This window comes from Colletotrichum graminicola, assembly GCF_000149035.1.
Source record: "Colletotrichum graminicola M1.001 genomic scaffold supercont1.111, whole genome shotgun sequence".
Classification (NCBI taxonomy): Eukaryota; Fungi; Ascomycota; class Sordariomycetes; order Glomerellales; family Glomerellaceae; genus Colletotrichum; species Colletotrichum graminicola.
In genome coordinates, this window is record NW_007361115.1 from 1 (window position 1) to 52463 (window position 52463).

At 48.0% G+C, this 52463-nt stretch overlaps 10 protein-coding genes across 10 annotated transcripts; 4 read left to right on the top strand and 6 right to left on the bottom strand.

Moving 5' to 3' along the window:
• Positions 1-7540: 7540 nt before the first annotated feature.
• On the top strand, positions 7541-9445 carry GLRG_11733 (major facilitator superfamily transporter; the record flags this gene model as incomplete). The annotated part of the gene is made up of 3 exons (XM_008102417.1): positions 7541-7880; positions 7936-8378; positions 8435-9445. The coding sequence occupies 3 exons, from the start codon at positions 7541-7543 to the stop codon at positions 9443-9445; spliced, it is 1794 nt and encodes a 597-aa protein (XP_008100608.1).
• Positions 9446-9795: 350 nt separating this feature from the next.
• GLRG_11734 (alcohol dehydrogenase GroES-like domain-containing protein) lies at positions 9796-10842 on the bottom strand (the record flags this gene model as incomplete). Its single annotated transcript, XM_008102418.1, has 1 exon — positions 9796-10842. The coding sequence occupies one exon, from the start codon at positions 10840-10842 to the stop codon at positions 9796-9798; it is 1047 nt and encodes a 348-aa protein (XP_008100609.1).
• Positions 10843-13778: 2936 nt separating this feature from the next.
• On the bottom strand, positions 13779-14420 carry GLRG_11735 (NADH:ubiquinone oxidoreductase 20.1kD subunit; the record flags this gene model as incomplete). The annotated part of the gene is made up of 3 exons (XM_008102419.1): positions 13779-13808; positions 13869-14180; positions 14244-14420. The coding sequence occupies 3 exons, from the start codon at positions 14418-14420 to the stop codon at positions 13779-13781; spliced, it is 519 nt and encodes a 172-aa protein (XP_008100610.1).
• Positions 14421-15145: 725 nt separating this feature from the next.
• Positions 15146-20467, top strand: GLRG_11736 (SNF2 family domain-containing protein; the record flags this gene model as incomplete). Its single annotated transcript, XM_008102420.1, has 1 exon — positions 15146-20467. One exon carries the CDS (start codon positions 15146-15148, stop codon positions 20465-20467), a length of 5322 nt encoding a protein of 1773 aa, XP_008100611.1.
• Positions 20468-20840: 373 nt separating this feature from the next.
• GLRG_11737 (uncharacterized protein) lies at positions 20841-22196 on the bottom strand (the record flags this gene model as incomplete). The annotated part of the gene is made up of 2 exons (XM_008102421.1): positions 20841-21363; positions 21427-22196. The coding sequence occupies 2 exons, from the start codon at positions 22194-22196 to the stop codon at positions 20841-20843; spliced, it is 1293 nt and encodes a 430-aa protein (XP_008100612.1).
• Positions 22197-23742: 1546 nt separating this feature from the next.
• Positions 23743-24421, bottom strand: GLRG_11738 (uncharacterized protein; the record flags this gene model as incomplete). Its single annotated transcript, XM_008102422.1, has 2 exons — positions 23743-24210; positions 24269-24421. The coding sequence occupies 2 exons, from the start codon at positions 24419-24421 to the stop codon at positions 23743-23745; spliced, it is 621 nt and encodes a 206-aa protein (XP_008100613.1).
• Positions 24422-30416: 5995 nt separating this feature from the next.
• GLRG_11739 (bacteriorhodopsin) lies at positions 30417-31298 on the bottom strand (the record flags this gene model as incomplete). The annotated part of the gene is made up of 1 exon (XM_008102423.1): positions 30417-31298. One exon carries the CDS (start codon positions 31296-31298, stop codon positions 30417-30419), a length of 882 nt encoding a protein of 293 aa, XP_008100614.1.
• A 1953-nt stretch (positions 31299-33251) lies between these two features.
• Positions 33252-35187, top strand: GLRG_11740 (retinal pigment epithelial membrane protein; the record flags this gene model as incomplete). Its single annotated transcript, XM_008102424.1, has 2 exons — positions 33252-33310; positions 33366-35187. 2 exons carry the CDS (start codon positions 33252-33254, stop codon positions 35185-35187), a joined length of 1881 nt encoding a protein of 626 aa, XP_008100615.1.
• Positions 35188-41873: 6686 nt separating this feature from the next.
• On the top strand, positions 41874-45464 carry GLRG_11741 (potassium/sodium efflux P-type ATPase; the record flags this gene model as incomplete). The annotated part of the gene is made up of 3 exons (XM_008102425.1): positions 41874-42280; positions 42698-44660; positions 44715-45464. The coding sequence occupies 3 exons, from the start codon at positions 41874-41876 to the stop codon at positions 45462-45464; spliced, it is 3120 nt and encodes a 1039-aa protein (XP_008100616.1).
• A 368-nt stretch (positions 45465-45832) lies between these two features.
• On the bottom strand, positions 45833-46583 carry GLRG_11742 (uncharacterized protein; the record flags this gene model as incomplete). The annotated part of the gene is made up of 2 exons (XM_008102426.1): positions 45833-46464; positions 46532-46583. 2 exons carry the CDS (start codon positions 46581-46583, stop codon positions 45833-45835), a joined length of 684 nt encoding a protein of 227 aa, XP_008100617.1.
• Between the last annotated feature and the right edge of the window lie 5880 nt (positions 46584-52463).

Here is a 52463-nt window from a genome sequence, read left to right on the forward strand (position 1 = left end):
CGACCGGTCAACCCAAATCAAGCGCGACCGGGAGTGCGCGGCTTGTTGTAGTTTCACGCTAACAGCGTTTCCAAAGATATAGGTGTTTCCGCCAGTCATAAACACCTCATAAGGTACTTTAGACGGATTTTTAATCCGGCGGGAACACATAACCCTTGGGCCCCCCGGTAATAGTCTTTAATATATTAAGGTTTTTTTACTAGCTTAGTATATATTTACTATATTAGGATTATATAGTAATAATTAGCCTATAAGGGCTTAAGTACTTTAATATAGTGTTAATAGGCTTTAAAAACTCCTTAGCCTATACCTAGCGCTTTATAGATTAAATCTTCTTTAAATATTAACACTTTATTAAGGTATATATTAATAATATTATAATTTTTAGTAACTTAGATAAAGAACACCTCTAGCACCTAGAGATAGTCCTAAAGATCCTTAATAAGTACTATATATATATTAGAGTGTAGAAATCTTTTACTAGTTTTCCTTTAGTAAAGCTTCTTAGCTATGTTATAGATAGTAGTAGTATCTATAAGATAAATAACTATATTTAAGCCTTTAAATAACTTACTTTCCCTTATAGCCTCTAGGACCTTAAGATATACCTTAAGATAGGCAAATAGTTACGTATAGGAATTCCCTAGTTTAATATAATTACTAAGCCCCTTTACTATAGGAAGACAAAACTTACTAAACAAACTAGTCCTTAGATTTTACTTATAAATAGTGCTAGAACACGTTAGTACTAAGGGACTACTAATAAAGTCCTTAGACGTACTATACTAGACTTACTAATCTAAAGCTTTAGCTTTAATTAACGTAATAAATTAATATAAAAGAAGTAATATAACTATTACTATTACCTTATAGACTTTACTATTAGTAATAAGGTATTCCTCTAACTTAGTAAAGGCTACTTACTACTTAGTAAGCCTAAAAGGAAGTAGTCTCCCTAACGTATAGGCCTTTTCTAGATTACTTATATAGTTAGGCCTAGTGCTTATAAACTTAACTTACTACTATAATAAAGAGTATACCTAGTAGTGTTAACTATATAGCTATAAAAAGTACTTATAAGTAAAGATCTTTTTAGTAAGAAGTAATAACTACTAGAACTAGTAAAGGTTAATAGTATAAAAAAGTATAAGGTTAAATAAATTATAAGATAAAGAATTAACTAGAAAAAGAATTAGCTATTAGTTAAGTATCTTATTAAGTAAAAGGGGTACTTACTAATAGATAATATATAGGAGCCTTATAAGAATCTTATACTAAACGCTAGTAACTTAGTAAAAGAATATAAGAAAAGTAACCTTACTAACTAGAGTTTAGAATATATAAAGAAATAAGGCTAGAAACTAGCCCTAAAGGAATTCCTCTAGAACCCCCTACTAATAATACCTAAATTATTATAATTCTTCTTAATAACATAAGGTAATACTTAGCCTTATACTATTATTTTTAATAACACTTTTATTTTTTAATTTTTTTTTTAATAAGAAGAAATAACACCTTTAATATACTAATACTCTCTTTTTATTAAATTATATAATAGTGTAGTAAAAAAAGACCTAAATAACTATATATTATTAATAGTTAATAAAAATAAAAGAAGTAACTATTTAAAATAAGTAACTATACCTACTTTACTTATACCTATAGTTAATAGCTAGAAGATATTTTAACTTACTTACTTATAACTACTATTTTTTTATTTTTTTAACTTATCTAACTTATTACTTTTCTTTATAATTTACTACTACTTTTTATATTATAATTTACCTCTACTTTTTATAACACTAGTAGTAGTTAAAGCTAATTATAAGTATAATATATAATCTTATAATTATACTATTAAGAAAACCTAAAGCTTTATAAGTAATTTTAACTTATATAAGGATATTCTTAACTAAGACACCTTTAACTTTAATAAATTTATTAATAAAGACGTTAATAATAATAAGATATCTAAGTATATTAACTACCTTACTTAGGTAGGTGCTACTAGTAATTAGTAGCTTATAGAGAAGTATAGTAGTAACGTTATAAGACCTAGCTTTACCCCTATTAATCCCTTAGCCTAAAATAATAACTAACTAGATACTAGTATAGGCAGTATAAGTAAAAAAGGCTAAAATAATAAGGCTACTATAGAGGACCCTAATTATAGTAATAAAGATACTAGTAATATAGATCTTAACCTTAACTTTAATAATAATAAGGTAAGTAGTAAGAACTTTAAGGTATCTAAAGTCCTAACTAAGGAAATTAAACTCCTAAATAATATTTATAATAAAACTAAAGAGGCTAATAAATATATTTAGTAATAAAAGATAGTTAAGTAATAAAAGAAGTATAATAAGCTTTATAAATATATTAAGTAATACCTTAATATACTTAATTAAGATAGTACGCTATTAACTAAATAAAGCGCTATTAAGAAGGCTAGAGATAAAATAGTAAAAAAGGTTACTATAGTAGCTAAAGTAAAAGCACTTACTACTTTATATAAAAATATATTTACTACTAAAAAGTTAATAATCCTTATTAAGGAGAAGGTAATTATATACCTTAATAAAGCCTTTTATAGTAGTAGTAACTAAATACTATATAAAGAGACTAAGGTCTAAGTCTAGCGCTTTTATATAAGCTAATAGAGCTCTAACGCTAAATAGTTATATACCTCCTTAACCTTAGATAAGTACTTTTAATAGTAAATTATAGCCTTTATAGATATTATCCTTACTAATTATAAAGAGGGTAAACTATAGTCTAAAGAACTCCTTAGTTATATAGTATTAATTAGCTTTATATTCTTATACTAACCTAGGTAAAGTAATTCTAAGGTTATAAGTACCCTTATACTTATCTAGTGCCTAAACTATATCTTTATACTAGAAATTTAGTATACTTACTATATAAAAGGCTAATTATACTTAATTAACTAGCTAAAGGACTAAGTTACTAACCTTACTACTAAAGTTAATAAGTATACTAAATTAATTTATAAGAATATAAAAAACACTACTACTTTAGTAATAGTTATTAATAAGGCTAAAGTAGCTATAGTAGTATAAGGTAATATTAATAAGGCTATTAAAAAAAGCTTATATATTAAGGCTAAAAAGATTTACTAGTAAGTAGCTTAAATTAATAATATTAAGAAATAAATTAATACTATTAAAAATAAAGTTAAGAACCTTAACTATAAGGTAAATAATTTTAATACTTTTAATAAGTTTAAGGCTAGGGATTTTAAATAGTTATAAAATTAAGTTACCTTACTTATAAAGATATTTTACTTTTAGTAAAAGATATATACTACTACCTAAAGTGTTATTAGTAATATAAGCTTAGGTAGTAAAAGTAATAAGTAACCCTACTTAGTAAAGGAACTTAGTAGCCCTATAAGCCTATAAGAAAAGAAGCACTAGGCTAGGGCTATTAACCTAAGTAATAATAATAATAAGTAAATAGTAAGGTTAGAATATATATAAATAACCTTAAGGTATAAGGCTATAATATAAAGGAGATAGAAAATAGTAAATATTACTTTCTTAATTAGCTCTTAAAGTATTTAGTAAAAGAAGATAAAGTCTTTTTAAGGAGGGGCACTTATTATAAGATAAGGTAGTAAGTGCCTATAGTTAGGAGATAAATAAATAGTAAGGACTAGATACTTAATATATATATAATATGTTATATATACCTTAGGTATATATCCTTTTAGTAGGTAACCCTTTATAAAAAAGGGGTTAACTATAAATATACTTACTATTTATTACTTATCTTATTTTATATTATTTATTTAGCTTCTTATTATTATTTATCTTACTTTACTGCTCTACTGTTATGCTTTACCTTTATACTACGTTACTTTATAACACTACTATAGCCTAGCTTTATCCTATTAGAACTATAACAGCTGCTAGGAAGGCTATATTACTTCTAGAGATAATAATATTTTACTTTTACTTAAATAGTATTAAGCTATATAAACTAATTATTATATAATTATAAAATAGTTACTTTATTATTATTATTTTTATTAATTATTATAATAATACTTTTTAATAAATAAGTATATTAGTTATTATAAATATATATATTAAACTATTAATTATTAAATTATAAAAATAATAATAGTTAATTAATTACTTTTATTATATATTATATAACTATTATAGTAAAAGTCCTATAAGATTAAGGAAATCCCCTAATTTCTTAGTTAGGAAATCCTAGGCTAATCCTAGTGATATTATTAGTGAAATCACTATTAAAGTGGAGCAATTTTACTGCCTATTCCCTGGCGATTTGCCATAGGGCAACCGTGCATTCGCCAGTGAATTCACGTGTAATTCCGCCACATTTGACAGTTATATTAGTGGTTTTCCTTGTATAGACAAAAAAGTGATTTTCCGACACTACCAACGCAACAGACTGTAGACCTTGTGGGTTTGATTCCTACTCGCGACAAAACCTGGAAGGCAGATAGATACACTCTGTTGGATAGGTCATGTGACTTCCCTATGAACTTAGGCAGACCAAAGAGGCTGAGATACTCTCTCTGGCCTGGGGGGGTGTGTCGCACAGTATTGTTGTGCTGAGAGACATAATGCGTTAATTACTGCCCGTAATTAACGGCGTCGTTTTTGCGACATATCTATATATCAGAAATCAGTAAACTTGGTTTCCCATTGGGACGGAACAGAGCTGGCCGGTAATGCGCGTTATCAATGAACATGGTGCAGAAGACGAAAGAACAGAGACAAAACAAAAAGCCCCCCCACACGAGCTGCAACTGCCAGGCGACTTGCTCGTGGCGTCACAAGATACAACCAAGGGTTCACATGCATATACCGGTGTAACATGTTAGGTAGAGTGATTTGTTTGCTGGCCTGCCGAGGGCATAAGTGGAGAATGTCGGCAACCGAGGTTGGTGCACGTCTTTCACCAGTCGCTGATCGCTGATCGCTCGCAGTTCTGTGATTGTCTTATGAGCGGAAAGACTGATACGAGTCTGTCTCGGATGAGCCGCATCAACTGGGATCCGCCTGCTTGCGGAAGTCTTGATAGGTGTGCCGGACAAATCCTAACACAGAGAAAGAAGCCATCCACTCTGAAACCACGGTAGCTTCTTCCCCTGCATAATTCCGAGAAATCCACTCAGAAGAACTGACAGAGCCAGTGCTAGATAGGGGCAGACGAGCGAGAGTATAGGTAGGTTTGACTGAGAGATTCGGGGATTCTAGGGTATCGACAGCGCCAGTGGCTTTCGACTTCCGAGACATTCTGAATTTGGTATGTATCAACGGTACACTAACTGCCGATAAAATTGTGACAGTCACCGATGTAAGAGGTGATTAGAGAAGACGCCTGTCATCCGAAGCCGAGTCGGTTCACGAAGCAAACACGACAGAAGTGTGGTGGCGTTGCAGAGATGAAATCGGCGTAGTGAGACGGCACAGACCCTCGTGGCATACCCCAAGGGCGGGATAGGAGTTACACCAGCCAGGTCCCAGCACAAACTTGAAGGAATTTTGATTTGGATTGTTGTGGGTAAGCTCAGTCGTCAGATAGTATGATACTCGCACCCTATCAATGATGACAAGGTAACTGGCATTTTGTTAGTGGGTATCCGTGGGGTAACCGAATCCCGCGGTAGTCCAGCTTCACAAGAGCGCGTCGTGTTGACTTAATCGCTACACCAATCCCATCTCTCTTAAAGAGACGCTTGGCAACCGTTGCTGTTCGATGGTCCGTCACGTTTTCGTCGCTTAAGGCTTGTTTTTGGTCGTCAAACATTGAAAGCATATCTCTGTGATAGTCACTCTTTGGCTCGCGTTGATGGGTGTTGATTGATGGAGGGAATCTGCATGCCAATCAGCGTGGGCTCTTTCGTCTCCCGTGCTGTGCAAGCACTCTCTAGTCAGATATATACAACTTGTAAAAGCGAACGCTAGTGTTGAGGCAGTAAACAAACACTACTCGATTGAGGGATTGAGGATTGCCACTTTATTGGTTTCACCATGTTGTCGTACAGCGGGAACGAACGAGACTTGGCCTAGGGTGCAAATCAACCCAAGCGGGCTGGGAGAACACTCACGGATACGGAATCCCGCGAACAGAGCGAGGGTTTTGCCGGCAGCAACCACAGAGCTGGAATCCCCGCCAATAGTTGGACAATGTCGGATGTCGAAGTCGTGCAACAAGATCTGGCGAGAAACAGTGATTCACGGCGTGGGTTTATCAAATTCAAATTCTTTCTGATTTGCAGATTTAAGCCACTTATAAATGCGTTTAGCCCTTGAAAAAGAGAATCATTTACAAAGAATGGTGCCATGGTTTTCTGAGTCATCGCTGGCTTCATTCAAATACTTGAGTCGTTTGTACTAGGAATAGATACCTCGCCTGGGTATTCGAAACAGGTTTTGGGTAATAGAAGGAGGCCTGTACTGGCGTATATAGAGTGTCTTACTGAGGGCTTGGTGCGATGGCTTCTCTCTGGCGGCGGGACATCAGAGCTAGACAACAGTACAAACCATGTGTACATGTAGTGAGACAGCCTAATGAGGGTGAGCTAACCTCAAAATGATTGAACTATTGTGTCAAAAAGTTCCTCGGCCGACACTTACAAAGAACGAACTTCGTGTACAACATCAAAGAGCCCTCCTCCCTCCGGCCTAGTAAGTGATCCCAACTCAAGACCGTCTCGCACGTATCTCCCCTCTCTCACTCACTTATGCCGCCTTCCGTCTTAAATCCACCTGTTGAAGTTCAAGATAGCACAGCCAGTCGATGATGTTCCGCTCGTCTCTACATACTGTCTAGTAGGATGGGTTCCGTCGGATCCACATGCGTGTGTCTTCTTTCTGCTCGTCATGGGTGCGGAAGTTAGAAGACGGGCATTTCAATCAATGGTCAAGCACAGATTCTATCTCGAGTGGTTGGAATTGTACTCCAATCAACGCCCATATTGTTTAGATCCCGTCAATCGTCAAAATCTCAGGCTTTATAGCAAGCTAGCCTACGACTAAGAAAATTCATTGAGTAAGAATAACTTAGGGGGTATATCAGCCCGTTATTACGACAACTTCTTTCGTGTACCACTATATGAGCCAACGCTTAGGCTCAAACAACTACCCAAGCACGAACTATCATCAGCTGCTGCATTATTCTACCAGAGGCTTACCAGAGTATCGTGGAAGACCGCGGAAATGTCTCGGAGAGTTACTTTCTTTCCATTCGGTTAGAGCATCCATTGCCCCCTGCTTCCGATCTCATGACCCAGGTCCACGGCAAGGGCATTGCCAGGTTCGGATGTCATGTATGGCTGACACGTTTTAGAGGCTACATAAGATGTCCATGTTCTTTCTCTTCCAGATTGCTGTCCTCTCATCGGCTAAGAGAAAACAGTTCAAGAAATCGGTACTCTTCTAATAGCCCATCTTCCCTGGCTTGTGTGACCCTCCTCAATCTTGAGTATCTGTGCCCGGCGCAACTCCCACCTCTACAGCACCGGCCATCTGCCATCAACATGTTCGACGCTCAACCCTCAGTGGCGCCGTCTTTATTGACGATTCCAACGTTCCTTCAATCGAGGGCTTCTACTCTGGCACCAAGCGACTCGAGCTACGATGATATTATGGAAAAAGGATTGACCATCTCGAGCTCCACCCCATCTCTGCAGAACATCCATACCCATATCACTTCACTGAGGTCAAAATCAGGCACGGCATTACCTGCGCAAACCTCTATCACAAGATCGAGAAAGACATTGACTGTGGAGGACGCGAGACACGCGGAATATCCAGGAGGAATGAAGCTGGCATTGATTGTAGCTGCAGCCTGTTTCAGTGTTTTCCTGATGGCCCTTGGTAAGTAAACCCTCCCACAAACGCCCTGACCTCGCTTAACATATTCCTACTCCAGACAACTGTATTATAGCAACAGCCATTCCCCGGATCACGGACGAGTTTAATAGTCTCAACGATGTCGGCTGGTACGGTAGTGCCTGCCTACTTACCACTGCGTCGGTTCAACTGCTCTTTGGTAAACTATACAGCTTTTATAGTATCAAGCGGATCTACCTCGGCACCATCGGTGTCTTCGAAATAGGCAGTCTGGTTTGTGGGATTGCGCCCAATAGTATTACCCTCATCCTTGGCCGTGCTGTCGTGGGACTTGGTTCGGCAGGTATCTATGCTGGAGCTCTCATCATCCTCGCCCATAGCGTTCCGCTTGAGAAACGGCCCATCTATACTGGTGTTGTCAGCAGCATGTGGGGAATTTCTTCCGTCGTTGGCCCGCTGCTTGGTGGTTTCTTCACTGACAACTTAACTTGGCGGTGGTGCTTCTACATCAATCTCCCTGTTGTAAGTCACGAATTCGAAGCCCTATTGTTCAAATTGTTCAACTGACTTTGCCATAGGGAGCAGCAACGGTCCTCGTCATCATACTATTCTTCCCGGATCCCGTACGCATTATCCCTCGTGAGACTTGGCGTACTCGTCTCGCCCAAATGGACCCTCTCGGCAACCTCCTCTTTATGCCGTCAGTTGTATGCCTTCTTTTGGCTCTTCATTGGGGTGGCATTGTGTGCCCCTGGTCCTCGGCTCGTATCATTTCTTTGCTCCTAGCATTCTGTATGGGGATGCTAGCGTTTCTGTATCTGCAATACCATGGCCAGGAGAACGCCACGATACCACCCCGTATCTTCAAGAAGCGCACTGTCTGGTCTTCCTCACTCTTCTCTTTCAACTTGGGGGCTGCATTTCTGTTATCAGTTTATTACCTGCCCATCTGGTTTCAGTCCGTCCAGGGCGTCTCCGCCGTCAATTCGGGTGTCAGAAATCTACCTATGCTAGTCGGCAACCTCATCTTCTCCCTTGTTGCCGGCTCTGCTGTTACACACTGGGGGTACTATACACCCTTCATGCTACTGAGTTCTGTCTTCATGAGTATCGGTTACGGACTCATAACCACATTCAGCCCCGAAACGCCATCTGTAATGTGGATCGGCTACCAGATTATTGCCGGTGTCGGAGTGGGAGTCGGCATGCAGCAACCCCTCATCGCGGTTCAAGTTGTGCTAGACATGGCGGATGTCGCAACGGGAACGGCCATCGTTATCTTCGCTCAGCAGATCGGCGGTGCCATTTTCATCGCCATTGGGCAGACGGTATTCACCAATAAGCTGGTCGAGCGTCTGCCACTGCACGTTCCCACCCTTGACCCGCACTCGGTCGTTGCTACTGGTGTCACCGCTATCCGCAAGACAGTGGATGCGGAGCTTCTTCCCGCCATTGCACATGCCTACAGCGACGCGTTGGTACAAACTTTCCTTGTCAGCACCGTGGCAGCTACTGCTACTATTGTGGGTGCGGGGTTTGTTGAGTGGAAGAGCGTCAAAGGAAAGACTGTTCAGGTGAGCATGGGGTAAAGTTGACTTCGTCCAATTTGAGCTTTTAGATTAGGTGTCTAGTTCTATGAAAGAATCCGTAATCTATCTGCTCCTATTACTCGGCGGGTCATTCCGGCCTCTGCAGTACCGAGCTTTGTGCTTATGGGACTTGGCTTATGGATCGGGAGGCGTTTGAGTTTCGCCGAGTTGGCAATTGTTTGCTTCAGCATACGAGGGCTCTCGTACCCCTCAAAGCTCCTCCAATCGGATGAAGATATGTCATATTCACCCATGCCCTTTCGGTATTTCTCAATTTCATGTCGTAAAAGCACTTTAATAACGGAGCCTCATCCTGATCTGCAGCCATTAACGAAGTGCGTTGTATTTGATCAATTTCCCTCCGCAACCCGAATGACCATCTTTTTTGCGCGGACGCTTCCATTCTCCAACCCCTTCAGAGCGCGCTCAACGCCCTGCAAGCCCTCTACCACTTCGAATGGATGCGCCTTCATCCATCCCGTCCTCAATCCATCTGCGAACGCCCTCGCCCAAATGAGCCCAAACAATTGTCCCTCTCCCTCCTCCTCGTGTACGCGTCCAACACTCGTGAGAACAATCTCGACGCTCTTATCAACTGTGGTGTAGTCCTTACTGGGCAACACCGTTGTAATTTTGGGCTTGAAGCCCGTACCCTCCTCGGGCGGCCCCGCGATCGCCTTGCTGAGCATCTCAAATGACCCGTTCTCGCTGACAGTGTCGAAGACTCGAAAGCAAGGCTGCCCAGTCTCCTTGATGACCTCCCTCAGCTTCTCCGCCAACTTATCCTGAGATTCGAACTGAGTATAATCCAAGAACACGTCTCCCTTCTCTTTCTCTAACAGGGGCGTGACAAACGCGCTGTTCTTGCTGCCCACGGCGATAAGCGGATACACGCCCGCTTTTTTGGCCAGCTTCACGCCAAACGCGCCGATCGCCGTGCTCACACCATAAATGATGAGTGGTGTCTTCTTTGCCCTCGTCCGATCCCATGGCGAAGGCACTTCGAGCGAATGGAATAGTGCCGTGGCAGCCGTGTACGCTGCCAGCGGCACCGTTGCCGCTTCCTCGAAGCTCACGTTCTTGGGGATGTGGAACGCCGAGAAGGCAGGGACGATGGCATACTCGGCGAAACTGCCATGCTCGGAACGCATGACGTGGAAGCCCGCCACGCGATCTCCTTTCGCGAACTCGTAGACTTCAGAGCCGACGGTCTCAACTACCCCAGCAACGTCGTCGCCACTGTTCGCGGCCACGTTGAGCCATCGGGGAACCTTCCAATCCTTGGGGTTGGTGCCAGAGACAACAACCTTGATGAGGAGCTCGCCAGGCCCCGGGGTGGGGATGGGAGAATCCTTGACCGTAACTGAGATATCAGCGTTGACGATTGCTTCTTTCATTTTGGGCGACGTAAGCGTGTGTGTGTGGTTCGAGTTGCAAAAATATCTTGTGGTTCAATGGCCGGGTAGGTTCTGATCAATAGGCTTCTCATGGGCATTTATATACTAAACTCGAAAGCTAGTCTAGGTACGGAGTACCTGCCGTTGCTTGAGATCTTCTCCTCTTCATATTTCTAAGCGTCGCGCCTGATTTGCTGCTTCCTGGAAAGAGGGTTCGTTCGGTTCTTCGCCATGGACAAGTGATGGCTCTAGCATCATCTAGCCCTGTTCTGATATGGTACCCCCGCCAATCACATCATCACTTGCCTCGGAATGACGGGAAGAAACACACGTCCGGGCGGATGCTTCAACATCTGCCCCGCCTTTCGCCTCCCGGGGCCCCCACCTCGGCGATGGCTATAATGATCGCACCATAACATCAGATGAGGGGCGACGGGGTTGTTTGGAGCTTACAAATCCAATTCGATGGTGTCACACTGACCCGAGCAAGTCTAGTAAAGTCCGCTGCTCTGATGGCTGGTGTTAACAGCAAGTCGCTGGACATTTGAACATAATAAACCGCATGCACGGCACCAATCAGGAGTTGAGTATGAGTATCTCTTTCGATGCCAGGTATCGCCGCAACTATCAGCGATAGCGGGGGTTACCTTCGACAACCCACCGCCATGGCCTACCCACCTAACGGTTATCACACCACTTTTCACCCAGGCGGTTCACGATAGTTGCTTTTTCTCCTTCATGCATCATTAAACCAGTGCCCCTATTATTTGTCACCCATATTCAGCCTAGGCCATGACAGGTGATTTCGACACATACTCTTCACCTGTAGCCTGTGTCCCTATTCAGGCAGGTCCTTCTGATACAGCGAGTACCTAACTTGTCAACTTCAACCTCGCCCTCCCCCTTTTCCTTTTCTTTGTTTAAAGAAAAAGCTACGTAATCAAGACCTTAGCTAAATTTCTACTTGTGTTGTGTCTTGAAATAGCATAAAGTGGTATTTCTATTACTTCAAGTGTGACTATATCTATCATCGTGAATGACACGAAATAACAACAGGAGCAACTTTAATATTGAAGAAGACCTCTTGAAGCTTTTGTCACTGCCTTCCTTCAAGACACCCTTGAAGAGCCCTTTATTACTTGCTAGCCCTAGCTCCATGCTCCGTGAAACCCCTAGTCAACCCCAAGCCCCCTCCCCACTGCACCTCAAATATCACCCGAGAAGACACAAAGAAGCCGCATCAAGATGATAATATAAATGAATGTATCACACATTAACTATGCAATTGCGTTTTACCAGTAAATCCTTAACTGACAAGCGGCGTGAAGTTTCAGCTACCTGGGCCTCGCTTGGTAAAAAGTACACCCTCTTGTTTCTCAGTGTTCGTCACATTTGCGCCAAACAATACTGACTGAAGCTCTCGTTTTTGAGTAAGAGGTATTAGACTGTGGCAATTTTTAATGGGTACCTATCGATGATTAGCTGTATTTCAGACTCTGGTAGCAGCAATGTCGGCTTGCCTGTTGTATGATCGGGAACATTGTGTGCAGCATCATGAAGTGCAAGTGGGAATCCCAGAGCAGACTGTTTGGCCGCACTGTTCTTTGAGATCAAGATAACTTGGACCGGCAAAGCTAAATGGCAAACTCAACCCGCCGGAGAGGGAGAAGGCATGCTCCCTGCCGTTCGTCACCGAGAACTTGCACAGATTACATTGTTTGGCCAGTTCAGGCGCCGTTTTAGCCATCACATCGAGGGGCCGAGGGCACCGGAATGGGATACGCGATAACAGACAGCGAAGACCTATCTACGGAGGTTATGCCAGAATCAGGAGAGATATTGCTAGCCAAACGGTGTTGGGCTGGGGAAGTGCTGTTCTCATTGGCGGGGTTCAGGGGGGACCAAGATGGCTCTGGAATTTGGGTCCTGAGAGTTCTGCGCTTGGAGGCATGTTGCTCGAAAGTGCACTCTGCCACATAATCGGGGTTGGCCGGGCAATGTCATATCTCTCAATAATCTCTGACAAACCCGTTTCGTCAGCTAATCTGTAGGAGTATATCGCTGGTTCCTCTCTGAACCCATCAAGTAGTATATGATCGTTAGCGGGTAATAAGAGAACGTCCCAGTTCTTGTAGAGCATGTCTGATACTCGGTGAGGCCATGAAGGCCGATGGGGAGACGAACGCTGAGTAGCCCCGAGCCGCGAACAGTGCTGGCTGGTCCGCTCCGAGTACGATGTGTGATTGTTGGAGTTTGCAGCGTTTGGGTAATTTTTCTTTTCGTCTGCTTTGTTTCGCTTGCCTGACATGGAGCTACGTTGGGTGGACGTGGGTAAATTCTCTCGGGTCAACATGAATATTGTTGAGGGAGCGATGCGCCATTGAAGAGCCGCCTTCTTCTGCATGGTAGATGACTAGATAATTGATGGGTGGGTAGGTAGAGTAAGAACAAGCAGGCCGGCGCATACTATGGGACGACAGGGTAGAGGATCAAGAGGGTGTGATGGGAAGTAAAGGATGACGGTTCAGCGGAAGCGGGACTTGCCTTTCCATTTTGACTAGTATAACATTACCGGCTCGGGCTTGAGAGGGCATATCCGTGTTACGAGCCTACATGTGTCTTTTGGAAGGGCCCGGCCTGCTTACCTAAAGGACTTCAGGAGACGAGAGACACATCGCCAACAGGCAACAAACGACAGGAAAGTGACAGTAACTGCACTGCCAGGAAATACCACAGGATCAACATATGGCACTTGCCTCTTGCAGGCTCACCCCTACTGCCCAATTGTCAACTGTACGGAAGACAGCCGTTCATCATCAATGGTTGAGAACATATGAATTTCGTTGCTGGGATCAGTCCGCCCAAAGGATTGCATCTTCTGCTCTAAAATGTACACGTGCTTTCCCGGGCTGCAAATCTGTCTGAACCCGGTTGTTTCATGGGTCGGCATCGCCAGCCTTTCTCGCCTATCATCCTGTTAGTCTTGCCTACTTTCCTCAGCACATTGGGTCCAATCCGATGCTTACTCGCACAGCGCTGGCACCTCCCAGCTCTCTCTCAAGCCCATCAGGAAATTCTCTGGGGTATGAGGGCTTGTCGGGGTAGCTGGCGGCAACGACACCGCAGACGCCGAGGAAAGCCACGATAAAAGCTCCAATCTGGAGCAGGCCCTTGCCGGTGGTGGTCCAGGTGTACTCGTAGGGCGAGAACATACCCAGCAGGTCGTGATCCTCGTGGACGGGCTCGCCAAAGTTGCGGCGTTCCTGCTTGTCCCACCAGTTGGCATGGGGGTCACGGAATTGTCTCTTGATGAAGGGAGGGTTGATGTAGCCGCCGTTCTGCGCGTCACAAGGTTAGCCATGGCATCCGGACGTCTCTTCACCAACTGCGGCGTCACTGACCATGCCGGGGTCCTCTGCGTCGGAGAGAGTCGGGTAGTCGGGGTACTTCTCCTCAAGGACCTTGCGGTCGTTCATCTGAGGCGGGAAGAAGGTTCGCTGCTGGACAATGGGAGTTCGTCGGGCGGCCTGGGCAGCGCCGCGGATCGTCGAGATCCGGGCAAATCGTTGGGACAGCATCTGCGTGGGCGAGTAGGTCAGCTTGTGATTCCTCCCAAGGCCAATTGAGTGTGAGGGTGAAGGTACCGTGGCCGAATTGGTGGGTTCCGATGCAGCCCAATTTGCTTAATCGTGAATGTGATGTCGTCGCAAGTCAGAATAGTGCCGAAGCTGCACTCGGTCGACGATTGCTAGCCAAATCCCTCGGCTCTGGTTGGTTGGTGAGGGCTGTTTCCAGGCCTGAGGCAGCAAGGCATGAGTATCCTACATCAGTCGCGTGAACAGGTACTACCGGTAGGTAATGAGTGGGTCATCGAAAAGGTCCCTGACACCTGATTCGGTGCACCTGAGTGACTACCGACCGATTCCAGGGACACAGATTGCGCATTCCAGCTGCGTTAGGTAGGTAGGTATGGCTCCATCAAAAGGTACCTACCTAGGTCACAGCTCTGAATGAGCCTGAGCAGTCGTGGCACCTCCACCACCGCCCGTGTTCTCTTTTCGGCTAGCCCAGGCAAGGCCGAAGCTGCATCTTTGCAAAAAAATCTATCCTCAAACTTTTGCTGATGACGCTGGTTTTGCACCCCTTTTCCTTCGCAGCCGGCCACCCAGACGTGTCATCATGGTCAAACTTCAAACTAGAATTCATTGAGCATTGAAGATTCCGTAGACGTTGATTTGGATGCTTCAGATGCCTTGTTCGTTGAGATCACGTCCCCATCTTGCGTCCGCCCCCCGTTGCTATTATGAACAAGACCGCGTCTCTCGAGCCCGCGCATACAACTTCCGAGGCCATCGACTCCCAACGCGATGAACAAACCGCGCTCCCCGCTCAATATGATACCGACCCGCCCTCATCGCCGCTTGAATCCCTCGGATCCGACGAGTTCAGGGATCAACTAACGCCCAACGGCAACGACTTCATCGGCTTTGGCCTGCGCTCTCCGACACCACCACCACCACCACCACGATCATCCTCCTCGTCCCCATCACCCCCGCCTCCCGACTCTGCCAACGAAGATGAAGATGGACGTCCCTCGAAACGTCGTCGCGTCTCGACGCCCCCCGCGCCTGGCTCCGGCCAGAAAAAGAAGTACATTTCTCCACCGTGGAAGAAGGTCGCGGCCGACGGCCCGACGACCTTCATCGACAACGGTAGACGGAAGTCTGGTCGCATCAACACGATTCCCCTCGAGCTCCATCCACCATCTGGCAAGCGGATTACACGCGGGGCTTTGCACAGCAGTCCTCCATCGAAGAACAAGTATGCTTCAACCAACGGTCATGCGACGACACCTATAACAAACGGGACATCAAAGACTCCCTCGCGGAAGCCGTTAGCGACTAAACCCGCACCGCCCCCCTCAGCCCGAGCCTCCGGTCGAAGGTCAACTGCGAACGAGACGAAGCCAACACCACGGTCAACGCGCAAATCATCGCCTTCCCCGCATACACAACCAACGAGGCAATCTACACGAACAAGGAGGGGCCGCCGTGGGTCCGTTGATGATACCACAGCGACAACATCCCCTGGTAGCCCGAATCACACTCGAATTAAGCTGCGTGTCCGCATGACCGACCTTCCCGTCGTTCATCCCGGGCAGGTTGGCAAGCGGGAAAGGATTGGGCCTACTTTCGAAGAATACTGGGAAAAGGCACAGACAATACCTGTCGAGGAAGGTGGCGTTTTTGTACCTGAAGATGGCCCAAGCTACACCGACGAGATGGCTCAAAGGGATGCCCAGGTCATATTGCGCGTTGAGCATGCTGTTGAGCCCGGCGGCATTCTCTCACAGGAGCGTTGCTCCCTGTTCGTACCCGAGGCCGAAGAAGAGCCCCCCCGGCAGTGGGCTCATGCAGACCATATGGTTAAGGCTATGGCCAACTTCCGAAAGCTAATGGTCGCAGAACAGCAGAGGCACCGAGCCCAGGCAAAGAAGATAGCCGAAGCTTGTAGGGATGCCTGGCTTCGGCGTCAACCCAAGTCAGCTGAAGAACTCGAAGCCGAGGCTAGGCTTATATGGATTGGCCGTTACAGAGTGGTGGTCAAAAGCATGTTTGGCACATGGGAAAATGTCCGTCATGAGATCAATCGCCGACGAATGCAGGAATGGGAAGCGGAGGAACAGCGCCGAGTCAAAGCCGCGCTTCAGCAGGCAGTCAACTTGTCAGAGCAGAAGTTACAGGCACGGCGTGCACAAGCCGATTCCGACCTCTCCGATGAGGATGAACTCGATGACGACGAAGACCTCGACGGCCTTGATAGCGATTTGGATGGCAGTCAAGCCATGTCGGTGGATGCGGACGATGACGATTCGGGCAATGAGAACGACGACGATATGTCATCTTCAGAAGAAGAAGAAGGGGGCGAAGATCACACTGGGGACGCTAGTGATGAAATGCTCACGCAAGAGCAACTAATCGAAAAATACTCAAACCTGCCGGACTTGTCTCCTGACGAGCAGACTGGGAGCATGCTCGCCAACGGTATGGAGTCAACCGCACAATCCACGGCAGTCGCTACCGATGCTGGTGAAGACGATACCAGCGATGAGTCTATCGACATGGACGACGACATGGGGTCCACAGATATGGATGACAGCGACGAAGGCTCTGAAGCAGTCGAAGAATCTGAGGATGACGAAGGCGAAGAGCCTGCAGGACTGCTGGGGATGCTGTTTGGGAAGTCCGAACTGCAGAAGATCAAGAATGAACCACCACCCGACGATGTTCAGGTTAACGATAGCGATACTCCACCTGCAACAACGTCCGCGCCGTCACCAAATGCCGAGGCCTCTTCTAACTTTAGAGACGAGGTGGTCGAAGACGAGGACGAGGTGTCACTGATCCAGCACCCGGGTGTTTTCATGAACAGCGATGAGATGGAAATTGACGATTCGGCACAAGCGCGAGTGGTTGTATCTGCGGCTGAGGCTACGAGCGATGTGGTTAAGAGAGCCGATGAAGTTATTTCCGAGCAGACAGATGTATCACCATCACCGCCGAAAGTAAACCAAGAATCGGAAAATGGTACGGACGAGAACAAGCCTCCAGCCGAGACGATGAAACTGCCCAGTGCTGCCGATATAACGGACGCACAAATCGTCGCCGAGGACGTTGAAATGGCAGATGCGCCGCCAAAGTCGGCGGACATTCCGAATTCTGCTCTGGCATCCGCTGCACCTGCAATTCCGGCAAAGCACACCACTCCCGATACAGACATTGTCACCGTTCCGCCGAGTCCCGAGCAAAGTCACTCACCACCTACTTCTGACACGAAACCCTCGGAGGTGGACACAATGTCCCTAGCGACACCAGGGGTGAAGGACCTTGTCAGTCGATCAGCCTCGCCACACCAACAACAAGAACAAAAGACGGAAATTCCGTTTCTTCTTCGTGGAACTCTCCGAGAATACCAACACGACGGCTTGGACTGGCTCGCCGGATTGTACGCCAACAATACCAACGGTATTCTCGCAGATGAGATGGGCCTTGGCAAAACGATACAGACCATTTCGCTTCTCGCCCACCTCGCGTGCCATCACGAAGTATGGGGCCCGCATCTTGTCATCGTGCCAACGAGTGTGATGCTGAACTGGGAGATGGAGTTCAAAAAGTGGTGTCCGGGCTTCAAGATCCTATCCTATTATGGAACGCAAGAAGAGAGAAGACGGAAGCGACAAGGCTGGAACAACGACGATGTGTGGAATGTATGCATCACATCGTACCAACTCGTCATCCAAGACCAGCAAGTCTTCAAGCGGCGACGGTGGCATTACATGATTCTTGACGAAGCTCACAACATCAAGAACTTCAAATCACAGCGCTGGCAGACCCTACTTGGATTCAATACCCACTCCCGCCTTCTTCTGACCGGCACTCCACTTCAAAATAACCTTACGGAGCTATGGTCGCTTTTGTTTTTCTTGATGCCCGCCGAAAATGGCGTCGGGGGTTTCGCAGACCTACAAGAATTCCACGACTGGTTCCACAAGCCCGAGTCCCAGATCCTGGAAAACGGCCGCGAGACGATGGATGAGGAAGCCCGTGCCATCATCTCCAAGCTGCACAAGGTTCTGAGACCGTACCTTCTCCGACGACTCAAGGCAGACGTCGAGAAGCAGATGCCAGCCAAGTACGAGCACGTAGAATTTTGCCGCCTGTCGAAACGCCAGCGCGAGCTTTACGATGGCTTTTTGGCCCGGACCGAAACTCGCGAGACTCTCTCCTCCGGTAATTATCTTTCCATCATCAACTGTCTCATGCAGTTGCGGAAGGTCTGCAACCACCCTGACCTGTTTGTCGATCGCCCAATCATGACATCTTTTAGGATGCAGAAGTCTGTTCCCGCAGAGTATCAAGTCACCGACCAATTCCTACAGCGGTCTTTGCTTGCAGTAGAGCCAATGTCTATGGTTAGCCTAGGGGTTCTCAACATGATTCCAACACAGCATGAGAACATGTCAAACACAACGGCAGAGCGAATCTCACAGCTCAGTTTGCATAGGGTGCTCATGGAGCTGCGGGAGGCTCAGAACACCAGGGCACACCTCGCCCGAACAAATCTTGATCCATCGACTGTCCAATCTAACATCATGTACCTGGACAGTCTTGCTCGATGGCGTCGTTTTGAGGAGCTACAGCACAGCGTCTACTTGAACGCACTTCGTGGTCAACGACGACCGATCTACGGCAAGCGGCTGATTGACTTTCTGACGCTTGGGCTGGATATTCGACCCCGAAAGCCCAAGCCAAGAGTCCCCAATCAAATACTGAACTGGTTTGCACAAGATTCCGACTTCCTTCGCGCCGTTATCCATACTGCGGATGAACGAGCCGACTCAATGCAAACAACCATCCAGAAGTTTGCATGCGTCACCCCGGCTGTCATCACCCGCGACATGAACGAGGTCATTTTGGGTAGAAAGGCTGCACAGGCCTTCACGGACGAAGACCTCAAGTTGTCTGCGCCAGTTCGATGGGCCCCGTTCATGCCCAAGCAGGCGCCCATTGACCCCTGGCATGAGTCTCGCATGCGTCTCAGCATCCAGTTCCCCGATAAGAGACTGCTGCAGTACGACTGTGGAAAGCTTCAAGCCTTAGACAAGCTCCTTCGCAAGCTGCAGGCTGGCGGTCATCGCGCCTTGATCTTCACGCAGATGACCAAGGTGTTGGACATTTTGGAGCAGTTCCTCAACATCCACGGGCACAAGTACCTCCGTCTTGACGGCGCGACAAAGATTGAGCAGCGGCAGATTCTCACGGACCGATTCAATCATGACCCGAGGATTCTTTGCTTCATCCTGTCGACGCGTTCAGGTGGTTTGGGAATCAACCTCACCGGCGCGGACACAGTCATCTTCTACGACCAAGATTGGAATCCAGCCATGGACAAGCAATGCCAGGATCGATGCCATCGTATCGGTCAAACCAGGGACGTGCATATCTACAGACTGGTCAGCGAGCATACAATCGAAGCCAACATCCTGCGCAAGGCGTCACAAAAACAGATGCTCGATGACGTTGTCATCCAAGAGGGTAGCTTTACCACGGACTACTTCAACAAGCTATCGGTACGCGATGTCCTCGGCACCGAAGGCAACGACCTGGTCGACGATGCTGCCAATGCTGCCATGGACCGTCTCCTGGGTGGAGTCGACAGCGGGCCTTCGAGAAGCGTGGGCGAGGACCTCAAGCAGGCCGAAGATCAGGAAGATGTGGAAGCTGCCAAGGCCGCGGAGAAGGAACTCCAAGAAGACGACGCTGAGTTCCAAGAAAAGAGCGGGGCACCCTCAGGGGCTTCGAGCACCCGACAAGGCACACCGCGGGATGACTTTACCGCCCAGTCGAGCGGGCCCGGTCCCTCGGGTCTGGGCCGGTTCTCAGAGTCTGCTGCGCCTGACGAGGCTGCGGCGGAGATCGAACATAACGCTTGGGGCGAGCGGATGTACAACATTGACGAGTACATGCTCCGGACAATGGCGGAACAACTCAAGGGCACGGCGCTCGATCTGCCCAAGGACAAGAAGAAAAGTAAGAAGAAGGGTCGAGACACACGCAAGCGGTAGATGCCGTGCTATGTGTTCGTCATTACTAGATATAACTATAGTAGCCGGTGTTGTTGAGTGCGTGTGTGTTTTTTTTTATTCTCTTTTTTGTATTATACGGAGGTTGCGCATGGGAACATACAGATGGTCTCAAGTTTGGCTAGACCTCACATGTATAACGAAAAACGGCGCCTTGGTGGTCAGCCGTGGTGGCATGGAGTTTGAAAAGGATATCTATTGGTGGGAAGAACCGTGCCTTTGGGGCATCAGGTAGACAAGCACAAAGTTAAATTAAGCTAAATCTCCAAGCAACGGCAGTTTCTGATGCACCAATTCACGATTGGACGAATGCTTCGCTGTTACTTCATCATTCCAGTATTCGGGGATTGATCGATCAAACCGATGCCCCAGAGTCCGCCGCCCCCTCTTTCGCCGCTTCCTCGGCCCACGCCGCGGCCTCCTTCTTCAGCTCACGGCTGACATACCAAAACGTCGCCAGCGTCCACAGGCCCGTCCACACGAACGGCAACGACCAGCCGATTGTATAGGCGACATCGCCGGGCATAGTGAAGATCAAGGCCGTGCACAACGCGGCGCACGCCTCAGCGCCGACGGCCCAGAAGATGCCTAGCCGGCGCAGCATCGCGCGAAAGATGTGGCTCGCCTCGTAGCGCCGGTCGAGTGCGACGCGGAACTCGGTACCGCCGGAGCCATCCACGGCGCAGACATCCTCGATGAGGGAGTAGATGCCCGGGCGAAGTTGGGCGCCCTTGGGGATGGAAGAGATGCGGCAGGGGGCGGGAAGGCGGAAGGCGCGGCTCACGTCGACGAGGAGGAGCTCGGTGCCAAAGACGAAGAGCATAGTTGTGACGGGCATCGAGAGGAGGCGGATTGGGGGATGGTCGGGCACGGTGCCGCTGGGACGCGTCAGTGATGATATGGGAAGGGGGAAACTTGAGAGGGGGTGGGGAATAACTTACACGATGAGCTCGATCATGACGATGATCCAGGCAAAGGAAAAGTTCCAATGGAACCAGTCGAGGTACCACCGGTGGGCGCCGATAACGCGACAGGTGCTGCCCTTACGCCACAGACGCCAGAAGCGGACAAAGTACTCGACAATGCTGGCACCACCGACGGCGGCGGTGACGATGGAGAAGACGGCGTTGGGGCTGAGCTTTTCCCTCTTCTCGGTCGGTGTGTTGGTGCCGGGCCCTACGCCGTACCAGAGACCGAAGTATAGGGCAATGGGGGTGAGGACCGAGTCAAAGATGATGAGGGCCCAGAAGATGATGATGGCCTTCTTGCGGGTGCGGAGGTTGTAGTTGAGCGACGGGGGCGTCGGTTGGAATACCGGCCTGCCTGGGTGACGGTCCGGGCCTGTTCCTGAGGTGTTGCTGACTTCGGGAACTGCTTCGTCGGCCGTGCCAGGGCGGATGGAGGAGCGGGCTGTCGCCAGGCTGGGCCGGCCGAAGGGGCCATCGTAACGGCGGTCAAAGTCATGGCTCGGGCGGGAGATGCGTTTCGTTGACGAGGTCGTCGGGTTGTGGTGCGGCGCCGACGTTGGTCGTTGGGATACGCCGAGGTTGCCGGGCATGCTCTGGGACTTTTCGTCCCGGGGGTAGTCTTCCCACGTATCGAGGACGTGAAGAGTGCGTTCGGGCGTACGTGGCTGTTGGCCGGTGACATGAGAAGGGGCTGCGGGCCCTTGGGGTTGGGTAATCTGCAAGCTGTGCCGACCGAACATCATGGGGTCTCTATTGCGAGAATCATGGTATTGATTTTTGGGAGGTTGCGGAAGGGCCGGACTTGAAGGGGTGTTGGCCCCAGTAACATGTTTCTCATCCATATCAACAAGAGGACGAGTGATAAGTTGTCGGCAAACTTCTGGTGGAAGGGGATGGACTATAAGTGGTCACTGTTAAATCAGATAAAACATAAAGATCATTTTATCAAAGGAGGGAGTATCATGCCCTCGCTCAGTCATTGAAAGAACGTTGGTCGAGTATCAAATCCAACTGGTGAAGCGAGTGCCGCGCCGCCAAGCCGAACTGGGCGACGATCGTGACATTCCGGGGCTTCCAGCGAAAAGGTTGGCACAACAAGTAGTGGCACAGGCCAATTCGCGGGTGAGAAAAACGAGAAAGAGAACAAGAGACACCAGACAATGTACCAGAGCATCGTTGTGGAATACGGGCATACGTTGGCAGGTGACATGACATGCGCGGGGGAGAGGCGGCTCCGCCGGGCAGGATGATGTCAGGATGAATATTGTGGCGAACATGCTTCCCTCGGAACGATGGCGCTACCTAGTGGTTTGATTTCGCCGTTCGGGTCCGGGTCTCTTCCCACATCAGTGGTTTCACTTTCGCATAGTGTACCGGTACACTAATTACTTACTGTACAGCCCCAGTGGATGATGTTGCCCCAGTGACACTGATTAAGTCACTTGTTGCGGTGGAAGGAAAGAGGAAAACATGGAAAAGAGGAAAGAGACGACAGGGCAGCAGATAAGATGAGCTGTGGCCAAGGCCCGTGCACCAGGTACCACGTACTGTGTACCGGTAGATAGGAAGGTACATTGTACTTGCCTACATCGTGGCTCCTGCCTTCCTCGAGTTTGCTCAAGTCGCTCGAACCTTCTTCGCCTGACCATGCCCCGGACTGTCCACTCCGCACACTGACAAACAACCCGGTTTTCCACTGCCTAAAACCATCTGACATCTGCAGGACCCTCGTTCCAGACGTGGGTCTCCTTGAGGCCATGAACCGCTCGATACCTTATCCTAATCACATAGCGTCGCCCCAGTAGCCGCTCCTCAGTCCCTAGCCCTTCTGTCATGTCGTGGGCGTCGGCCGCGTCACCACTCGTCTCCAAGACGAGTCCCACTGCCTTCTTGGCCTTTTGGAATCAACACGCCCCCTACTCTGTGGCGAGGACCATATGAACCATATGGCTTTCTTGAGACTGCAGAAGGAGTTCGTCGAGGTCACGGTCGACCAAAGAATCTTCGTTTATGACATCGAAGCACACTACCACTCCCTAGATACAACCCGTCAACTTTTCGCCTAGTCGCAGACCAGAATCATGTCACTATAAGAACGAAGATCAAGTTCAAAAGTCAAGTCTTCAATTGAGAAAGCTCCGCAGCGCAGCTGCTCTGGCAGCTCAGCTGGCCCTCCAGTTACCCACTATCAATACACTGTGCAGAAACGTACACGCTAATAATCTTCAATTCAATCATCAGATGCTGAAGGCCGAATCTCATCTTCCACCGCTAACAACGTCGGGGCATCTAGGCAATAACCTCGGCGTGAAACTGCTCCGCGGCAGCGGCCGGGGCAGCGGGGGTGGCAGGGGCGGCGGCGGCGGCACCCCCAGAGAGCTTCTGAATACCTCCGTCCAGAGAGTTGGTGACCTGGTCGACAGACTGCTGGGCAATACCCTGACCGATGGCAGGGATCTTGGAGACAACGGCGCTGCTGAAATCACCGGCAACGGCCTTCTGCTGCTTCAGCTGGTCAACGGCGATGGACGTGGCCTGGAGCTTGTCAAGCTCGGGCTTCTTGGAGACGAGGTCGTCGACTGCAGTCTGGACGGCGGTGGTCAAACCTCCGGCAGACTGCTGGAGGGTGAGGGCATCGCCGATGGAGAGCTCTTGCGCGCCCTGGATCTGGGTGGTGCCCTGCTTGAGCACGGTCTGGACCTTGTTGGAAGCATCGAGGAGGTTTGCAGCGGTGTTAGGGTCAGCTGCGTTGAGAGCCTGTTTGAGATCGGGTCAGTCTTGGCTCTGGACCATTGTTGATTGTGGGTAAGCGTACCTTGACAGTGGTATCAAGCTGACCGAGGGAATCCTGAACATTCTGCAGAGCACCCTGGATAACTTGGAGTTGACGCTTGCTGTTGAGCGAAGCTGGCATGGCAATGGCGGAGCCGGCAATCAAAGCCTGAACGAAGAAGGCGGAGAAGTGCATTTTGACTATTGGTTTATAAGGTGAAGCTCGAAATGGCTGTTAGACTGAAATAGGAGGTGGAGTTGTTTGATTATTGTTCTGACTTGAGTATTGAATGCTGATGAGAAGGAGAGAAGACTGACCTAGACAAAGGATTTTATCGACTTAATATACAGATTCCAAGATGTCGTACATGAAACACATCAGCTTTCGTTCCTCGACTATAGGAAGAACTCGTCTGAACCGCTCCAGAGTACGCCTAGGAGGCGCCGGAAACCGTAAGAATCGTCACCCTGCACTCGGGACTGCAGATACGCGGTGCGCGAAACCGGCATCCGCTCACACCCGCCACCACGAAAGGAACATACCCGCTGTCGCCCGGGCTGCCAAGATTGACCCCTTTGGAGCCTCGTCCAGCTTGTGTCGTGGTTACGGTGCGAAGACGTACCCTTGAAACGCGCGCAGACGACTAACCCGTGCGGTATGCGGGTTCGGCTGACGCAAAAGAGACCATCACGGCTCCCTCTTCCTCCAGACGAAACAAAAGGCCAAGTCACGGACCCCACCCGGACGCGCCAGCTTCAACACTGGGTGAATAATGACGAGCTTCTACTCCGAATTTACGTAGGAACCCTTGCGTTTGTAGAGGCGATTCCTTGCATTTTCGTCTCCTAGCACTGGAGGTGTTCGCCCGCCGCGATCTGTACCTTCGTCGCTGCTTCTCCCAGGAGGCGGTCGGTTGCCGCAATGCCCACCGACGCGGTCCGGATGGCATAGTTTCATCCAGCTCGAGGCCCTGTATTTGTCAATGGCTATTTTCAACCGCGTTCGTGACGCACCAATCGCGATGGGTGAAGTATGATCTGGAAGGCTGGTGTCGTCTCGGCGCAGACGGGTACTGCCTGCGCTACTCAAACGTGCAGTTACGTCGCTGCTAGCCACCTGTCGCGCGCGTGTTCACATTCCCTCCCTTCGACTAACGCATCAAGCTTAACTGGGTCGTTTTGCAGGTCGGTGGACTGCCGAGTGGCGCATGTTTTGTTGACTTCACTCCTGCAGAACCTCAAGCACTCTGGGTGCGGGAATGCCAACACCGAGCACATCGGGGTGTTTTGCCTGCATACATGTGTATCATTAGTTTCTAGCTCCCAGCTAAACGGGATAATGCCAGGCGGAACTCCCACGGGAACTAGATTTACCTCCTGCGCGGCGGCCGCTAGTGCGGCACTCAGCGACGTCGTGCGTATTCTTGGCGACGCTGCAGTCACGCCTCAGCCCACCATGAATGACAGCAACACCAGTAATAGCTAGGGCGGCTGGACTTCTACCAAGGGGCTCAAAGATTACCGCACTCGCATTCGACTCTTCGTCATGCAGATTATCTGCCCATCCGAGACGATGGCACGCTTGACAAATGTTGTAGGCCAGGTGTCATATGGCCGCAGGCACTGGCACCCTCTATTATACAACCGTCCGTGCCATGAGCGGCTATGTAGCTATTCTGGCGTTGCTAGGACCTGCAAGCCTGCAGGTATTTCACCAATCCGATGGTGTGTGTGAGACGGGGTTGGTTGAGCTGGGTGGAGGATACTCCTGACGATGGCGGAAGAAGCCTGAATCTGTCATCGCCGCGACAGCGGCGCATTGTGGTCCTGCCAATGGCTCGGGCTCATGAGATGGCTCCGGCTCAGCGGGTGTCATGACAACCACCCATTCTTCAAGGTCATCTGGTGGCCCTCAGAGCTTAAGTTACGAGGGATAGACGGCTGGAAGCATTCACTCGATGTCTGGTGTGTTAAGACCGGAGGGAGCACTGTGCTCGCCTCGACTGCTTCACGAACCCTGACGAACGACCGAGACCGGGTTGGCTCAGGCACGCAATTTGTGACGTCCGAAAGCGATCTTCTCTCTCGTATGGTCATTGATAGAGTTTATTGAAGTTTCTAATCCGGACTATGACCAGTCCGGACCTTCCAGAGGGAGTCCCTGCACTCAACATTGGCCGTGAGGCCCACAGACGGGCATCGTCCCACAATAACCACGATGTGGTCCGGACTTTAGACTTCTGAGAGTATGTTTTTTTTTTCCTGGGCCGAGAATTCCCTAGAAAGGTTAACTGTCGCTTCCATCCTTGGATGATTCGCAATTGGGACGCCTCTCTTTCGCATAGGGGCTGCTTTTGAAGTCATGTCGTGGGCATGTGGGGTCTGGGGTCTTTCGGGAGATCGTCAGCTTTATGTGGAGTGGTGATCCGGGTAAGTGGATCACGGTTCCGTCGGAAGCAAGGGATACGACTGCTCTGCTGTGGGCCTCCACTCTGAGCAAATGCTTGGCCACAGTTTGCTATCTCTTGAGATTATCCAGTTTGAACAGTTCAGTAAGAATAGTCGCACGAGTTATGTTGCCAACGGCGACTGTCTATCGACTTTTAGAAGGCAAAGAAGGGGGCCAGTCTCGCAGATAGCGAGAAGAAGGGAAGAAAGAAAAGAAGACATGCATCAGATCAAAGCAACGACTCCCAGTACAGCCATGCTACCCGTCGGCGTCCCCCGTAATATTCGACCGTAGTCTGCCAACATCGTCGCGAGGCATTCAAACCCTTCAACTATCCCGGTCGTCATTTCTAATATTTCCAGGCGGACCCTTCGACCTATCCTTGCCTACTTTACCAAGGATCTGTAGACAACGAACCTTGATCGCAGCCTTAGGGCCTTCAAAGTAGGTTTATCATGGAGGTACAGACGAACGCAGGTCCTGGGCTAATCTGACCGAGACCTGATGTTGCCTAAGAAGGCCATTATCACTGCGTGCCGAATAATTAAAGTTTCCCTGCTCGCATTCGCAATTGCAGAATTCGCCTGGTAAAACCCGACTCTATGAGTGACAAATATCGACCTGTTCATACCCACTTCGTATCCTCATAAAGCAACTATCACGTCAAACCTTTCAATCCAACCAACTCGACGTCCTCCATTTCTGCTGGGCTCTCAACCGGTCTCTTTGCCCTTGGTTTCTTGATAATCTCCGACTGTCTTAGGTGCACCTTCTTTTTGTATTTCTTTTCGTTCTACAAGTTGTTCCCGTTGCTGGAGATACAACACCTGCCAAAGCCACATCTTCTGAATCATTGATTGAGAACCAACTAATTTGATAGACATTCCTATGAGCTATCAAATAGTTCACACGAGCATGCATTGCTGCTCTCGGGTCCTGCATATTCTGGTCACTTCAGTGGTAGCCACAGACACTGTCTGTGCCTGAAAACGGAACCATATTCGATCGTATGCTGTTTAGACTACTATCAAGCTACAAGCTTCTGAAAAAGCTTTATCCTCTATACCCACATGTTAACAAAAAGCATTTGAAGTAGTCTTTTTTATTCATGGATTCCAGTTCAAAATCTGGAAACGAGTGACAGAGTGAAGCGTGATGAAGTGTGCCCGTGTTACGCGATTGTACAGTGACATGTAATAAGTCTGAGATCACCACACAATGTGCCACCTTGAATGGGTGAGGCCAGACTTACTACATGTCACTATAGATAAGCTCAAATCACACCTGTATCTATAACCTAACTTTAAAGCCTATCGAGACCTTAACGAGAGAGTAGACCTATGCCATGGAGTACTTACACTGTAGTGTAACGACTGCTGAATACTATTACGTCTGGGAAGCTATATTGATATGGTTCATGGTATCTTATTAACTATACCTAGCTGTTTACTTGCCGTATTGCTAGCTTATGATACCCAGACCCTCTTCTACTTTTCTTCACAGACTCTTGAGCTTGTCCAGACTTACTACTTGCCAGCCTTTCAATGTTTGATATATTGCTATTCGCATTCAATCAATCGCCAGCTGCAATACGAGATTCGAAGAAAAACAACTTAACAGCGACGGACCGCACTCAGTTATGGTATCTATGGTTTCGGTTGTGTGGCATTACCTGATCCCGAGGTACCATCAAAGTGGTGTACGGTTCCTAATACTTCCGTACAACACTTTCCAATGTAAGGAATTTAAAGGCTGTGAGATCAATATTATGGCTTTCATTTTAAAGCCTTTGGAAGAAGGAAGACCAGCTATCGGCGTCCCAGGTTCCGATTTTTGTTATTCGCCAAGCCCATAAATTACTGTTGTACCAACATCGCGCAGAAACTCCGATTGCCAGTCAAGCGACCAGCGTACGGGGTAATATAGATAAGAAAGCATAGATGCTCACTCAATTACCGGTCATCTTACTTCAAGCATTGGACGTCTTCGACTGCTCTTCAAATGTCATCAGACCCGGGCCCCCATGGCGATGCCATCTTTGCTGTCGTAGCTCCATGTGCCACAACTATTATAGCTATCAACACGTCCTAATGGCTGTCCATTGCGCGTTAGGCAGTATAGAAAATGTGGTCAAAGATATCATTACTCTGTTTCCTCTCGAGGCGCTTCAACTTCTACGGTGGCTGAGGTGTATCTGAGGATGGCCCGACGACTCCCGACGAGGGGCGAGAATTCTCGTCCCGCTCCGAGTCCATCATTTTCAGTTTCCCTCGCCTGAACGTCGCCCACTACAGCTCGTCGCGTGTTTGGGACACAGGGGCATATAATTTCATATCTCGAACCATAAAGACCATACGTGCCTCATCTCGTTTATGCACGGGGGCCCCTCATCTCTAACTCATTCCAGATTGAGATAGCTCGCCTCGAACACCTCGCAGATGCCCTCCTGGGCCGAAAACTCGCATGTTACGTTGTAGTACTTACTCGACGCCCGGGCGGAGAAGTGTCTTCGCTTTCAGACAGTGGGACAGCAGTAACCGGTACTTTAGGGTCATGTCCGCTTTTGTGAATCAAAGGTTCAGAGTCCTCATTCGGATAATATTCCCAATATGACGTCCTTCACGAAGGCGTAGGCCTCAGTGTAAGCACGCCCTTGATGACTTGCTTGTATTAGAGTTCAAGAAATTCTGCGTCAGCATTGTCGACAAGCGGCCGGGCTGAAGCGTTTAATACTTCTTAGGGAGCGTACTCATCGTTTGCATCGCGTTTCGTTGATCCCTCTTACGTGGAGAGAACAACAGACGGACAAAGGTGGCGATGGCGTCTCGACCGACTTCCCCTCATATTTGACTTCGTCGTGCGACGAATCCCACAAAAACGCTAAAAAAGGAAAAGAAAAAAGAGCCTTTGCCGAGCCCAGCAGGCAGTCACAAATAACTTTGACACCAGATCGGCAATGCAACGGCCCTAGGTTCGGAGGCCCAAAGCCTCACATAATCCCGTCGGCATCCGATTACTAGCTGTCGATGAGATGATTAGGCTGTAAGAGAGTGTGAAGGCGCGGTCAGCCCTGGGGCCAGCCCAACTAGGTCGGGCAGCTTCATCAGGCGCGAAGTGCTTGAACTGACCGGAAGTCTGCCCATTGGACGAGATGGCACACCACCCAGTGTGCTACACAGACCCTGGGTTAATGCCCAGGGAATCAGAATAATTCGGGGTTTGAAATATCCAGAAGTTAGATTCGGCAACGTTTGATTCATCCGTGTCCAGAGGCGTCGTGGTGGGGAGAAGATGGAACGGCCGCACTCATCAGTCACAAACAAGAAACATTCAGTCCCGCGAAGAATTGGCTACATGTAAAAGTGAATGAGAGGATAAGAGAATCCCGTCGTTCGGGGCTAGAATCAACTTGTCTAATGGGCATAGGTTGCAGAATCATGTTGGAAATGTTGGAAATGTTGGATTAATCCTAAGTGAATTCTCTCTCCTGTCGCGGGTATAATAACCTCTTCTCCCGAGCACGCAATTGTGCTAGATATTACCAAAAGAAACATTACATAACGCCGACATACCAGCGCACATGGCACCACCCTCCAAGCGTCCTCTCGTAGTACTGAGGAAACACTAGCCTAATACATGGGAAGTTTTTTTGCAACACCCGAGTACTGCCACCAGGACATGCAGGTATTTAAACTGCGGTGCTTTGCATCTCGCCAAAATGGGAACCTGTCTAGAAACAAGTTTAAAGCCCATTGCTAGGCCCCGCGCCACCGATGTGGCCGTGGTCACCATCGTGCTGTCCATTGCGGGTCTTGGGCTGGCCCGGCTCACGGATGTGCAGGCCCAGCGCCGTTGGGTCAATGTTCCTGTGACCCCAGAGCAAGATCAGGCCGAAGCCGGGCTTGGCCAGCACATCGAGGATGCCGTAAAGGACGGCCTCGGAATTCGGGTGGATGAGGTTACCGCCCTCCGCCAAACCCCAGGCAATCGGGTAGATGAACCACAAGAAGATGGTGAGCACGCCGCAGTTTCGGTACGTGGTGCTGACATGGCCGCCCAGTGAGGCGGCGTGTCGGCGTCCGTCGATGACGAGTGCATAAATAACATAGAAGAAGGCCAACATGCCGAAGACCCAGTAGCCCCACTTGTAGCTCGTGCTTGTGAGGGCACCGACAAGGCCCGTAACGATCATGGCCTCGTCGGCGAGCAGGGCGATGAGGATGCTGGGCCAGGGGAGACCGGCCGTGAGGAAGAGGTCGAGCAGCAGCAGCGGCGTGGTAATGGCCCAGTCAATGTACCTCACGTAGAAGATCTCGCGCGTGCCGGTGCCGTTCGGGCCGAGTATGTCGTTGCTACGCGGGAACTCGACCTGGATGGGCACTTGGCCCAGGCCAGCGCCCATAGAAAAGTATGATATGCAAGCGACAAAGGTGATGGATGCCGTGATGTAATGGAACAGGCGATGCGTCTCGCGCTTGGCGAAGCCCATGCCCAAGAATATGACGGTAGTTATGGCCATGATGGCGCAGATGGCAAAGTACCAGTCCGAGCCACGCGTCGTGATGCCCAGGTCGGCCTTCTGGCCGACGCGGTTGTTGGTGAGGATAGCTTGGTTGCCTGCCATTTTGGCGGTAGTTTCCTGGCTCAGTTGAGTGTGTGTATGTGTCTGTGTGTGTGTCGAAGCTTGCGGGTGGTCAGAAAACTGATGTCAGGTGCAGCTTTGGTGTCTGCCAGCCAACTGGTGATGGATAACTGTGACTGTGAATACCTAGGTAAGATTAGCTGAGAGAGTAGGGGGCCTGGTACATACAATATATCTCTTCTCTTGTCTCTCGACACCTCAGACTTAGCCCCAAGCGAGGGCGATTCCAACAGCCCCTGCCGGTTGGTCCGTATCTAGTTCCATCTCATGATTCCCTGGAACGTGAGGGGAAAAGCAAGAAGTGTGGCATTGAGATTGTCACGAAAGCCAGATGACGTTTAGACTCGAATCAACGACCGACCGGGAGCCGTAGATGGCGAACGATAGGTCAGGACGACGATGGGGGGTCGAGAGTCGACAACACCACCATTCCCCATCTGGAAGCAGTAGGTAGGTAGCTCGCACGGTAGACCGAAACCAACCGCTGCGACACCCTCGCAGATGAGACTTGGCCAAACGCGAGCCAAGGCGGGCACCCCAGACGGGGTCGAAAGCTTAGCTGGCGCGCGTTCCCTGTTAATCGTCCGGGGTTGTTGACGGAATGTTTGGATCACAGCGTGACGCAGAGGCGTATTCCTGCTCTGCATCAGCTTGGAAGCGGGGTCCGGCGAATTGGATCGGTCGAGTGAAACCTCAGACCGTGCAGCTCAGAGATGGATCCATGGCGATGAGTTTATCTAGACAGCCCCGGTTTCTGGGTGCCGAGCGGAGAAAATGACGGCTACTGACTGACTGACTGATTGTACAGCAACGGCGGCAAAAACGAAAACGATGCCAGTTGGGCCGGAATGTCTGGGCCATCCCCACTAAGCCATTGTTTGTAAGTCGTTAATGGCATGGAGTTACAATGCCGAATCTGTAAGCGCAGAGAGAAAAGCGAAGAGAGTAAAGAAAGAAAAAAGAGATTTCATATCGATGAAGTCACCACTTTCGCCCGGGATTGCACCGGATGCTTCCCCACAAAGCCGGATCTAGCGCCGGCAAATGAGTGGCAGTGCCGGAACAACAGGCAAAACTATACTAGTCGTCCACGTTCCTTTGATACAACGGCACAACGGCCTGCTAGTCTCATTTAGACCACTTTTGAAAGCTATGGCACACGTAGGAAGGTAAAACTGCTTGCCATATGGTTTGTCGATTGCCAAGCCAGTAATCCGATCTGGTTTGCCCTATACTTGTGTCAAGATGGGGTCTGGTGACCACACGCCGAGTGCTTGTGGGTTACATTAGGTTGTCAATCTCCTCCAGCCGAACTTGCGCCTGAAAGTCTCTTTCTTCGAGCGGGGAGAGTTGGCAAAAGTGTTGCGGCCCATCCTTGTATGGAATTCCAGATGGCCATCCCCATTGCGGTCACCTCAGGCTAGGCTTTCTGATGCCCCTCTCATGCAGACAGTTCAAACCATCTCCAAACCAAACCAAACCATGCCTGAGCTGGGCAGTATACTAATTGCGCCCCGGTAGGTTGACTGGGGAAAAGAGTGCCCGAGCACCTCCGAACCCCCGAGCGCTGCTTCGTCCAATGTCGTCATACTGCAACACCAACTAATGAAACCCCAACGGCAGTTTTGGTATCGTTTTGGTTCATGGTTTTTCAGGCTGGCGATCTAGGTTTCTATGCAACCATTAAATCATCTTGAAGAACCACAAACGGAGAGGAGCCATTGTTCATCTTGGATACGTACCTCGGCTTGCGGTGATTTGCCCCGACATGTCCGCGTTGCGCAGCTGGCGCAGATGGTTAACTAAGCTTGGAAGCCTTTCACATTCTTCCTTCGTCGTGTCACGACGCTGATATTTTCTCCTGATCACTGAGAACAAAAGTCGCATATCGTGGGAACGGTCTTGCGTAATCACGCATCGTTTCTCGACACCACCATGGATATGAGTCCTCGCATGGAAGAGGTGGCAGGAGAAACAGTTGAGACCCGTCACCCGTCAGTATCTACTCTACTGTTATCTCCACCTCGGGCTAACAACATCTTTCGATAGTTATCTGTCAGGCAACTTTGCGCCAATCCAGTCATGTCTGCCATTGACGCCATGTTCATATGAGGGAACGATACCACTGGACCTCGCGGGGGGGCAGTACGTTCGCAATGGCGGTAATCCTGTAACAAATGATGACCAGACCCGAGCTGCACATTGGTTTGATGGCGACGGCATGCTGAGTGGCGTTTTATTCCGCCGTGTTGGCGAGAAAGATGCTACGATTCAGCCGGAGTTTGTCAACCAATATTTGTTGACCGACGTTTACTGCCATGCGAAGAGCAACAAGTACCTGCGCCGACCTGTTGTGCCAAGTATTGCGACGTTGGTAAATCCCACCACGAGTATGCTTCGCATCGTATTCGAGGTTTTCCGCACCGTCTTCTTCGTCATGATCTCTCGCCTTCCTGGATTTGGTCGTCCGATCAAGAAGATTAGTGTTGCGAACACCAACGTAATATTCCACAACGGGCGCGCGCTGGCCACTTGCGAAAGTGGTCCACCCCTGAGATTTTCGTTGCCGAGTCTGGAGACTATTGGCTGGTTCAATGGGAGGACGGCCGAGAACGAGTCGATTCATGGCAACGAGAGCGGGTTTGGCGGCACAGGCGTCAAGTCCTTCATGAGGGAATGGACGACCGCGCACCCTAGGGTCGACCCGGTGACTAAAGAGCTCATCACATTTCATGCGACGTTTGTCAAGCCGTTCGTTCGTTGCTCCGTCGTACCGCCGACGTCAAAGCCCTTCAGCGGCTGCCAGCCCATGTTCGACGCGCCAGTTCCAGGAATCGAATCGCCAAAGATGATGCATGACTTCGGGGTGTCGAGACGTCACACTGTCATCATGGACCTTCCGCTCTCTCTGGATACGATGAACCTACTACGGGGGATTCCTAGTTTGTCATATGATTCCGCCGGCAAGTCGCGCTTTGGGGTGTTCCCGCGATACCGACCAGATGCCGTTGAGTGGTTCGAGACAAACCCTTGCACAATCTTCCACACCGCCAACTGCTGGGATACGATACTACCAGAAATTGATAACAACAGCCCTGGGATGTCAGTGAATCTCGTTGCGTGTCGCCTAACATCGGCGGCCATGGTCTTCAGCGCTGGCAACCTACCAACGCCTGAGGTGAAACCTGTGCCTCCTGAGTATGCGGAAGAGGAGCAGTGTCGGCTATATTACTATAACTTTCCACTGTCGAATAAAGCTGGCGTCCAATACAACATCAGACACCAGTGGGCTCTGTCCGCCATTTCCCTTGAGTTTCCGTCTGTCGCTCCGGCATACTCAATGCAGGAAGCTCGGTATGTCTATGGGTGCTCGACGGGCGAGGCATCTTATTCCGTGGCCCTTGGCAAGGCAGCAAAGATTGACCACTTGGCCAAGTTGGATGTTCAAACGCTCATTGCAAGGGGTCTAGCAAAGCCACCACAGCCTGTTAAGGGATGTGTAGACATGCGGAATGTTCATCAAATTCTGACTAGCAAGGACCCGAAAGACCCCATCAAACTTTTCCGGATGCCCGATGGATGGTACGCTCAAGAGCCGCGCTTCGTTCCTCGAAAACAGCCTCGGTCCGAAGACGACGGATGGTTGTTGGTATATGCGTTCAATGAGGCCCAGCTCGATGAGACAGGAGAATGCCTCCCAGATGCAGTGAGTGAGTTATGGATCATCGATGCGAAGGGCATGAAAGAAGTGGTCGCGCGGGTCAAACTGCCACAGCGGGTGCCATACGGCTTGCACGGAACCTGGTTCAGTGAGGATGAGATTAATGAGCAAATGCCATTCATTCAGACAAGGGGAATGGCGCAGCAATAGCCATTGTGCCTTCTAGCACCCGACCAGGCAATACTCGGGGATGAAGTGGGCTAGTTGGATGTTTGCATATGATACCATAGTCTTTCCAGTAATTAAGTAGTTGAAGTAAAAGTTAGGCATCATTCAACACGGTTAGTTGTATCGAGCTCACCTGTAGGATTTTCGATGTCAACATGGACCGGGAAAAGTTGCATGATAACTGGCACGATACTGTTGTCCGGACCCGAGAATGGAGCCGTGTGAGCCAGGCACGGGGAACCCGTGAGCGGTCACTGAAGCTAACCAAGCCGGTTGCTTTTGCTTGTCCGATGGAAGTAGAAGAGACTGGACAAATCGCGGCTGACAAGCACCACGGGAGAGTATTCCCTGAAGCTGGAAGCACTCCATCACTAGGTCAGTCACGCGAGATAGTGCTGGCACGAAGGCCGAGGAGCTCGGTCCTCCGACCTGAGATTCAAATCCGCTCCGATGGTGTAACTGGCCAATGCAATCGGTGCAATAGCTGGCCGCGCTAACATGCACGATACAACGGCTAGAGAAAGCGGAAACGTGACGTGTCCCCTCACAGCAGAGGCAAGCTTACTGCTCCGGATGCCGCGGGCGTCGTTCAGTGGACCACTCGTTACGAGGCTTCGGGGCAACATTCGGTCTCATCTGTTGTGTCGCCCAACTGTCATAGGGGCATGGTGTCAAAACCCTAGATGTAGGGCTTTTTTTGCTTCGCGGAGACAGATCTGATGGTGCTGAAATACGCAAGGAAGTATCAGGACCCCCGTTACACGCCATGCGCGCGATCAATATCAGCTCGTCTGGACCCGGCAGTGATGTGGGAACGAACACTGGGCTTGGCTCGCGACATATCGTGGCTGTGTCGGCTTGAGGCGTTCGGATGACATACCGTCTGCTTTATCAAGCCGCCGACATCAGCACGAAGTAGACCGTGCCTACCTACCTAGTGTGTGGCCGGTGCATCGGCCCTCGGGGCGGTTAGTGGCTGGGCTATGCAATGAAAGGAGCATAGTTGATGTGGTTTGTGTTGTTTCTGCCTGCCTTAGTCAACGCCAACGGCAAGCCCGACGACTGCTGTGAACATTGACCACCTACCCGTCCCGCTTTCGCTAGGTACGTGGGTTCTTCGGTTGAGTGACATTGTCGGCTCGAGTGCCCTGGATTAAGGGTCTGAGGCTTCAAGAGGGGGAGAGGGGGTCCTATGCTGCGTACCTATCCGTAGAGGCTGGCGCCATGCCCCCCCTCACCGCTTCTACTTGCCGGCGATGGGGCATGTCTAGGTTGCCCAACGCACTGGGAAGCGCCCCTCCTAGGCGTTGAGGCTCACGGGCGGAAAATCGTCAATCTCAACGTCCCTTGCCGCAGCCGCCAGGCAGTCTTCGCTACGACTTCTTCCGACGAGTGGTTGTTGTGTTGATGCCCAGACATTTCGCGAGCGCCGAGAAATGACCCCGCAGGGCAGTGCTGGACGGCAGCGAGGTATCAGTGAAAGGCGTGGCGACATTTCGGCGTCCAGATGTCATCTTTTGGCTTCCGAGACCGCGAAGGTGTTACCCGGACCCATATCAGGCCATCGCGTGTACGGATAATGAGAAAGCGTGCGGTGGACCGCAGTTAGTAAGACGCTTCCCCGCGTCTTCCCGAGCGAGACGCATTTCCCCTCTTCTTCCCCAAGGTTCCCCAGCATTGCACGGGGCCCATCGTTCGTGTGAGCGCGGCGCGAAGTGCCCGTTGTCCCTTCTGGCCTCTCGTCCTGGCTCTATTTCCGGTCATCCGAGCCCTTTGAGGGAGGGGGGGGCCCCCACACTTGTCATCGTGCGGCGGACAGATCTAAGCTCCGTAGATGGAGCCGTCAGATTGGCGCAAAATTTGGGGGCAATTAAGCTTAGCAGATGCAAAACGGGGCTGCTGCACGTGCGGATCGCCGCCCGATACGTGGCAGACGGGAACAGGAATGACTGGGTAACGACTTTAAGTCTCTGTCAAGAAGTGCGAAGCATTGTACACGCTTCGTCGCATGCGATTTCCTCCTTGGCCACGAAGCTGATTCTGTGAGAGCAACATGAAGCAAGCAACGACAACGATTCGTCGCGACGTGATAGTGTTTGGCACAAGGTCCTGTGACCAGATTGTACTTCGTTGTGGGTGCATACATGCTGATGGGTCATGTCGTCCAGATGAACCGTCATTGAGCCTGGGCGTCTTCTTCTTGATGTTTGGGCATGCTCGGTCTGTTTGTGCAGCAAGGTGCAAGTCCGCTTGGTTTCTCAGAAGGCTTCCCGCAGGGCAAGGCAACGGAGAGTGATTCAAGGGTGGACCCAGCAGCGGCGTATCGCTGGGGTGCAGTATTGAAAGCTGCCGACTCCAGTCAGTAGTGCATTCGTACATCTCGTTCTGGCCGACATAGTTGCAGTGTCTTGGCTTGGGCAGCCATCGTGCCGACGAATTGAAGAGACGGCCAAGCTCGACTCCTCAGGCAGGTCATTCTCTCATGCTTGCTGCCCATGTCAGTCAGTCGGTTTCAGGACATTTTTGACCTTGCCAAGCAGAGGTGCCAAACAGGAAAGCAGGGTCGGTGATGCCTGTGGAACCTACTGTTAGTGCTGTTAGTGGTCTTGGCCGGGTTGCGTAACGCGATTCGATGAGGAGTCTCAATATCACCCAAAAGGGGTCATGTGCCATGATGCATCTCCAGGACCATGTGCGCGTAGCTTTTCCCGTTCGACGTCTCGACCATGCCGACCCAGAGCCAAGACTGCAAGTATGGGGCTCGGTGCTCGGTGCTCGGTGGAGGAGTGGAAACAATGATTCCGCACCGCGGTGGACCATGGCAGCACCAGATATGCGCCAGAACAACAATGCGATGCAGGCACTCACTCGGTTTCGGAAAAGCGCATTGAAGAGTGGGGGGGATGGAGGGCAGACAGAGCAGACAAAGCCTGCCAGTCAGTCAGTCAGCAATGCAATGAATCAGCCAAGCTTGGGGGGGGGGGGGATGTGCCGTGTGCTCACCTACCATTTCAGGGGGCGGCGGCAGCAGTCAGTCATTAGCTAGCTATTATTGGCAGCGATGGAGTGGAAACCAATTCCTTGAAAAAAAAGAGGCATGACCATGATCAGACCATATGGTTTCTTCAAGAAACCATGGATTGGATTTGCCCGATATGTTTGCGCATCGAAACGGGTACGGTTTGGGCAGTCGGTGCAAGTGATGCTGCTGATGACGACGGCGACGGTTAAACGCTTGACGACTGTTTGATGATGAGTGGCGGCAGCGCCTGGGGCAAGCCGGATGGACGGGAGCAAGGTAAGGCGAGAGGGGTTTCCTTGGATGATGGAGGACGGAAGACGGAAACCAGGGCACGAGGCAGATGTTGTCGGTATGATGTCGATCGTCACGAAGAGTGGGTAAGCTTGGCGCGGGCCGACGAGCTGGTCAGTCCGGAAAGGCGCAAAGGTCTCTCTCTCCCCCGTCCATTGATAAGTATCTGGACGGACCGTGACAGAGAAGGAATGTCGTCTGATGTGCTCTGAGTACCTGGGTAGGTAGGTGGGAACTTGAGGACAGGAGTATGTACACGACGAAGCGAAGTACTCTATAAAGGAAAGGTACCTGTCACATAGGAAGCGTATACCGGTCGCAGGTACACTAGAGTAGGCACCTACCCAAGTACCTGACCTAGCAAAATGAGTAGGTAGGTACCTATCTTACTTGGTGTTGCTTACAACACGTTCGCGTGCTTTTATTCGGCAGTCTGGACCTGCCAAACGTGGATGACTGATGCGGAAAGCATTTTGTTGGAAACAGCAGCAACAACGTTTCTTCCCATCGGTGCTTGCTTCCCTCTCTGTTCTGGAACGGAGTCTAATGGTAGTGGTGGGGGCAGGCAAGGGCTTTGGCGCAACTCGCCAAGAGCCGCGTGTCAGCACGACCAATCAGATAAGCCGGTGCTTCATGACTGATCTGACGAATGATCGAAGGGCAGTGATTGTGAGCAGCGCTGAACAATGATGGGCAGACGGAGAGATATCTGCCTACTTACCTAGGTACCTGACATCGTAGTTGTGCACACATAATAATGATACATATAGCGGGAAGGCAACGGGAAACATCTTTACCTCGCGTTGATTGTTGAATGTCAAAGGAAGAGGGAGACGCTGGCAGGTGGTGCCGAACTTGACCTCATTAGACAGCGAGGTACGGATATACCTACTCACATACAGGTATACCTATATCCGTACAGGTACCAAAGTGCCCGGTTTGGACGACGGTTTGGCGGCTGGGCGGGATGGTTTAGACGAGTGGTTTGCACTGCCACTGTGGCCGCTCCCTCCTATCAGGTGGCCAGAAGCGTCCCAGCCCCGGTCGCTTCGGAGCGCCATGATTGGACGACAGGTTCTCTCCTTCCCTGATGATGACGACCAGCCCACTCTCGGCGGGCGCCAGTGCTTCTTGGCGGCGCCGCTGGCCTGCGTCTCCGTGTCGTGTCCTCTTCCAGCGGGAGCGCTTGCTTTGCCAGGTCCTGCCTGTTGTAGTGTAGCGGTTGCCACAGCACTGTTAGTGGGGGGGGCTGTGACAGTGATGCGCTATTGTATACATTTGCGCTGGTTGCGAACGCATTCGGCAGCATTGCAATACGCTACTACCTAGGTGCCTGACCTGGATACCTAGCGACAGTCATACTTTATCGGCTGTTTCCACTCGCTGCACAGCGCACCGGCGGAGCGGTTCTCCCACCTTCGCGAGGGGCGACTGACTACCTGAGTTCCTACAGACAAACAACACGTACACAGGCAGTAGCGGATGACGACGACATCCTGCCTCGTTGGGTTTGCCAATCTGTACCTGCCTGTATCGCGAAGAAGGGAAGGTGCGCATTGCATTGCGAGATACCCAAGGCAGGTAGGGAGGTGTAGGTAGGCATGCAGTATTAAGACAGGCAGGAAGTAAAACAGCAATCACCTATACCTTCCTTCCCTTCCGTTTCCGTTGCTTCTTTCTAACTATCGGCCTGTATCAACATACCTATCATCTAATGGTATGGTTTGCCGCCTTCTTCCCTCCCCTCGGCAACAGTCACCCCCGTTTCGGTTTGCCTTTCCTCCCGTCAAAACCATCAGCAAGCAACTTAAGACACGCCTTGGAATAGACCAAAACTCTGAGGCAATCGAGCTCGTCGCTGTCTGTAGGGTAGCTTGACTGCCAAGCCTCCTCCTGTCTGAACGACCCAGCTTCCGCATCGCTCTTACACCCACCCACTCAGTGAGCGGCTCCGGCAGAAAACATGCCCGGTATCTAGGCGGCGGGTGACAGTAGAGGCACGGTCACACTGACAAGGATAAGCCCGGTAGGGCGAACAGAAGGCTAAGAGACAGTGGTAACTAAAAGACTGATGAATCGATCATCTACCTATCTAGGTAGGTACCTTGTGGATACTTTGTCTTTGCATTCTCGGACCGCCCTGGATAAGTACCTCCTTCACGAAGTCCAGCCAACCATCTACCTGCCTAGGTAGGTATGCAGGTAGGTACCTAGGTACCTGGGGGACTTGCATGCTTCAGAGTTCCTACCGAAAGTCGACCAACCTACCCACCCTGTCTGTCTTCATGTCACTCACCCACCCATCTGCTAGGGAGCCCCCCCCCCAACTCACCACAGGGCAGCCGACACACCTTGAAGCTTGAAGCCAATCACGCAGTATTCCGATTACATAGTCCCGCCCTCGCTGAGGTCTATATGAATACCTGGAAACCTTTAGGAAAACAAAAATAAGACTATGATGGACCACTGGTGGAGGAGGTTTCTACTATATCGAGTATGGCCATCTGCCACATGAATTAGTTTCTCATCGCGTGGACAGGATTACTACGATGTTTTAAGCGAAGGGGTGACGTAGCTGGGGCAGATCCTTGGTGACAGAGTGCGGTTGGCAATAGTTTATTTCGCCAGTAAGGCCCCATTGTTCTGAGCCCAAGTCTTTTTACGCGTGTGCCCCGATGGATACTGACGTACGAGAGCTAACGCCCCCCCCCCCCCCCCTCCCACTCCATCTCACCTACAGGTATCTATACCACTGTATGTGTAATGTATATCAAATCACCGCATCCGAATCACCATGCAAAGTGCCTCCACTCATTCTCCATTCATCCATCGTTCCCCTCACTAACAGGTACGGCCCCAGCCCGGTACGGTACGGACAACGACGAGCCAAGACATACAGTCGCCCAGCGGATGCCACTTCGGCCCTCACTTCTTCGGTCCATCCACTCCAAATCCCGTTCGGTCGGAGCTATTTTTCAACCACCGCACCCGCGCCCGCGTCCCTGTATCCTCGCATCCCCCAGACTGTCGACCGATACGCATGTCTCCATCCTCTCCGTGTCTCTCTCTTTCTCTCTCTCTCTGTTCGTTCGTCTACCCCCCTTCCTTGGCATTCATACCATCCACCACAACTATAACTTAACGCCTTCCTCCTGCCACACCTGCCTCCCCTCTCCCTTCTTCTTCTTCTTCTTCTTTATCACCACCCCAAGCTCTTAGCTTGCACGTTCTCTCCCCCCCAACTCGCCCTTATAACCCACAACAGAACAAACCAGTGTTGGGCTTCATCACAGGCACCGACGCCACTCCCCCGACCTCACTAGAGCGCATTCTAGCAGTACCCTACCGATATCCGATGGGAGAACCCGAAGCCGTCAGGCGTGGTGAACACAGCACAACTGCCGCGGAAGTCAACCCCGAGCAGGACGAGCCGCCGTCTATACCGCGGCCCCCGCCCAATCCCAACACCGTCCTCCCTCACCGCCCTGCCCATAGTCTTCCCCTCGAAGAACTAGGTCTCTTTTGGCAGACCCATATTGAAAATGGCCTCTCAAAGGCCGATGCTTCTGCCCGTCTCCAACGGGACGGGCCTAATCGTATCGATGGCGCAAAGGGCCTATCCGTTTGGGAGATTGTCATGAGGCAAATCTCCAACAGTCTGACGCTTGTCCTCGTGATCGTCACTATTCTATCCTTTGCCATCCAAGATTACATTGAGGGAGGTGTCGTCACCGCCGTCATCGTTCTCAACATTGTTGTGGGGTGAGTTCTTCTGTTCTGTCCCTTTTTGAACCCTCGTGTCCACAGTGTCTTGCTTCGACCTCCCGTCTTCTCTGCTACTTCACCTCTCGGCCTCCAACCTGCCCTCCCTGTCCGAGCCACGTCGGTTCGCCTGCTTTGTTAAGCCGCTACGCTGTGTGGTTGGTCAGTCGATTCGCGTGGGTGGCACACTACGCCGCCGTCTGCCACTGGGTTGGGTGACCACTGACCGCCCTGGTGGCACCCCACCAAGCTCTCTTCTGCAAGGATCTTGGCCGGGCGTGGCGCGCCATCAAAATCCCAGACCCCTGTCATTGCGCCCATCTCAACTTGCCCACCCACGACGTTCCACACACTTTGTCGTTCGACAACACCATGAACAATAGCGATCAAGAACCATGACTGACATCACCCTCACAGCTTTATCCAGGACTACAATGCCGAACAGACCATTCAGTCTCTGTACGCGCTGTCCGCCCCGACATGCAAGGTCATCCGCGACGGTGTCGCAGAGACCATCGAGGCCCAGAGCCTCGTCAAGGGCGATCTAGTCATGATCGCTGTCGGCGACGTCGTTCCAGCCGACCTCCGACTTGTCGACGGAATTAACCTCTCCATCGACGAAGCCCTCCTTACCGGCGAGTCGCTCCCCATCAGCAAGCACCCCGAGGCCATACTCGAGGACGCCGACATCCCCCTCGGCGACCGCCTCAACATGGTTTATTCCGCTACTACCGTTACTCGAGGACGCGCTCGCGGCATTGTCACCACTACCGGCATGGAGACCGAGGTGGGCAAGATCGCAATGATGCTCCGCACCACCCGCAAGCGGGACGAGAACGCCTCTCTGACCTCCCGCGCCATCACGCGCGTCAAGGCTGCCGGGAAGAGCATACTGGGTCTCGAGGGTACCCCCCTGCAGGTCAAGCTTAGCAAGTTCGCTCTTCTGCTGTTCGGCCTGGCTATTCTCCTTGCCATCATTGTCTTCTCCGTCAGCAGGTTCAACATTGACGACCAGGTCCTTATTTACGGTATCTGCGTCGGGGTTGCCGTCATTCCCGAGTCCCTTATTGCCGTCCTGACCATTACCATGGCTGTGGGCACCAAAGCCATGGCCTCCGGTAATGTCATTGTTCGTAAGCTGTCCTCCCTCGAAGCCGTCGGTGGTGTCACCAACATCTGCTCCGACAAGACCGGCACCCTTACCCAAGGTCGAATGATCACCCGAAAGATTTGGCTGGCCGAAGATACGACCGCCATCGTCGAGGGTACCACCGACCCTTATGACCCTACCAGCGGCAAAGTGCGTTGGCCTGGTTCGGCCTCGTCGAGCTCAGCCTCGAGCGGAACGTCGACTCCGACAGCCGAGAAGACTGACGACACTATCCAATCGTCGTCATTTGTCGCCTTCCTCAAGGCTATTGCCCTTTGCAACAACGCTGCTGTTACCGACGGCAAGACGTCCGCCTCTACCGACACTGAGTCCATGACTACCGCTACTGAAGTGCCGGTTGCGTGGTCCGCCATTGGCGAGCCCACTGAGATCGCCCTCCAGGTCTTCGCCATGCGTTATGGAAAGGGGAAGAACGACCTCGTCTCGTCTGAAAAGACCAAGATGTTGTACGAGTTCCCTTTTGATTCGTCTTGCAAACTCATGAGTGTCGTCTACGAATTCCCTGGAGCACCCCGTCAGGTCTTTACCAAGGGCGCTGTTGAGGTTATGGTCCAGCGCTTGGCTGAGTCCGAAGCTACCAAGGCAAGGATCGTCGCCAAGGCTGACGAGCTCGCCTCCGAGGGCCTGAGAGTCCTTTGTGTTGCACAGAGATTCCTCGATGACACCGACGACGCGAGCGAGAGAAACGAGGCTGAGTGCAAGCTTCGCTTCTTGGGTCTTGCAGGCTTATATGATCCTCCCCGCGTCGAGACTATTGGCGCAGTCAAGCAGTGCAACACTGCTGGCATTTCCGTCCACATGGTTACTGGTGATCATATCAAGACTGCAACTGCTATCGCCCACGAAGTTGGTATCCTCCGTGGCGGCGAGCAGCCCACGGCTGTGATGGCCGCCGGCGTATTCGACGCCATGTCGGACGAGGAAGTCGATGCGCTCGAGGCCCTCCCTCTGGTCATTGCTCGATGCAGCCCTATGACCAAGGTCAGAATGCTGGAGGCCATGTATCGCCGTAATGCCTACTGCATTATGACTGGTGACGGCGTCAACGACTCGCCTGCCCTCAAGAAAGCCCACGTCGGTATCGCCATGGGCAAGAGAGGCAGTGACGTTTCCAAGGAGGCAGCGGACATGGTCCTCACCGATGACAACTTCTCATCCATCGTCACCGCCATTAGGGAGGGTCGTCGTTTGTTTGATAACATTCAGAAGGTATGTCATGCTTTTGCCTGTGTGCTTTGACGGGCCATGCTAACCAACATCTAGTTTTTGCTCCATCTCCTCATTTCCAACATCTCCCAGGTCATCCTTCTCCTTATCGGCCTTTCCTTCAAGGATAGAAGTGGTACCTCCATTTTCCCTTTGTCTCCGTTGGAGATCCTCTGGGTCAACCTAATCACTTCTTCGTTCCTCGCTATCGGTCTGGGACTTGAGGAGGCGCAACCTGACATCCTCCTCCGTCCACCCCATAGTCTTCGGATTGGCGTCTTTACCTTCGACCTGATCCGGGACAAGATGATTTACGGCTTCTTCATGGGCTCGCTATGTTTGGCTGCGTTCACGTCCGTCGCGTACGGTCCTGGCGCTGGCGACCTCGGTAGCCACTGCAACGACGGATGGAATGAATCTTGTGGCGTTGTCTTCAGGGCTCGCTCCACCGTCTACGCCACCCTTAGCTTCTTGCTCTTGGTCACTGCCTGGGAGGTCAAGCACTTCCAGCGCAGTCTGTTCAACATGAACCCCGAGTTGTGGACCGGCCCCACCGCTGTCTTCAAGACCATCTTCAAGAACCGCTTCCTCTTTTGGGCTGTCACCGGTGGCTTCGTCATGACCTTCCCTGTCATCTACCTTCCCGTGGTCAACCGCGCCGTCTTCAAACACGACATGATTTCTTGGGAGTGGGGTATCGTCATCGCCTGCCTGGTTGTCTATATTGCTCTCATCGAGTGTTGGAAGGCCGTGAAGCGTCACTTGGGGCTTGGACTTATGGCACGCATTCCCAACGAACAGGTCTAATCCTGAACATCAGAATGAGACAGACGTTTTTGCTATAATGCACATGCTTCTGTGCGGGCTGGAGGGAAAAGAAGGAGGGTACAGGGAGTCTTCTCAATAGCGCTCCGGTGCCAATTATTTGGGAATCATGTCCGGACCCAACATGGAAATTAGATAGATTGGGGCTATTCAACATCAGCCTGGCAGGCTCTCGGGCTTTGGTGGTAGTTACGTTCACTACACTCGTTTAGAACCCTTTTTATATCCATTAGGCTTAGGCTGTTGAGTATTTGCTCCAGCCACGGTAGCAATTAATCGAGTTCCCCTCGCCGAGTTCGATCCACCCTCATGATTCTCCTTCCTCCTTCGTGACGTTCCACGTTTGTGCCCTAGTTGCCTTGTACAACCTCTTGTGTCTTCCTCTCGTTCCTTTCCCGCTCAACCTGTTTCTTGTACTCAACCCAATCATCACTCCGTGGAAAGGGAAACTCGGGCACCGCAACGCCCAGGATCTCACACAGAGGCCCCCACCCGTCGCCGGGATGATACTCCAGGAACCTCCTCCCGCCCGCCTTGAGAGCGCGCACCTCCTCATGGTGCCTCTCGAAATATGCCCTCCCATTCTTTTCAAAGTCGTCATCCCAGCACGCGGCGTGGTAGGCGTTGGCCAGCACCTCCATGGGCGATCTCCTCTCCGGGTCGCGATGGCGGTGCGCGTGGATAAGGGTGTCTCTCATCGAGGCGTCCCAGGCCTCGAAGGGGCGGGTCGTGTGGATGATGAGGCAGTCGGGGTAGGCCTCGGCGAGGGCGGTGGGGAAGAGGGCGGGGGGGAAGTCGGAGACGGCGGCGAAGCCGGACAGGAGGGCGTCCCACTGCGGGCGGGACCAGGGACGCGGGGGAGATGTTTGGGGGAGGTTATCGGCGATGGCGGAGATCCAGAGATCCTGGTGGGCGTTCTTGGAGACCTCCCGCATGTGGTAGACTGGTGAGATGGCAAGGTGGGCCAGGGCGTCGGCGAGGGCTGGGGAAGAATGAGTATCGCATCTTGGAAACGAGAAACCCATAATTTGAGTTTGTGGGATGCATACACTGAGTTCCTGTTCGGGGAAGCCCGAGAACAAGGACTTTCATATCGGGCATGGCGGGCGATGTTCGATGGCCTGCGAGCAGGTGTTTGCTTGCGGATGAGCCTGGCGCGTCAAAACGACTGTGGTGGTGATGGGGGGTTCCGGATTCCAATATAAACACATTGAACGGACCGGAAGTAAGCACGACTCCGGTTTCTACCGTCCGACTTGTCCCGCACCTGGGCGTCACGGGACGTGCTGTATTAGGCAGCTGCCTTGAAGCTCCTTGCCCTGGCATGATGACCTCTCCTGGCAGCCAACGCAGCATATATACACCGGGCGAGACCCAAGCCTCCATTTCACAGATGGGCACTAGTGCATCTTACACTCAAGTATGACCTATAAGACCTCGCTGCGATACAGGATCCAGCGCGGTGAGGCTGTTCGATGGTCGGGTGTCTCGTTTTGGGGCAATATAGGGGTTTCGATTTTCTATATGTGTATGGTTTCGACGTCCAACGCGTGCAAGTACATGATGAGGTGCGTTGCAAGTGGCTCTACTAGGAATAGCTTTGGGCTGTATTATTTTGCGGTCTTGAAATTTTGCCGAGTTTTATTTAAACGTTGAAGATACTTTTGTAAAGCTCATAAACCTTGTGTTGTTTCTTGCTTCAAAACTGATTCCATGTGAGTAGGCCTCGACGGCCCCAAGTTGACGAGCCTCAGGTTGGTGACTCTGTTCGAGACTTCAAGACCCGCGTGCTAGCCTCCAAGGTTCATCGATGTGTCAGGTCTTGTCACATAAGATTGTTAGTTGCGCCCTCATCTTGTAATGATTTCGAAAGTCAGACAAAATCGTCAGTGGTTGGCTTTTGTCCCTGTTGGTTTAATCACTGTGAAGGGATATCCTAATATCACGTAACAGATCGTGATTTAGAATAGTTGCTTGTTATATATTAGTTAGTTATAAAGTAAATCTAGACTTTTAGGTGGTATACTAGTAGTAAGGTAGATACTACTAAGGGAGGCAGTATATTACGTAAATATTACGTAACTACCTCCCCTAAAGCATACCTACTATATACTAACACTAGTAACTTTTTCTTTTATAGTAAAAGTTACTAGTGCCCTAGCTATCTAGATTACCCTTAAAAGCCCTAAAAACGTAATAAAAATTAAAACTCTAAAAGTATTACACTTCTTATAGTTATATACTATATATTTCTATATCCTTTATTTTTCCTTATAAATAGTATAGGCTTATACTAACTTATTTAGAGGTATTTCTCCTTAGCTATAGCTATTAAAGGTATATTCTTATATTAGTTAGATTTAACTACTACTATTATAGTCTAATTAGTTATATAACTTATAATTTATTTTTTACTATATACTTATTATAATTTATTATACTTATATAACCTAACTTTTTATATATATCTTAGCTTTATTATTTATAACTAAGCCCTTAAGTGCTTAATTTAGAGATACTTTTATAAATCTATTAGCTAGATTATTAGATCTAGTAATTTATTAGACTTTATAAAGCTTATATTACTTATAAGACTATCTTAATAATATAATATTAATTATAAAATACTTTTTCCTTATAGTTCTTAGCTTAACTAGGTATTTATAAAGTAAATATAAGTCTATATATATAATAGTTAGGATTAATAAGATATTAAGCTTTTTTATAACTATTATAATAGTTATAAAGAGGGCGTAAGCTATATTAATACCTATAACTATCTTATATACTTTAGATATAAAGACGCTTTAGGTAACTTATTTAGACTTTATAGATAAGAAATAAAGAATATTACTATAAAAAGAAAACTTAGTTTAGTTATTATTAACTTTTTTATTTATAAAAAAGATAATAAATCCTAACTATAAAGTTATATTATAATTATTAGTAAATAATCTATTTATAAATATAAATAGCTTAGCTAATATAAGATCTAAAGAAATAAATTATAAACTATAGTTAAGTAAGCTTATTTATTATTATAGTTAATAGTTAAGGTCTTTAATTACCTTATTATCTAGCTTTTTATATTAGGCTATAATAAAAAGATTATAGTACGCTTTAGGCTAGTAAATAGAGGTAATATATACTCCTTATGCCTATTACTAAATAAAATCTTAGTAGGCTATAAGTAACTTTATATTAATTAATTATAGCTTTACTTCTTACCTTTTTTAGTAAAGTATAATAAAAGTGTTTATAGTAAATATAACTATAATAATTTTATTATTAAAGGTAAGTAGTTAGTTAATAGTAAGAAATAACTTATCCTTTATAGTAAATTTTACTTTAGTTAGTTCTTTATTCTCTTAGTTAGAAAATAAAAAGTCTATTAGGCTAATAGTATTATTTATTTATATACTAATAAGTATAAAGTGTAGATTTTTACTAAATAATAGAAGAAAGTAAGGGTTATATATAATAAAGACTATCTAGAGATTTTTTTTATAGTAATAGTTATAAGTAGCCTACTAGTATATACCTACCTTAGTAATCTTATATAGAGGCTTAATAACCTTTATAATAGTATTATTAGGGTACTTATAATAGATTTAGGCTAGAAGTTTAGTATAAATAGTATAGTTAAAGTAGGAAGTAGATTAAATATAGGCTTATATAATATTATATAGCTATATAACTTTACTATTAATAAGAAAGGAAAAGGCTAGTATAAAGATAAGCTACTAGCTAGCTTACTAGATAGTAAGTAACTAAGTAAAAATAGCCTCCTTACTATTATTAGTATAGCCTTAAATAATAAGGCGTAATTTCTTATAAGGCTTTTTATTAGTGCCTTTTACTTTATTTATAATCTATAATTTAAAAATTTACTTATATAGCTAAAGTTAGTTAATTATAGTAAATTTAAAGACGCCTTATATAATAAGGCTGTTAATCTTAGTAGCTACTAATTACTTAAATAGCTTACTAGGTGCTATAATAACGCCTTTTTTATATAGTTAGATTATAAAGGTTTAATAAGCTTTTTTTTTTACTAAAAGGAAGGTAGTATAAGGTATATTAGTCTCTTATAGTAAAGTGTATTTTATAAGGATTTTTCTAGCTTATTAAGGTTATATAATAATAGGATTATTAGCCTATAGCTACTACCTTAAACTAGTTATAATAATAATAGTATCTTTAGTAGGCTTATTACTATAATTACTATTATTATTTAAGATAAATAGAAGACGTTACTTAGCTAAGCCTTTTTCTTTATTATTTACTATATAGTATAACTTAACTAATATAGATTAGAAAATATAAAGGCTATTAATATTAATAGTAAAGTCTTTACTTTAAGTAGTAAGTAACTTATATAGGCTAGACTAACCTCTTTTTTTACACTAGATATAGACGTTACTACCTAAAGGCAGATCCTTTATTATAAAGGTATTTAGGCTATTATAGGTAGTAAGAGCCTTATTAATTTACTATATTACGTTATATTTATAAAGATCTTTAGTTACCTTATAGATAGCTATTACACGTTAGATTATCTTAAGTAAAGAAGTAAAGTTAGTAGTTATATAGAGGTAGGCACTAAATACTAGTAAGGTAGGTATAAGGCTATTTAGGCTAGTAGTATTATTAATTACTTTAGCTACACTTTAAAGTGTAAATTTATAGTTAATAGATAAGTACTCTCTATAGATTATCTTATATATTTATTAAAGTATAGTATAGTATCTCTTAACCCTCTTAACGCTATAATAGGCTTTAATAGGTATAATCTTAACCTTAACGCCTATTATATAGGCTTTATATAAAAATTTAGTTAAAATAAAGTTCTATTTTATATTAGTAATAATTAATTTAAAGGCCCTTAGTAGATATTAATTTAGTAGTAATAAAGTGCCTCTTATATAGTTTTTACTAAAATATTATAAAGAAAGTAGGCTATATTAAAGGTAGTAGTAGTATTAACTATATAAAGTATAAAGTTACTATTAAGGTATATTATATTAATAATAATTTTATAATTAAAGGAGTAGTTATTATATAAAGTAAATTAAAAACAAGAAGGTGCCTTACTATAGATTTAGTAGTAATAGTAGTACTTTATTAAGTGTTTAATTACCTTTATTCTAACCTTATAGCTAGCCTTATAAAGGATTTTATATAGCTAGTAAATTAATAAATAGCTAAACTATTAATAAAGGTAGTATAGCTTAACGTTAGTTAGGTAATAACTTATAAGGCTTTACTTAAGTAGGCTAAGTAGTATCTATAGGTAGCTTTATTTTTATTTAACTAGCACTAGAAGTTTACCTTATTAAAGAGTATTTATAAGGTTATTAAATTAAATTAATAGCTAATTTATATTAGCTAAGTAAAGTAAGAAAAGTATATTAGTAGGTATTATATAAAAGGTAATATACCTAAAAGGAGTTTTTACTATAATAGTACCTTATAAAGTAATAGTATTACTATTACTAAATCTAATCTTTACTTTACCTATAGCTATAGTATTAATAGTTATAGATAGTTAAATTTACTATAGTATAATAGCTTATAAGTAGCCTATAGTTAAATAACTTACTATACTTATATCTAGTAAAATACCTTAAAAGGTAGCTAATAAGTAATAATTTAGTATAAAGGTACTAAGTAACTTAGTAGAGGTACTATTAAGGTTAATTTTTATTAATTAGTAATAAATAGCTTAGTTAGTAAGGTTTATAGTAAGTGCCTTACTATCTACCTTAGAGCTTCTAAAGAATATAGTAGTAGTATAAAATACACTATTATCTTATTTTTTATTACTACTAATAATAAAGTAGGCCCCTTAAAGATACTACTAAAGATCCTTATTATTATTACTATCTTTATTTTCTCCTTCTTATAGATAGGTGCCTTTATAGCTAGTAAGGAAGGTGTTATATATAGTTAGTAAAGTATCTTTAATATAATAGTTACCTTTAAATTACTAGTACGCTTTACGTCTTTTATTAGTAGTATACTTTATTAACTAGTAACTAGGCTTATAGTAAATATAGCACTTTTTAGTATTATAGCTACTATTATTATTATTACTATTATAAAAGTGTAATAGACTATTAAAATTATAAAGAAGTATTAGTAATTATAGGTCTTATATTACATAGAAGCTAAATCTTAGAAAACTATTCTCCTATAATTTATAAGGCTATTACTAGCTAAATACGCCTTACTCCCTAAAACACTATACTAACCATAAGATAGTTAGGCAGCTGTTACTACCTAGTCTTAGGTAGCACCCTTTAGTTAAGCAGTTATTATCTTATAATAATTACACCTCCTCTTAAGCTACTTGTCCTTATGTAGCGTTTTAAGTTAAGTAAGTAGGGTTTCTAGATCCTTTTTATAGCGTTTCCTAGGCTAATATAGGCCTAGTCCCTAGGGAATTCCTAGCCTTAGTCTGTATACGCTTAAACCTTAGTTACTTACTAAGGTCTAAGTTTTTTTTTTACTTTTTCTTTTAATTTAGTTTATTTATATTATTATTACTAGGTATTTTTATATTTTTTACTTTTATAACTATCTTAATTTAATAATCTTTTATATATAACACCTTAGTTAGCTATTATTTTTTTATATTTTAATTTTATTTTAAGTTACTTTAGTATTTTACTTTACTTTACTTTACTTTATAATAATAAGTTACTAATTTAACCTTTATTAGGTAATATAGAACTCCTAGCGCTATTAAGATTACGCTATATAATAAATAGTTAAAGCCTTAGCTTAATACTATTATTACACTACGCACTATACTAGAGATTAATCCTTTACTACCTTTATAAGTTTATTTTTTAAGTAGCCTTTTAAGAGGGTTTTAGGTTTATTAACACTTTATTTCTAAGATAATTTAATAGTAAATAGTAAAAAAAATAATTATAATAATACCTCCCTTTCATAATAGTCTAGGCTTTAATAAGG